The 55,398-nt window shown below is 41.6% G+C and overlaps 3 protein-coding genes across 3 annotated transcripts; 2 read left to right on the top strand and 1 right to left on the bottom strand.

Annotated features, from left to right (window-relative positions):
• Positions 1-6,883: 6,883 nt before the first annotated feature.
• On the top strand, positions 6,884-19,106 carry hsd17b3 (hydroxysteroid (17-beta) dehydrogenase 3). The gene is made up of 11 exons (XM_007231601.4): positions 6,884-7,416; positions 12,553-12,599; positions 13,914-13,989; positions 14,071-14,178; positions 14,452-14,519; positions 15,814-15,858; positions 16,539-16,573; positions 16,662-16,743; positions 17,284-17,349; positions 17,771-17,920; positions 18,543-19,106. The coding sequence occupies exons 1-11, from the start codon at positions 7,266-7,268 to the stop codon at positions 18,636-18,638; spliced, it is 924 nt and encodes a 307-aa protein (XP_007231663.3). The 5' UTR covers positions 6,884-7,265; the 3' UTR covers positions 18,639-19,106.
• A 3,350-nt stretch (positions 19,107-22,456) lies between these two features.
• LOC125806058 (BRD4-interacting chromatin-remodeling complex-associated protein-like) lies at positions 22,457-33,400 on the bottom strand. The gene is made up of 5 exons (XM_049485563.1): positions 32,305-33,400; positions 31,072-32,190; positions 30,597-30,747; positions 30,133-30,287; positions 22,457-22,504 (listed from the first exon to the last, which is right to left on the bottom strand). Exons 1-5 carry the CDS (start codon positions 32,920-32,922, stop codon positions 22,457-22,459), a joined length of 2,091 nt encoding a protein of 696 aa, XP_049341520.1. The 5' UTR covers positions 32,923-33,400.
• Positions 33,401-39,561: 6,161 nt separating this feature from the next.
• On the top strand, positions 39,562-49,968 carry LOC125806059 (BRD4-interacting chromatin-remodeling complex-associated protein-like). The gene is made up of 6 exons (XM_049485564.1): positions 39,562-40,179; positions 40,294-41,412; positions 41,737-41,887; positions 42,197-42,351; positions 47,717-47,812; positions 49,963-49,968. The coding sequence occupies exons 1-6, from the start codon at positions 39,562-39,564 to the stop codon at positions 49,966-49,968; spliced, it is 2,145 nt and encodes a 714-aa protein (XP_049341521.1).
• The last annotated feature ends 5,430 nt before the right edge of the window (positions 49,969-55,398 follow it).

The raw sequence follows: 55,398 nt of genomic DNA on the forward strand, positions 1-55,398 counted from the left end.
CTACACATCTGTCATAATTATAGCATTTTCAGTCCAGGTCCTGGAACAGCCCTGCCCATCACATTGTTTTCTTACACTCTCAAAGGGACTTGTTAACTTGAAAATTAGTCATGTCCTTTTCCTGTCAAAAGAGGAAAAACACATAAATACGCTTATGAACAAATGGTTCTTTGGGTGATTCCATACTGGAACCAGTTTTAGTTTCAAGTGTTTAAGGTTATATATCAGTTTGTATAGGATTATTAGTAAATTGTTTTGAGGTTATATAATCCTTAAAAAGTTTCTCACACAGCCACAATTCATTAAAGCTACAGTCCTCATGATTTTTTCATTTAATTAAAATCTCTAGTATTCCTGAGTGAGGGAAGGGGACAAAATATTCAAATAATAATAAAATTGCAAGAATGTGCTGGTGCTTTTACTGAGAACTGTCGTGCTTCTTAGCAGAGGAAACTCACCTGCTTGTTCACGTTGTGAAGGTGCACAAGCAGGTCATTTACAGGAACAGGAATGTTATTTTGTATTCTGTTTCTGTAAAAGTTGTTTTTTTTTGCACTGTATATTCTTGTGTGTGTGTAACGAGCGTGGGTTCGTTATGCGGTCACACATATGGAACAGTATAACAATGGTCTAACACTGTCTTTTCTGTGTTTTCAGGCTTTTACAACATTGCCCCTTGTGATGAGATCAGTAGAACTGCTAAACACCAGCATTGTATGTATTGTAATACCTACCTGTAATATTTACCTGTTATACTTACCTGTAATAATTACCTGTAATACTTTAACTCTGATCATCTTGATCACCTGTATGTATTTAGGAATGTGTCACTCCATCGGGTAGGCTGTAGGGCCCAGTGCTAGTTCTGATGCTTCATTCATAATGGTTAGCTCACCTTGGGGGATGTATCATGGTTTGGTCCATGTAATGGGGGAGGGGCTAGGCCCATAGGAAGGGCGGGAAAAGTGACTGTGGGAGAGCTTAGTGGGACTCACCTGTTGCTGCAGGAGGGCACAGGTAATGGAATCAGAGCTGGGTTCAGAGTTGAGTTCTGTGACCTTGCGATCTGGGATTTTATACTTACCTGTACTGCTTTTAGTCAGGGAGTATTCTTTTAATCCATTTTATTTTCTTTATCCAGTCTTTTTGTTTCGTATTTTGCACTGTGTGTAAATAAATCTCACTGTTTGAATAGACTTTATGCATGCATCAGCACGGTATCTCTATACACTACTCAGTTTCACTACCCGGTGATTTCGTGTATAGGAGTTTTGCGAGCATCATTACACCACCCATTTAATATAATCAGCATTACAACAAAATTACATAAAGACCGACCATATGGATTTTGCGGGTCACCCTTGGTCTGGATGCAAGCTGGCCATCCGTCACGCTCCCTTTGGGACCTCGGCGCAGGATAATCCGAGGCCTCGAGGCCGAAGAAGACCTCGGTCACGGCGCTCTAAGAGGTCCCAAGATCCGGAGGAATTTCTTGGGGGGGGCTAACGGTTGGGGCCATCGGCCTCGCTCCGAACCGCGAGGTAGGCAAGGCAGGCAGAAACGCGGGCTGTGAGGACTATTTCTGGGATTACGTGGACCTCCTCGCAGCCGCGTCCAGTTCGGAGGACGAGTTCTACCTTCCGACGAGAGCCCGCTTGCCGCCGCTTGCGGAGGCTATCCTCCTCCCGCCTCCTAGGGCGCGCTCCACCTCGGCGGCTCCGCAGCTAGCTTCAGCGGCTAACCAGCTAGCATCTCCGGCGGCTGCAGCTCCAAGCTTCTCCAAGGCTACGCGGCTAACTCAGCTAGCATCTCCGGCGGCTGCAGCTCCAAGCTTCTCGACGGCTCATGTTTCTTTGGCTGCTACGGCGCTCTCCTCTCCAGCTGCAGCGGCATCTGCTTCTCCTACGGCGGCAGATCCAACCTCCTCGGCGGCCGCCCAGCCGCGCTCCAATGCGCTGGACTCTTCCGGGGAATCAGCAGCTCCAGCCCGGGTTTTCGAGGCTCCGAGGGCGGCAGCAGATCTCCGCTCCAAGGTTTCTATGGCTACGGCGCTACACTCTACTGCTCCTGCCACCCCGGAACCTGAATCTGCGGCGGTGAATTCAAGCCAAGTCTCCGTGCTCTCTCCAGCAGCCCGAGTCTCCACGCAGACACCTACTGCCCAAGGGTCCAAGTTTGTTCACGTGAGTGTTCCTGTGCCAGCGGTGCCCACCGCCAATGTTCCTGTGCCAGCGGTGCCCACCGCCAATGTTCCTGTGCCAGCGGTGCCCAACGCCAATGTTCCTGTGCCAGCGGTGCCCACCGCTCCTGCTACGATGCCAGCGGTACCCAACACCGTCCATGTTCCTGTGCCAGCGGTGCCCACCGCCCATGCTACGATGCCAGCGGTTCCCACCGCTCCTGCTACGATGTCAGCGGTGCCAGACACCGTCCATGTTCCTGTGCCAGCGGTGCCCACCGCCCATGTGCCGATGCCAGCGGTGCCCACCGTCCATGTTCCTGTGCCAGCGGTGTCCACTGCCCATGTGCCGATGCCAGCAGTGCCCACCGTCCATGCTCCTATGCCAGCGGTGCCTACCGCTCCAGCGCCGACGCCAGCGATGCTCGTCGTCACGCCGCCAGCCCCAGCTGCCCGAGTCGCCGCACCGTTAGCTCCTGCTGCCCGAGTCGCCGCACCGCCAGCTCCTGCTGCCCGAGACGCCGCACCGCCAGCTCCTGCTGCCCGAGTCGCAGCGCCGTCAGCTACAGCTGCCCGAGACGCCACACCGCCACCAGCTCCTGCTGCCCAAGCCGTCGCGTCGCCAGCGAGGCCCGTCACCACACCCACGCCTATCCCGGCACCCAGGACTAAGTTTCGCCCCAAGCCCCGTGTGCCCAGGTCTGCCCCAAGGCCCCCGGACTCCAGCCCAAGAACTTTGCCCAGGCTGGCTCCATGGACTGCCCCACAGACTTTAGCCAGTCCTGGGCATCCTCAAGTGGTTCTGGTCCCCATGTCGCTTCCTGTTCTGGTCCCCGTGTCTGTCTGTGTTCCTGTTCCTGTCTTGTTTGGTTTTTCTGTGCCTGTTCCTGTCACCGTTTTTGTGTCTGTTCCTGTCAATGTTTTTGTTCCCGTTCCCAGGTCTAGTCCTGTCCAGTCACCTGTCATGTCTCACGTCCAGTCATCGTCCCCTGTCCAGTTTCCTGTCCAGTCTCCTGTCTCGCCCAATGTCCAGTCTCCTGTCTCGCCCAATGTCCAGTCTCCTTTCTCTGTCCAGTCTCATGTCCGGTCTTCAGTCCAGTCTCCAGTTCTGCCCCATGTTAAGTCTCAGGTCTCGTCTCTTGTGTTTCCCGGCCTCTCCCCGCCGCCGGCCCCCGGGGTTCGTTTTTACGCGCCTCGGGAGCTGCGCGTTTAGGGAGGGGCTTCTGTTACGCCCTTGCTATGTTTTCCTGTGTTTTCCCCGTTTCCTAGTGTGTTTCTCTTGTACTTTTCCATCACGTGTGTGTAATTTGTAGCTCCGCCCCTCGTTACCTGTCTCCCCAGGTGTTCATTGTTTCATGTTTAGTATAAATAGTACCTGTTAGTCTACGTTTGCGGTCGGTCTTTGCACCTTCCCCCGTTGTCTGTCTCGTCACGTCATTGTTTTCTATTTACTCGCTCTTGTTTATTTATTCGGTCACGTTATTTCTAGTTACGTTTATTTCCTGTTTGTTTCTTTGTTTACTTTGTATATTTACGTAGTTATCCCTGTATATATCCCCTAGCCCTGTTTGTTATTATCTGTTTTACGTTTCTCCCTGTTGTTTGTTTATGTACATATTTATATTCGTTATTCCCCTGTTTGTTTATTTGTTTATTTGTTATTTATTAAAAGTTTGGTCTTACCCGCATTTAAATCCGCCTCCCGTCTCACCCCCGCGTGACACAAATAGCCAAGGATGGGTTTGGTGAATTTTATTACAGCAATTTGAAAAAGCAAAAAAGGTCTATAATGCGGTTACAATGCCTGTTATTTAAAAAAAAAAAAAATCCTTTCTCACCTATGCTTCTTACGCTAATATTGGTACATTGTTTTTGTCTAGACATGTGTTTTTAAGATTTTTAAATCAATTTTAAAATTGCTGTTTTTCTTTCCCTGTCACATTGTAAATGTGCAGTGAACTGTGGTTAACCAAGGACTGCAAATGATACAGCTGCACCCTTAAAACATCTTGACTGTATTTTTGGCTGTATATAAAGGATTCTTCACTTTGGAACAGTCTTCAATGATGTATTTGAGAAATTCAGCATAGTTAAAAAGTTGTAGTTGAGCTGTCAGGTAACTAGTTAGTTAATCATACTATTATAATTATCTGGTGTTGTGCTGTCATGCTTTTCTGTAAGCGTGATATTGGCAAAAAATGGCCAGTGTGATCTAATTGGCTGTTAGCCAACCATCTAACGTTAGTACAGTTAGACATGCTGTATCTGGTAGTATTTGTACTTTGCCGCATCCAGGGTTGTTGCTGAAATACTAAAACAACTTTTTTCTACTTTTTTCATCCTTACCTGGTGTGCTGACTCTCACAGCAGCAACTCTGGGATTAAACTGGATTGTGGTAGCTTCAGCCTCATCTCAGCACAGAGCGAGCTTGAGCTCCGGTACTGTCATTTGACAGAGATAAAAACTGTTTAGTAATAAATACATAAATTGCACTTTTACTGTTGAACACTTTACACTTGCTGGACTAAATGGAAAAAAAAAACACTTTGCTTTTCTTTTATTTAGGCTGCGCTGTGAACTCAGTGAAGGCAGTCTGAGATACTTGGTCTGGGGGAATGCGGCACTCCAACCAAATGCAGAGGTGTGTCTGGCTCTGCCTCTGGTCTCTTCTGCACAGACTCTGGTTGCAAATTTTTCACCATAGTGTACATTTTTTACTTTATTTCTATAGAACAGAATGATATGGAACCATGTGTCATGTGTCAGTTGGTGGTATTGTTATTACAGTCATTGACGTGTGAAGATTGGAATTCTTGAAATTTCACTAATGAATTTTATGTTGAGCGCTGACTGTACTAACCTCTGAGTGTCCTTGTAACCTTCTCACAGTGGATCTGCAAAAGAATGCATCTTGAAATGATTTAATGAACTAAGCAAAATGATGTGAGCAGAATCTAATGGATTATACCTTTAGAATTTTTTTGTTTATGCTTTCTGTTAAAGGACACTGAGTGTGAGCCACAAATGATTGTGGTTTTATGACTGCAGTGAAGTAGCTCAAGGATCAACCACAATGGTTTGAATTTCTGGTGGGGATGAATGAAGAGAAAACAAACACAGTTCAGCGAACTTATAATTGTGACAAAATTCTTTATAAAATAATTTTAGTGATAATAAAAAGATAAAGTGATGGACAGACCTTCACTTTTAGATAATCCAGAGCAATTTAGATAAACATGTCTTCATACCCTTTTCTAAGCATGCATCACAATCATTCTAAACAAACCACTTGTACAACCAGTGTAAGGAAATACATCCTTGAAAAAGAACAGTATGTTTATCTATAAGCAAAACCTGTGACTTTATCAAAAATGTTCCACTGTAATGTAGGAGCACTATAGTTTAATTTATTATTACAGACTGCAGCCCTTCTGCTTTTCTTAAAAGTTTATTATCTACAACAGAGCAAAAATTATTTGGGTGGTTTAAGAACCTTACAGCCTCTGGAATGAAGCTGTTTCTCAGTCTTGAAGTTTTGCACTTGATGCTCCGCAGCCTCCTGCCTGAGGGGAGCGGGACAAAAAGTGAGTGTGCTGGGTTGGTGGGATCCTTCCTGATGCAGGTGGCCCTTTTCCTGCATCTGTCGGTGTAGATGTCTGTGGTGCTGGGGCAGCTGACTCCAACAATCTTCTGTGCAGCATTCACCACCCTCTGCTTAGCTTCCTGTCTGCAGCAGAGCAGCTTCCATACCACACGTTGATGCTGGAGCACACAACGCTCTCCACCACACATCTGTAGAAGGAGGTGCGGCCTCCGCTTCCTGCTGAGGAAGTAGAGCCGCTGATGTGCCTTCCTGACCAGAGTGAAAGTGTTGTTGCTCCAGGTGAGGTTGCTGGTCAGGTGCACACCCAAGTACCTGTAGCTGTCAACCACTTCCACCGCAGATCCTCCAATGTGCAGGGGGAGGTGGGCATGCTTGCCCCTTCTAAAGTCCACAATCATCTCCTTCATCTTCTTTATATTGATGTAGAGGTTGTTCTCTCTGCACCAACCCTCCAGGTGTTCCACCTCCTGCCTGTAGCTGGAGTCATTTCCCCCATTTGGTAATGGGGTTAAGTGTTGATTGTATTTCAAATAGCATCGCCCCCTTTTTTTACTCTGGGATAAATCTGGCAAGGCAAGCTCTTAAGATGGAAGCAGGACATGCATTGTGCTTCTGAAAAAGGCCCCAGAATGTGTGCTCAGAAAAGTTATAGTCAATTGTTGCAGGACCTCATTAAAATGGCGGCATTGGTGGCGGCTGTGACTGTGCCCAGATAATTGAATTGGCACTCTGTCCTGGGTAAATGCTGTAGTGCATAATGCAGTCCTCTAGGTGGATGTTGTTTCTGGTTGAGAGTATGTTGTCTGCTATTGGCTGCCGCTTCTCAGTGGTGTGTAGATGAGTGCTGAGTATAAATGGTTGTGTGTAGAATGTATACATTGTAAAGCGTCCTTGGGTTTCTAGAAAGGCGCTAAATAAGTTAACTTCATTCATTCATTTATTCACAACATAACTTTGGACTGTCAAAGTGCAAAGACCAAATGTGGTCTGGCATTGATCTGTGTTTTGCGATGTTTAACCATGTGTTATGTGGGGACCTTGCGTCCCTGCAAGGACAGAACTGCAAGGAAGCAAGCACTAATACAGAAATAGGTTTTATTACACGGAATTTGCACTAAATGCCATGTGCAAAGAACAAGGCACTTTTCACATTACCATCACATACCTTTTAATTTACCTATACTCTGCCCTTTTCACAATGCTCTGACCATCCTGGACTGCAAGAAAACAGCCGGCCAAGCAGCAAACTTCCGTAACTCAAGAGGAGTCAGAATGTAAAACTAATCAGACCTGTCGGGGTGGGATCTGATTGGGCGAGCCTGCCGTCAGTCAGTGGGAGGGTATGTGTGTGTGTGTGCTGGAGATTTTGTGGGCAGACTCCAGCGAAGGAGCCGAAGCAGGAGCAGAGTGTGAGAGAGGGAGCTAAGTCTATCAAGAGGACGATCTCTGCTCCTGTCCAGAAACAAGCTCCTGACTCTGGCATGGCTCTGGGAGAGCTCATCTTCACCCTGCTTGGGTTCTGCGTCATCCTCTTCTGCGGAGTCAGGTTGGCACACCTGCTGATGATGCTTTCCCCGAAGGTCTGGAACCCCCTTCCTGAGAACTTTTTTACCTCAAAAGGAAAATGGGCAGGTGAGAGAAGAATGCATTTTCATGATTTTCTTTTTGAATTATCATTAAAATCAATAGACAAGTCAAAACATTTGGGGCTGTCTGGCATTTGTTTGTGCTCTCTTTTTGATTATTATTTCACTGTTAAATGTATAGTTTCTTTAGGACCTTTTAGAGGATCTTATGGTACTTTGATGTACCTTTAAGAAAAGGTTTTTAGAAGAAAATGTTCCTTGAAGCACCAAAAGACTTTCTTGAATTTCTTGAAAGTACATTAAAGCACAGTTTTTATGAAAGAATCTCTAAATGTCCCTCCTTTTAATAGTGAACACATGTTGCTATATTCATTTCCTGGCATACATGTGTTGGTTAGTTCTTTAATAGCTTACTTTCTCAGTAAATTCTGAAGAAGAGGTTTTTCTTTTGTTTTTTGGCCACTGAACCCAGTGAAGAAATCACAGGGGTGATATCTCAGTTAAAAGCTAAAGTAAAAGACTAAGAGAAGTATTTCAGGAGGATTTCATAACTTCATAACTTCATTTATATTTCAATTTTGGGTGATATTTTTATCTTCACCTCATTGAAAACTCAAATGTCTTACTTTGTAGTCCACTACATTCTGCAGCATCTATAAAAAGTGAACGTTGTAAGTTATTACAAAACAAAAGCAGCACAAAGCAAGCTCAAACAAGCTCAATCAGGGTATAGAGTTACTAAACATTTCTGTTACCCAATGCAACAGTATAACATTTTGAAAGTGTATATGCCTATTAGAGGCGTGCAGACATAGACATCAGGTGGTGCTAAAGCACCTACCAAAGTGCCCTTTTGAAACTTCATTTATTTATTTATTTATTTTTAACTATTATTATTATTAAGATTTTACTGAGGCCGGTTTGAAATTATCTTTTGAAAACCTTAGCGATTAAAAACGAGTGAAAACAGAATGCCCTGAAATCAGCTCGCACACACCCGACCTCTCTCTTCCTCTGTCACATGACCCCGCGCGGTCGCGCGCAAGGCACACTAGATGCGCTGCAGCAGCAGTTCAGTTCAGCGAGTCTTCCGCACATCACGCACCGCAACAGATAGGCTTCTTCTCCCCCCTGTCCCACCAGCCAGGTAACATACAAATCAAATAAAATCGCACTGTTTGCCCTCTAAGCCCAACGTGAAATCATTTTGTTGTGCAGTAAAATGTGTCATACAGCACCAAACTACTAAGCATCTTTAGCCGACTTGTCACCAGATAAACTAGCCGCTCTAGCCCAAATCAATGATAGATAACGTGAGGATGACCACATACAGCCCCGGTTCTGGACTGATTTGCTTGGGGGGGCAGTAAAATTAAGTGGGCATGTTGATATTCATGTTGAAGTATTTTTTTTTTATAATGAAGTGTTCCACGTTCACTAAAAAGTGCCCTTTTTCCCCCCTGAGCACTTGCCCCCCAAAATTTCTGTGCACGCCAGTGATGCCTATATAGACTATGAAATATGAGGAATATAGATGCAGGTTTTGGAAAGAAAAAATAATTTTAAGGCAAGTATTTCAATAAATTTCTAGTCAGTTTCACAGAGAAATCTGGTGTGAAATGGACTTGGGTTGTAGTGAAACATGAAACCAAGTACAAACTTTTATTAAATAGCCCACCACCGTTCGCCACCAGCATTACACAAGACAGTGCTTTTAACCAATGCTCCCAACAGGCTTACATGCCCACACCCATGCCCATGCAAAGAAATGGATATTTTTACACCATTTACCAATCATACCTGTTCGTTTGTGCTCGTCAGTTGACTTATCATGACTTCATTTCAAGATGCCGGCACCCGGAGAGCTATCTGAAGGTTCTGTGTGTATAAAAATGTTTTTTAATCAACTACCTGTACACTTTCAAAGTTCTCAGTGCCCCATTTTAAATGTCAGGGTCCTAGGAATTCTAACAATGAAGTGTTGAGCTACTTTGAGGATAGTATGTGTAAAATTGAACCCCTTTCTGGGCGACTATCCCTTTAACTTGTAACTAATTTGCAAACAAATCTTAAACTTTAACTAAAAGTTATTTATAGACGTTTAGTTCTACCATTCTGGTAAAACATTAGTGACCAAGAGTAAATTAATTTGAGCTGATTAAGCAAGAGTCTTGTTTCAAAATGGTCCAAAGGGAGGACTTCTATTTGTACTTGACCAATATTTTACCATAATTTGAGTACTTTGTCCACCAATGTCTGTTTATCTCTTCAGGAACATCTAGTTTTTCTCCCCACAGCTCTGGTCAGCCACAAGCAATTGGAAGTGTATTAGGTTGCGGTTCACACAGAGGTTATAATCTCGCTGCTGAATTGCACTCGCTGTACTTCCAAAAGCATAGGCCCTCCTCCAGTGTGGCATTCCACATTTAAAATGGGATGTAGGGCTTCAGCACTGGCCGCCTCTTTCAGCTGGTCTCCTCGTTCCCAAGCTTTGCATCCACTTCATTCCAAAAGTGCACGAGGCAAAGAAAAAGAGCAATTAGTACAAAATGTTCCAGAGTGTATTATTACTGATTACCTCCTCTTTCACTTTGAAAAGGCTGGATTTTTTTTTCTTTAATCTCATTTGACAAAAAAAAATAACATAACATTGTCTCTCGTTCTGCAAACAGCGTGTCTTTCACTTTAAGAAACCCTATTTAGCATGTTTGAATGGCCATTCACACACTGTCTAGATGCTCAGTCGTGTTTTGTTGTTTCCTGTTTATTTCATGACTGTTTAAAATGCACACATATGCTTTATTTATGCTGCATTTACAATGTGATCAGAATTATGGTAAACACAAGTTCCATACTTGGAAGTTGAACACATGAACACCTTCATAAGTCATTATTTCTAGAAGGAAATTAAGAGATCATTTTGATCCTCAAGTTTTTTAGTTGAGTTGACCTTCAGCCATTTAAGATGGTGGATTTACAGTAACTTGATAAAGAACAAATCTATTTATTCTTCTATCTATAGCAATATGATTATTCTGCTTGTAGTTTATGCAGGTGATAACAAACTTGCAAACTTTTATGGTGCTCCAACAATTAAGCATTTGAATGTGAAATTAATAATTCCAGCTTTATTTGTGTGAAGTAGGATCTTCGCCTGCTCTTAAAAAACAGACAATGAACAAACTACTGTTTAAAGATTAACGAAAATCCTAGTATAGCACTCCTAATAATAGCTCTAAGGGGTTGTTTCCCAAATAGCATTTAAACCTAGTCTTGGCCTACACATGCTTTTAAATGGGGATTTCCCATTGAAAATAAAATTTAGTCTATGTCTTAAATCAAGCTGTACTCTCATTTTAATGGATTGAGTAGTACTGGCTGTATTAAGCCTGGTCCAGTTCAGACTAATTGTTCCTTAGTGGCAATGTTGTATTAGTACTGGTCTTGGTATTAGTATTGGTAGCAGAGGTGGCTCTAGCATGTATGGGGACCTAGTCAAGCTCCAAAGGTTGAAAAGCTGCAGCCAGGGGGCAGATATACGGGTGGGGCAATTAGTGACACCTCCTTCCCAACATACTTATCATTGGGGCACCTTCACAGGTAGTAGACTGTCTAGCTCAACAAAAAATATCGAGATTCAGGTGATGATATTGTTGAATCTTTTTTGTGTGGATGCTCCTCTGCCAGTTCCTATCAAGATGCTGCCCTAGTACAGGTCCATGTTGCCCATAACTAAATCCAACACTAATGAATAAGCATTATCTACAGCTTGCAGCAGAGTGGAATAAGGTTATATTTCCCCATTATTTTGTAGCAGTGAAAACGTCCATGCTGCAGCCATCTGTAAAAGTTTAATGTATCATAAAAAAATGAATCAAGCTTTATTCGACTTGATATAACACAGTGGACCAACACCAGCAGATAACATGTCTCTCCAAACCATCACTGATCATCAGTGAATGTTGCATTTTATTTGAAAATCAAGGGAGCATAGTCTGGAGGAAGAGTGGAGAGACACACAGTTCAAGCTGCTTGAGGTCTAGTGTGAAGTTTCTACAATCAGTGATGGTTTGGAGAGACATCATGTCATCTGCTGGTGTTGGTCCACTGTGTTTTATCAAGTCCAAAGTCAGTGCAGAGTGTTCCCATAAAATCTTACAGCACTTCATGCTTCCCTCTGCTGACAACTTTTATGGAGATGCAGATTTCATTTTCCAGCAGGATTTGGCACTAATATTTTTACACTCATATTCTAAAGATGCTTTACTGTCACTGCATTTTATATTTTCGTATGTTTAGCAGATTGGTATTGTGGTAGGCCCCTGGGGTTAGGGGCGTGACCACTGTGACCCGGAAGGAGGAAGCTCACAGAGATACACAGACACGGGGAGTAAATGAACTCAAATCATACCTTTTATTTTAAATGCCCTCCACCACACCCAAAAACAACTCAAAACATAACTCAGCCCAATGGGGCTCTAGAGTCTGTAGAATTACTTAACTTTAGTTTAAGTTTAAAGGTCCGTGCAGCCTCAGCCCTCAGCTCCCCAGTCAAAGTACTCCCAAATGATGGCGGAGGCTGAGTATATATGCCTGTCTCAACTGGCGGCTCAATCAGCCCTCATGCGGGCCAGCTGAGACAGGCATGGCTTTGCGCTCTGGCGTGGGGCGGACCCACAACTCCCCCGCCTCCTCACGCCACAGTATGAAGTTGCTCTGAGAGTTCATTCTAAAAAAAAAAAAAAAAAAAAAAAACATAAGCTGCATGAGGAGCAGCATGGGGAGATGGGAGATATTTTGGAGAAAAGCAGACCTTCTTGTCCCAGAGCTCGCTAATCCTTTATCAAGCATCTGGGCACATACCGTCTTTCCAAGTACACACTGTTATAACAAATTCTACACACACGCACACACACGTAGGTGGTACATCTTCTGCTGTGTCTGTGTGTCAGCAGGAATAACTGTGGGAAAATGCTATTTTGCATATTTTTGAATTTAAAAGTAGGTTTTAAATGGTGAGAGATGCTAATGTGGTCCAAAACAGTGGAACAAAGTTGTCATCGCTGTGCTACATCTGTCAGTCTTTATTACCAGCACAACCCAGTATTTTATCAGTAGTGGTACAGTCCTGTGTGGATGATAAGACATGCATTGATTGATTTTGTGCCATTTTCTGTTGCAGTGATTACTGGGGGTTCAGATGGAATAGGAAAAGCTTACGCACAAGAGGTAAAAGTCAAAAATTTGCATTATGCAAAGACCTGTATGTACACTTTGCATAAAAAAATAATAATTAATTGCAGTACCTCAATCATTCTATAGTTCCAGACTTCTATACTTCTATAGTAAACTTAGGATACCTAGGATTGCATTGTAAAGACTGGTCTGTATTATCCAACAATTCTTAGTATGAAAAAACATTAAGGCTTGTTTATGCTCAATATTAAGTGCAGATATGGAAACGGACTAAGTCTTCTTTAACTGCCTCTGACTTAATTGATTATATGTCCTAAAATGTCCTCTTAAGTGACTAAGAAAAATAGTGGCTACCCTGTTTGTAGATTTTAATAAGTGCACACCTATTAGTGCCCCTCTGCTCTTTAAATAGACAATGGTGCCATTAGGTGCCATCTATGCTGCTCTTTACTAGACAGTGTCCCAAAGGATACCCCTTCCAGTAGATTAAATTACATGTGGTGCTGTATATGGTTCTCCTACAGGTTAGAAAATATTATAATGGGCCTAATGAGGTACCTGCTACTCCTCACAATGGAATAAAAACTGTATTCGATGGTACAAGACCAAGTAATATAATTGTCAGTGATGGCACTTCGTTTAAAAACCCAATTTCCCTTCAAAGCAAACTGCAACTGAAGCAAAACATGATTAATTAACTCCAATAAAATGAAAAAATCCATCTTAACAGTGTTATATTAGCTTTTTACAGCTAATATAACAAAGAGCTTTACAGAAATCTGGTAATAAAATAAGGGATTAACAAGCAAGCAAACAAGAAAAAAAACCTTAGAGCTGCAAAAAGAAACCTTTGGGAGGAACACATGCACACATGCATCCTCCTTTGGTATAACTGCTTATAAATTATTGACAAATGGTCAATGGTCAAAACATCTGCATAGGTCTATTAAGGTTAGGTACACTGATATAAACATAATAACGGCGATAATAATAATTAAAATAATAATGATGGTAAATGGTAATGGTGATCTTCTAGTTGACTAGAACAGCCTAAAAGAGGAGAGCCAGAAGGTAACACAGACATGAGAACACCCATAAACACTGGTATACATCTGCTCCTCTTTCCAACGAGTGAGTATGTGTAATGTGTAAGTTATAATTGTACATTTTATAATATAAAATGAAACAAAAGCGTGCAACAAAAATGCACAAGCTCTTTCGTTTAGTTTAAATTGTGTAAATAGGTGTGTGAAGAATAAAAATGATAAGGAAGTCTGAAGTTTGTCATTTTTAATATACAATTTATTTTCTTACCGAGGGAAATTGTAAGTACTCTGGTGTTTGCAGTTAGCGAGGCGTGGGCTGAACGTGGTCATCATCAGCAGGACTAAAGAGAAGCTGGACGGAGTAGCGAGAGAGATAGGTGGAGTGCTACATCCTGTTTATATCAATCTCTCTACTAATGTCTGATCTCTGGTCTCACTCTGCCTTTTTATCCCAACAGAGCTAAAAACAGAGGCAAAGGTCAGAGCAATAGCTGCTGATTTCACCAAAGACGATATTTACAGAGACATAGAAGAGAACATTGAGGGTCTGGACATTGGCCTTTTAGGTTTGTTTGTTTCATGTGTTAAAGAATTATTTGTGCATCATTATATGTTATACTTACCAAAAAGGAGCTGTTGGAATGAATTTTGTATGTGTGAATGTAATGATTGTGGGCCTGTAGATCCTGTACACTCCTGTATCTGGTGTCCAGCGTTAAATGTTGGATTATTGATAAACCTGGCAACCGGAAAAATCATGTAATCTGGAGGAGACATTTCTGGGAAACCAGATGCCAGTTGTGAATGCTGTACTAATCATTAATCTTACCCCTCTACAGTTAACAACGTGGGCATTCTGCCAACCCAGTTACCCTGCAAACTACTTGAAACAGCTAATCTAGAAGAGGTGAGGTCTGTCTTTTATAAATATAATAAAATATTATAATACATTTGGAAATGATCATTACTATTAAGATAATGGCATGTTAGTCTGTTAGGGTGTTTTTACAATTGGACCATTTTCAGAAATTCTTAAGAAAGGGAGGCTCCTACAGAGAGTCCATACAATGAAAACACACACCATTTCTGCGACACCTGGGTAACAGTGGTCCTTAAGGGTGTTCCTCAAGGACCCAACAGTGGCACCCAGGTATCGAACCCACAACCTTGTAGCTGAAGACCCGGTGTTGTAACTGCTGATCCACCACTGCCACAAATCATTGCTGTCACACACTGCATATTAGTTGTTTTTTACTTTTTGACATAAAGTGAACTTGTGGGTGGGTGGGGGGGATTAGATTAGATAGATAGATAGATAGATAGATAGATAGATAGATAGATAGATAGATAGATAGATAGATAGATAGATAGATAGATAGATAGATAGATAGATAGATAGATAGACAGACAGACAGACAGACAGACAGACAGACAGACAGACAGACAGACAGACAGACAGACAGATAGATAGATAGATAGATAGATAATTTATCCCGAAGGAAATTTAGGCATCCAGCAGCAACAACACAATACAATAAGAAACATATTTAAACATAAATTAAAACACAGAACAATAGAAATAAATGAGGCAATCAATGACATTGATTGAAAAAAGTGACTGATGTGCCATTACAAAATAGTTCTGAAATGTGAATATGTGAATACCCAAATATGAGTAACTGTACTTGAATGTAAGTGAGGTTGAGGAAGTGATAGTGTAAAGAATTGAGAATTAAGTGGTTGAATAATGTCCATGTGGTGTGACTGGGTTAAACTCAGCAGCAGCATCCCGTCAACATGAGACAATATAATCCAAACGATACCATATTGTGATATACTGATATATTGTCCCACCCTCAATGTTTTCTGTCCATAAAACACACTTTTTGTAGACTTTTTTTGAGTCCACTTTGTTTCCATCGCTCATGATCCTGATCATGGCTCACTCATGATCATGCTTTTCTGCAAGTATATTGTACCAGATTCTTGGTATTAACTGTTTGTTTACAAGCTCAATATCAATATTTAGGTCTCAACAAATGCATTGTTATTGCTTTCTACCACAGCATATTTTTCATTTAAAATAAAGTCATTGCAGAACATGTGTGTGTTGCTCTCTAAAGCTGTACATACGTATAAATCAAACATTTTTGAATAGAACAATTATTCGATTATAAAACACCTGTGTCATTCTCTTCTAGAAAATCAATCAAGTGATCAACTGTAACGTCAAAACCATGGTGAAGGTGAGTAAATACTCTCATATGAACAAATTCAACAAATTCACAATGACTATGTCAATGGTTTTATTTCTATACATACAAATACCACTCTGTAAAAAAGAGACCACTTAAAAATTATGAGTTTCTTTGATTTTACCAAATTGAAAACCTCTGGAATATATTAATCAAGAGGAAGATGGATGATCACAAGCCATCAAACCAAGCTGAACTGCTTGCATTTTTGCAGTGACATTTTAGAGTGGCATAAAGTTATCCAAAAGCAGTGTGTAAGACTGGTGGAGGAGAACATGTCAAGATGCATGAAAACTGTGATTAATAACCAGGGTTATTCCACCAAATATTGATTTCTGAACTTAAACTTAAACTTTATGAATACGAACTTGTTTGCATTATTTTAGGTCTGAAAGCTCTGCATCTTTTTTTTGTTATTTCAGCCATTTCATTTTTGCAAATAAATGCTCAAAATGACAATATTTTTATTTGGAATTTGGGAGAAATGTTGTCTGTAGTTTATAATATAAAACAACAATGTTCATTTTGCTCAAACATAAACCTATGAATAGCAAAATCAAAGAATCTGATTCAGTTGATTCAAGTGATTCAAGTGGCCAGAGCTGTATGTGTCCTTGTTTATGTTAAATGTACTGTATGCATGATACAGTTTTGTCATTCTTTTAATGCAGATGTGTCACATTGTCCTTCCTGGAATGGTGGAAAGGTTAGAGAACTTTAACAGGTTCTTCATATCTCTGCATAAATGCATTTTCTCCGGCAGTGACAGCTTCATTATATCTGTGTTTCTCCAGGGGACGGGGGATAGTTCTGAACGTGTCGTCTGGCATAGCAAAAATCCCCTGTCCCACCTACGCTTTATACGCAGCATCAAAGGTACAGTAAAAATAAAGGAGTTCCAGTCGGTGGTTCAGTAAACTGTTTATGAAGCGTTACCTCAAGAAATGGCTTGGGAAGACCCACAACTGTATAGGTTGCGAGGTGTTATCTTGTGAGTGGGGCTGAACAGTAGCCATGTGACATGCAATATTCCTTAATCCACAGTCTCACAATATGTACCGGGAATACATCATAAAAGTTGGTGACCTTTTCATTTAAGGTTAGAAATGTGACAACATTACATCCACATTTAATGCAGGAGGCCACACACACACATATCCCACTGGTTAGTGCAGCTTATAATGAATTATTTCTCATGACATTTATCATTTTAATGCTCTACAGCCTGTTTAAATATATATATTTACCTGTATATGACAGAACTAGCATTAGCAAGTTTGGTTCCTACATAAGGTTTTATTGAAATATTGAATTTAAATAAAATATCAGAAGCTGTGAAGTTGATTAACCTCTTACAGTATGTTTGTATGTTTGTCATCTCCTGGATAACCTGAATGTATCCTTCATTCCCCTCAGGCTTTTGTTGAGAGATTCTCACAGGGACTTCTAGCTGAATACAGATCCAGTGGAATTCTTATTCAGGTGATTCTATAAATAAATAAATATTTAATAGCAAGCGTTGACACAATGCAATATATTGAGATATTGATGTATTGTCCCACCCCTTATATTTTCTGTTCATAAAACTGACTTTTTGCAGACCACACTGTTTCCATCTTACATTATTACATATTTTCTGCCCTAATCATTTATATTTCATCTCATATTGTGTTGTACCAGATTCTAGGTATTAACCTGGTACAATATCAATATCAATGTTTAGGCTTCAAAAAAGGTATAGATACAGAACACTATTTTCTTTTTACCTTAAAAAAAGTGTGTTGCCCTCTAAAGCAGTGCATAAGTATTTATTTTTTTATATTCCAACAAAAAATGATCTGACTTTTCATAAACTTATAAATAAAAAATATTTTGTCTGATGAAGAACCTGTCCTTCTCACAGTCAGTGTCTCCTTTTGGAGTCTCCACAACGATGACGGGCCACCCGAAGCCAGACCTGATCACCTTCACAGCTGAGGAGTTTGTGAGGAATTCGTTGATGTATCTGAAAACTGGAGAACAAACATACGGCAGTGTCAGACATTCAATTCTGGTAATTATAAAAAAATTCAACCCTTATTATAATGTTATAAAACATAAGCTTAGTGTTGCATGTTATACAAGTACTGGTATTGAAATTATGTAATGTTTCTGCTGTCCAATGAAAAACATGTATACCATATTCTTTTAACCTTGTAGCTGCTTTGTAAATGATGACCAATAGAATTGCTCTAAAATATTTGGCAGAAACACTTGTTAAAAACTCTTATTTTACATTAACTTCCCTCGAATTCCGGTCATGCAGCCTTGTAATCAGCTGCTGGAGCCCTGAGAGAGCACAATTGGCCTTGCTCTCTGTGGGTGGGTAGATGGTGCTCTTTCCCCTCATCACGCCAAGGGTGATGTTGGTCAGCACAAAGCATCTGTGAGCTGATGTATTGGTACTGAGTCGCTGCGCTTTCCTCCGAGCATGCTGTGATGTTACTCTACAATGCTGCATTAGCAGCAGATCGCAAAGAGTTGGTGGCTGACTTCACAAGTATCGGAGGAGGCACGTGCTAATCTACACCATTCTTGTGCTGTGGCATCACCTGTGGCATCACCTGACCCGTTTTTTTATTGGACAGCGTCAATATGTACACATGAACACATGCTGCTTCTTCCTTCATCTTCAGGGCTGGGTCATCCAGGCCATTCCTACCTGGGTCCTGAGGAGTGAAGCGTTTCATCAGCACTTTCAGGAATACGTGAAGAGGAGAGTGTGCAGCTGAGCACTGTGTTTGTACTGCATGGTTTCTATGGAGCACTTTATTATGCTCTTTGCACTACTGTAATTCTTGTTTGCACTTGATGATGGCGCCCCTATCTGAGACGGTCCATTGGGAAAGATAAAGGTCACGCTGACCTCGAACAGCACCTTAGGATAGTAAAACAGACACTTTTCACCCAAGTCATTATCTCAGACTTCCTGAGAAGAAGCTCAGTGGAGCAGAGCTGAGTGACAAGACTGTCTGACTCTTTATTTATCCCAAAACAAAAGATACAGCCAGCAGCAAGGAAACACAGAGTGATCCTGTCAGACATATCTCATTTCTGCTCCAAAACATTTATCCATATTATTCTCAACATCAGTACTCACATCATTCCACACTTCTAATTACCTTTCATGATCATAAATATTTGATGTAGAATGTTGTTTAAAAGTTGTAAAGGTTAATAAAAAAAAAAAAAAAAAAAAAAAAAAAATATATATATATATATATATATATATATATATATATATATATATATATATATATATATTAAAAACATATATCCATATACAGTATTTTAGTAATAAATGTGGTCTTTTTTTATTTTTTTTTCTGTTTTATCATTTTTCTCTTCCCAATTTGGAAACTCACTCCTCTCCTCATCTCTAGCAATGCTCCCAACACTAGGAGGATGAAGGCTGTGTAGCCAGTGCACTCAGAGGAAAGGGCAGCATCTCAGTTCCAATACGTCCAATATGGAAATGCCATCTACCATCCCAGAGAAAGAGCACGACCAATTGTGGTTTCAGACTCCATCTGCAGCATGATCTGAGATTTAGTATGATCTAGTGTGTGGCAGTGCCTTAGTCCACTTCACCACCCAGAAACCCCCAATATGATAGTTTTTAAAAGATCGTGCATTCAGGATATTTAAGTTATTATATGATATTATTAGAATTTAATATTGATGCTCTACATCAGGGGAATTTCATTAAATTTTAGTAAGGTCCGGTTATAAGAGTAAAGTTCCTCAAGGCAAGGTCTAGAACATCATTATATCATAATATCTACCCTAGTTACGACTTTTTAGAACAGGGATTAACATGAATTTCAAGGTGGGTAGAAATCTGGATTTACTTTGACCAGATTTTGTTTACACCATGGGTGTCCAAACATTTTTGTTGGGGGCCTGAAGGAGAAATATATGTGAAGTCACGGGCCACAGACTCTGTAATAAAACATATAATGAAATATACCACTTTAAATAATACATTTTCCTGATTACTTTCAGCGCACCCTCTCCGCTTCTCTTTAGCCCGTTTTTCTGCGCCTCAACTGGGCAGTCTCTACGCTTTTAGACTCTTTGGCCCGTTTTCTGCGCTATAACTGAGCACTCTCTCCACTTTTAGACTCTTTGCCCCGTTTCTCTGCGCTACAACTGCGCACCCTCTCCGCTTTTAGACTCTTTGCCCCGTTTTCCTGTGCTATAACTGTGCACTCTCTCTGCTTTTAGACTTTTGGCCCGTTTTTCTGCGCTACAACTGAGCACTCTCGCCCCTTCAGACTCTTTGGCCCGTTTCTGACACCTAGCGTTCAAACTTGGAATCGCACATTATAAAAACCTGCTTAACAGAGGTCAACTTTCATTCTATTTCTAAAATAGCCGTAGTTTGGACACCCCTGGTTTACAATTTTTTTTTTTTTTTACAATGCTGTGGAACAACAGAGAAACATCAACATCCACAGTTTTATATATACCCTTATTACCATTTTATCAACAGATATTGTACTTCTGCTTGTCTGACAAAATCCAATCACAGGACATACATTCAGTTTACATTTGTGTTAAATGTAGATGAGATTCGTCTGGCTTTTATTGCAGACATGTGATATCAGAATGTGATCCAATCACCAGAAACACATGTTAATGCGAAGTGTATTAAGTATTAAACGCTTAGTAGTGCTTTAAAAATGCATTATAAAAAGTGCTTAATACCTCCGCGTGGAAAAGAAATTAAACATTGAAAAAATAAAACATGCATACATTAATTTAATAAAATGACATCTGTTTCACAAATAAACAAATACATCCCCATATAACTTACTATATACAGCTCTGGAGAAAAATAAGAGACAACTTAAAAATGATGAGTTTCTTTGATTTTACCAATTTTTTGCACCAGGAATGGAATAGAGTTAAACAAAAGAAGTGTGTAAGACTGGTGGATGAGATCATGATTAAAAACCAGTGTTATTCCACCTAATATTGATTTCTGAACTCAATACTGTATAAATATGAACTTGTTTTCTTTGCATTATTTGAGGTCTGAAAGCTCTGCATCTTTTTTTATTGTTTGTTGTTTTCATTTTCTGCAAATAACTACTCTAAATGACAATATTTTCATTTTATTTAAACATATACCTATAAATAGCAAAATCAAAGACACTTTAAATATAATAAAGCAGTCAAATAAAAATAGATCTGAATAGTCACTTACAGGTCCAGGTCCAGACCAGAACTGTGCTCTACTCATGTGTCCTCTATTTTATAGTTATTATATTGGAATCACAACAACAAAAGATGTTCAGGACTCAAGACTAACACATTAGCATCGATTTATATCTTACTTACATCTTATCTAAAACAAATTGGTTTTATATGATAGAAAACATTGATTTCAAAACTATGAACAGAGGTGCCATATGAAACTGCGGTCCACATGAAATACAAAGATAAATAGCTCCACCTAGTGGAGCCATCTGCTCACTATCACAGCTCCTATTTTTTTTTAAGTTCACTGCTTTTAGGAGCACCATTGTAAATCTGACTCTGGATCTGACATTTGTGTTTGATTTGTTATCCTGCATAGACCATCACTATAATGCCATATTGGTATGTGATCAAAAACAAAACATAAAAACAAATGGTATTGTAAACTATGTAAAGTAAGCAATGAATAACTTGAATTTAGCATGGTTCCTTGATATCTTACCACACATCCTGACCATTTTATATATGAATTATTACACAAAATATAATACATATTTGTACAGATCCCCTAAGGTGACATCAAAAAGAATGCATGGCCATGATTTAATCAGGTATGGGAACAAGATTATTATCTATGCCACGACTTATTAACACATGGGAACGAGATCCTAATACGTAGCCACAATTTGTTAAGGCGTTGGAATGACATACTTATGTGTGGGTGCCAGTCGTAGCCAGAAAATAATAAAGTTTGCTTATCTGTAAATTAATGCCCATAAAAAGGTTTCTCTTTTTTTATGTTGGAATGAATAATAGTGATAATTTGGAGTGTCTTACAGTGAGACATATTCGTAACTAAAAGACACAAGCTGACAGGCTTAGAGGCAGACAGTATTCAGACCTGTTTGCCTTTCTTGTGCAGCCATATTGTGCACAACCCCTGAGAGCCTTATTTTTTTAGAAAATGAAAAAAGATGCAGAGCTTTCCGACCTCAAACAATGCAATAAAGTCCAGAAATCAGTATTTGTTTTTTTAATCACAGTTTTCATGCATCTTGGGTTCTTCTCCTCCACCAGTCTTACACACTGCTTCTGGATAGATTTGTGCCTCTTCTGGTGCAAAAATTCCAGCAGTTCAGTTTGGTTTGATGGCTTGTGATCATCCATCTTCCTCTTGATTATATTCCAGAGGTTTTTAATTTGGTAAAATCAAAGAAACTTATCATTTTTAAGTGTTGTCTTCATTTTTTCCAGAGCTGTATTTCTCTACTGAGCATTAAAAGAAACACTAAAGCACATTTTCACTAGTGTGCAGCAGAGGGCGTGGTTTGTCAGTTTCCCCAGATCAGCAGCTCTGCTGAAGACCCCCCAGCAGCAGCTGGGCTGAATCTGTCTGAAGTGTGAAAGACAAACCTCAAACAATCAGAGAAAAGACGCAGGCCATAAACAAATGATTGCAGAACAGGGGATTTCCACAACTCCCACTTCACCTAATAAAGCTGTTTATCCTGCAGTAGTCTGTGAGTCCGGCTGTAAATTTACCTGACAGGATAACTCTCACTTTCAACTTATATATCCTGCATGTTTTGCTTTTACTACAGGGAATTTCCAACACTGATATAATCCACCACAGCTTTCTCTGTCTCTCACTTTCTTTCTCTCTGAGTCTCTGAACATCAAACCTGTATCAGAAATGTGCCACCTACTGCACCAGCAGAGAGGTAATGTAATAAAAATCTGTATCACCCTGTGCCGAGCTCTTATTACCAAACAAGGTTACTGTGAAAAACAAGCTGTTTAGGGTTTTAATCTATTATTCGAATTAAATATGAGTTTAAACTGTCAAAGGCTGTCAGCGTTAATGCATGCAATTAATGTGGAAACTTAATATACATAATATACTATATAGTATAATACTGTAGGTCGGTGGGTTATTTCCACAAAATCACTCTCACATAAAGAAGAGATCTCACCAGCTCTATTCTTACAAGTTTCAGTCCTTTTCAGAATGAGCTGTGCTCTGACACTTGAAATGCAAAAAAGCTGTTGCTGGCCACGCCCTCTTATTATGCTGAATGCTTACTACACAAACACGAACAAGCTAGTTTATGCTTAACTGCAATAGCAAAAGCACAAAACTCATTATTTTATTTGAAAGCATTTACGTTTCCGTCTGTCCCTCTGCTGACTTGCTGCAGATCCCTCTGTCAGAAGAAGTCTGCAGGCTAATCTTGCTATGTACTGTCAAAAGTTCTCAACCAAAATGATGAATGGCAGATGTTTTACTAATCTAGTCTGTGGTGTGGGTTGACGAGTTGTCCCAGCTGGCCACCAACGTCAGTAGACGTTAATTTCAGGTTTAATGTTGGTCATTTAACGTCAGAATGACGTCTAATACTGTTACGTGCCTGCAGGGGTGACGTCCCCACCGTATTACAGGTCCTGTTCACACCTGGCATTGTATTGGATACACTTTGACTGGATTCTGTTTACACTTGTCTCAAGCATAACCAGAAAAGATCTGGTTTTACTGTCCTGCCTAAAAAGCACACAAACATAAAAAAAAAGCTAATTGTATTCACCTCCACTTGGTGACATGCCTTAGGCCTGATTTACTACTGATTGAAAAAGATGTAACTTGTCAACGAATAGCACAAATGTGTCACTTTTTTTTTAAACCAGCCAAATACCAGTAAAAAATGTAGACTTCTCATTCAGTGCGTTTTCTTTCTTTTTATGATTTTTTTTACATTGTAAGTTTAATATTAAAAATGCAATTAAAAATATTAAAAAGTATATTAAAGCTAGACAGGAACACGTGCTGACTTTTTATACTTTAGATTCTTCTAAGTAGCACATTTAACTTTGCGGACAGATCTGCACACTCTTGGTATTTTCATCTGGAATAGTTTTCTCAGCATCTTAAAAGAAGGAGTTCCTGGAGGTGCTGAACAATAGTTGCTGTTTTTCCTTCACTCTGTGAAGCTCCAGCTCATTCAAAATCACCTCAAATCACCATCTCAGTTCATCAGGTTTAGATGAGGGGATTAATGTGGAGAAGACTTTTTTTTTATTACTGTTTACTACGTAATTCTATATGTGTCCCTTAATTGTTTTCATGTCTTTAATATTAATCTACAATGTAGGAAATAGATAAAATAAAGAAATTAAGAAAAACATTGAGTGAGAAGGTATGTCCAAACTGTGGACTATTACTGTGTAATTACACCACAGCAGTACTTTATTTTTTCTATATGCTATTGCTAATTTGCCTTCACTAATTTCCTGTATTCTCTAAGTATATTTACTCCATATTTATGACAGGAAAAGGACAAAGCTGGTAAGAAGTGCCTTGTCATCAGCTCTGCGACAGACTGCTTACAATCTCAATAAGCTTTGCTTGTGTGGCCCAACTTCAAGCAGTTCAAGTCCTTACACACATAAACAGCAGGCAGATGTAGAGCGAATGATTGTTTACCGAGCCTGCGATTCCCTAAACAATGGCTCAGATGACACTGAACCCTGGCAGCCTAACAGAGCGGCTGTGCTGCTCTCTCGCCGGTAAATATTTACCCTAATAAAAAAAGAAAAGTCCAGTTTCTTCACTGCACGAAGATGGCATGTGCTCAATCAGGAATCAAACGGGGGTGTCCTTAGTTATCGGTTTGTTTTTGTTTGCATTTTGCTTGTTTGGCTTTTGAGAAGGCTTGCGGGCCCACCATCGCACTGACCGATGCTAAAAGGAGAAATATAAATAGAGCTTGGGCCCAAAGGAGGGTAAACAAGCTGCCACAGGCCGAGAGTCTGCTGAAATAAACGCTGAATTTATCTCGAATCTGGGATTCGCCAACCTTAAACAGAAGTACAACCTTAAACAGAAAAAGTTGGTACAGTATAGTCAGAACCAACCTCTGACACTTTGTCCAAGAACTGTCAAAGAACTCCAGTTCCCATCATGCCCAGGACTCTGATCACATGAGACCTCCAAGACCACAATCATCTGAATATTGACTTCACCTGTTTCTAGCACTGTATCATCAGTGTTGTGCCAGTTCACAGCTTTTCTGAACTAGTTCAAGTTCAGTTCATACATGCTCAAAGTGAACAGTTCACGTTCAAAGTTCACAATTTTAATTCTGAACTAGTTCAAAGTTCAATTCATTTTACTTTTTTCGTGAGATATTCAAATAAATACTTTTTTTCACACTACAAGCTAGAAATCACTACGTTCTTTGACATTTTGTAGACATTTGCTCATGACACTGCAATTGTGGGTTTCTTACCAGGTGATGAAAATGTTCATAAGGAGAATCGATTTCTGTCTCTCTCTCTCGCCCTCGCTCTCCGCGTCATTGCCAGTATGTTATTAACTATCCAACGTTCATTTACAGTGATGTCTGCTGTTCATGACACATAGAGTGAACTAATTCACGTTCAAGTTCTTTATTAAAAAATGTGTTGCGTTCAGTTCAACGTTCACGAAAAAATTTAGCGTGTTCAATAAGCGCGTTCTTTTGAACTCGTTCACGCACAACACTGCACTGTATATACCCCGGCACTTCACTTACAGCGGGCTGAGTATTAGATTTGGTTCAGTCTGTCTATACAAAGCGTTTCTCTTGCTTGTGTTATTGTTCATTTTCATGTTTTTCTGTGTTTTATTTTATTTAGTTTTTCTTGTGTATCAACCTTTTGTTCTGTTTTTGCCTTTTTTGAGTTTAGTGTAACCTATGATTCTTCCTTTGCCTGTTTCTGACTCTTGATTTTATTTTTGTTTGTGTAATAAATAAAACATACTTTTTTGCATCTCTGTGCCTGTCTCATCCTGCCTGTTCTGGCCTGATCATGAGAACAACAGATATCCTGAGATATTTCATATTTTGTCTGCTCAACTTCATTAAATTAATAAGCCCTGTATCACATTCCAAAAATGTTGGGACATGGCAACAAAAAGCTGTAAAAGTAAACAATACTAATAAAAACAGCTACAATAGAATTTACAATTTGCAACTAATTCACATTTTGCTAGTATTGACCCACGCCCTTGACTGGACAGAGAAGAAGAGAGGGGGGGGTGAACTCAGAGTATTTGGGGTGGAGTTTGAGGCAGCTTCGCTGAAAAAGCGTGAAGCTGAAGCCCCCCCACGCAAAGAGAAACATGTAGAGAAAGGTAGACAATAAAAAAGAAAGAGGAAGATGGGGAGGAGGTGGGTACGAGATTGCTCAATAAGCAGGTAGGAAGTGATAGGAAGTGACGGTTTATATAGGGAGGAGAGTGGGAGGAGTGAGGGCGTGGATCTTCCTCCCAAAACTAAGTTATATACATATCTCCATGACTGAGTATAAAAAGAACATTTTAGAGAGAAAGCGTCTCTCAGACACAAAGATGGGAAGAGGTTCATCAATCTACATTTGAACTGCATCCAAAAATGATGTAACATTTTATGAAATGTTCTTTAAATATAAAATTATGATGACTGGACAATCAATTGTATATCCCACCATCTACAGTACATCATTTAACCAAAATCCCTGTGCTTAGAGTTCAAGGCCAACAGTTAGATTTGGATGCTGGTGATCTTTGGGCACTCAGGTGACACTGCATTTATAACAGATATGAATACTCTGCCCTGGAAATTCCTGCATAGGGAAACACACAGGAATACTTTCAGAAGTTCCAGAAGACTGTGAACAGTTCAATCCACAGTGTTATCCAGAAATGCTTAGTTAAATAGTTAAAAATGTGTCATGTAAAGAAAGAGCCGTATGTAAACGTAAAAATGTCTTCTCTTCTCTTTGCAATGAAACAAAAAAGTAGAAGTAAACATTAAAAAACCCTGAATTTAGTATTTTAATAGCATTTTCCATATCGTCCCAACCCATTCCGGGATTGGGGTTTTAATTGTAACTTCCAGTGAAAAACGAGGTGTCCGCTGAGGGGGAGGAGGGTTTATTATCGGGCTTGTGGTGATCGTTTAAGACTAAAATGTGCAGTTGCACCAGAGATCTCAGCCTGGAGGCCACTTTCTTTGGCAGGCGAGGGGAGAGGTAACTGTGATGCCCTGGTTCTAATGGTTTTGTGAGGTGTGACGCTAAATGGGGAACTTACAGATGCAGCACTGGGGAGCGAAATCGCTGTGTCTGGGGCCTCGGGGCGCTTCTTAATGATGGTGGACCGGTTTTCTTAAGAACCACAGCTGTAATTTCCTGGCGAAATAAAATAAAGGGGGGAGGGGGTTTCCAGCCCATCCGAAAGTGTTATATTGCAACCTGCAATCAGTAATCCCCCTTCCCACTTTAGATACACACACTTTGCACACACACACACACACACCAGATGAGTCAACACGCAGTTTTTTCTGTTTTTCCGAACAGTTGGAGCATAATCAGCTCACGATTTTCATTTCCACAGGTTGGACAAGATGACTCAAAAAATACAACTTGAGTCAACAACGAGTTTTTCTAGCAATTACAGCCTAGCGAACCTTCCAGAACCGTCCCACAATGCTTCTCTCAAGAACGAAAATACATTTCACATTTTCAACTTTACCCCCAAAAGCAGAAATAAAGGCTACTCCATTCTCCATTCCTCCAGATGTGCTCAACAATCCATGGTACCAGAACCCCGCCAAGGTCTACAAAAGTCCAAGAAACGAATGGGTGACATCTGTAAATAAACAGAGAGTCAGCAGGGCTCTCTTCGGGTGTGACTGACATCGCAGGACACAGAGAAAAACCAAACCCGTCTGTTTTCCTTTCCCCACAAAAACAGTACAAATTTAGGAAGAACTACAAAAGCAAACCTTGTGGTCGAGTATGTTTCTGCATAATCATAACTAAACCTATCTTCTGGATCTTCATAAAGAGTTCTGTATCATTGCTCTCCAATGAAAAACAAGTATCTCCAAAATAGCAACGTTACAGAACAGAGAGAAAAAAAACTTCGTAACTTTCAATGGAAGTCAAAAGAGTTTATTTCAGGTAATTTTGAAGAATTTCTATTGGTCCATTCATCATGAAATATTGACACAAAGTGTAAGGGACAGTTTGTTTGTTCAAATTATGTAGTAAACTAAATTTTGACATTTCAAAATTGTAGATGTGATGTGATGTGATGATATACACTCAGAGATAACTTGTCCTAACCCATGATGATAAATAATGAGTAGTAACTAATACAGTAACTGTAAAGTTTAGTTGGATTGCATTTGGTGGAAGGGTGGCTGTCGTGATGGTGTGTCCATTAAAACACAGGAGGATGAACAGAACTTCAACTGATGCAGTTTATTCTCAGAGTCACAGCATATTTCACGATGAGGCAGAGCAGGTGTATGAATGGACAGTTAATGCATGGCTGAGGAAAGGATGGATGGAGGAAGGAAGATGATGTAGGGAGACATAGGGTGAATGGAGAGATTATACAGGATGGTTGTATCTACAGGATGGATACACAGGATGGATGTTTTATACAAACACACATCCATTGGAAGCTCAGTCCACAATCCAAAAGAGGTTCAAATCCTCAGACCATGCCAAACAAAGAAATAATAAAATGGCCGACAGTGCCATTTTAACCTCTAAGCCCCGCCTTATCCTGCTGCAAAGAATTATGGTCTATGTAGTTTACCTGCTCCCAGGGAATTTCCAACAATATGCTTGTTCTGAAGCATCACAGAAGACATGCAGTTCACTTGCTTGATCACTTGTTCCATACCATCTAGGAAAACGAATGTTATGCAGACTTGGTAGTTCTTCTTCCCATTCCTGCCAGGATTGTTGCAAGGAATCTGGTAGGAGAGGGTCATCCCATTCTCTCTTTTTTGACCACAATTTTTGGAGAATGATTTTGGCTCGAGTGATGAAAGGACTTAGGTAACCTAATGGGTCGTATTGGGTGGCCAGTACTTTGTACACATTCCTCATTGTTAAAGTGTGGTATTTCACTGGACGGTACTTATAACCGAGAGTGTCAGAAGTGCAGTCCCAGGTTAATCCAAGCGTTCCTTCAAGTGGATTGTTAGCATCTTGATTCAAAAGTTGAATTGTGCTGGTTGCCAGAGCTTCCAGTGGGAGTTCATCAATCACTGCTGGATCATTGCTAGCCCACTGACAGATGTCAAAGCCACCTTCAGCCAAGATTGTTCTGATCCTTGTGATGAGTTCTTTAGCTTGTTTTGAATCTTTCAAGGACTGCAAACAATTGTCTACATAGAAAGACTGCAAGACTGTGTCTACAATGTCTTTGTCTGCTTGAGGGTGGTTTCTGACATGAGTTTGGAGTGCATAAACAGCACAACAAGGACTGCAGGTTGTCCCAAAGGGTAGTACTTGCCATTCGTAGGTTGAAGGAGCTTCAGTCATCTGCTCACGCCAGAGAAATCTAGTGAATGGTCTGTCTTCAGGAAGGAGTCTGATCTGGTGGAACATTGCCTTGATATCGCCACTGATTGCAACAGGATGTTCACGAAATCTGAGGAGTACACCAATTAATGTAGGACCAAGGATAGGTCCTGGAAGGAGTTGCTCATTTAGAACGTAATCTTTGTGAGAGAAGGAAAAGTTGAAAACAATGCGATATTTTTGGTTATGTTCTACTAAATGATGAGGAATGTACCAGGATGCATTGGACTTAGCTTCTTGTTCTGGGGACACTAAAGAAATATAACCCAAGTCTTTTAATCTTGTGATCTCTTTGGCATAGACCGCAGTCAAACATGGATCATTTTGCAGTCTTCGTTCTGTGCTACGAAGCAATGGGAATACAGCTTCCTTTCCAGATTTAATGGTAGGCATTTCATCTTTCCACAAAAGGGGAGTTGAGTGACGTTGAACACCATCCATTTTGACTGTCTGAGATTTCTCTTCCAGCATGGCCAGGGCTCGTGTGTCCTGTTTAGATCGTGTGACCTCTCGTTCATTTTGATAGGGCAGGACATCAACTTGCCACAATTTCTCAACATTGTGCATGAGTTCAGCAGAGGAAGATGTGGAAACATGCATACATTGGACTTTGCTTTTTACCTTGTGTAGGTAAGTTGGTCCTTGCAGGGTCCATCCCAATCGTGTGTGAATGGCCACAGGGGTTCCAGGGGGTCCAGCCCTCACCTCTTCTATGGCAGTTATCAGGTAAGTGTTGTCTGCTCCGATGAGTAGCATTGGCATGGCATTGTCAAAATCTGGCAGGGGAAGATCTTCCAGATGTTGGTAGTACCTTTTGAAATAGCTCATTGGATAGCTATGCTCAGTCAAAGCAAGATTTGAGGATGTGAACGCTCCCTTGATTACATATTGCTCAGATGGATTATCTGCTGCTGCAATATTGAATGTTACAGATGAGCCTTGTATTTGTTCAATACCTTGCCGAATGGTGTGAAGCTCCAAAACTTCAGGTGTTCCTTCAAGTTGTAATGTGTCTGCAGCTTGTGACAAGATCATTGTTCGTTCTGAACCATCATCAAGAAGAGCATATGCATGGCAAGACTGACCTTTGTAACTCAGAATGACCTTTACCATCTTCAGAAGCACTTTGGGGGAATAGCTTGATGGGTTCAGGTAGAGTACCTTGGAGGACGAATGCTGAGGGACTAAATCATCTGTTTTCCTGTTTGCTTCATGAAGAACACCAAGGTGTGGACCCTGACATTTTGGGCAGGGTTTCTTAAGGTTACATTCCTTAGCTTGATGGTGTTTTGCACATCGCCAACATAATCCGTTGCTTCTGATCCATTCCTTCAAATTACTTGGGCTTAGTAGTCTAACTTGGGAACAGTATGTCAAGCTATGCTCCTGACTTTTACAGTATGGGCAGGATTGAGATTTCGCATGCACAGATAGAGTTGGATTCTTGGCTTGGGCTTTAGCTTGTTGGAAATATGAGGAAGTAGGAACTGTAAATTGGTTCTCACGTTTGAATGACTTGATGGGGGCAGATCTAGCTGGTCTTGTGTATTCACTACTGACCAAAACACCAGATGCTAGAGCTTGGCATTGGGCTTCTCCTTGAAGCCAAGCACTGAAGTGCATTAAGTTGTACTGGACATGGGGATGGTGTAACTGGGCGTACCGTGCATAGTTTGCAATTTGGTCAGTAGGTAATTTGCTTAATAATTGTTGGACATGGGATGAACAAGACAACTCTGCTGTCCCAGCTCCTGGACCTAGTGATTGAAGCATTCCCACTAGGGATTGTACTCTAAGGGCAAAGGCATGAAAACCCTTTGAATCTCCTGGACGTATTCGAGGGAGTTGCAAAATAGAGGATATCTCTCTCAGGGCAAGATGGTGTGGCTGACCATATTGCTGTTCAAGAGCTGCTACTGACTTGGTGTACGGTTGTGGGTCATGGGCATATGATAATGCTATGTAGCGAGCAGAGGGTAGCAAAAGGTGGTCCAATAAAACATGATACTTAAACATCTCAGACTCATAGGGGGGTACCAAGTTGTCTAATGCCATTTTCAACATAATGAATTCATATGGGTCATCACTGCGAAAATCAGGAAAGGAAGGAGTAACTATACGGGATGAATAATGGCTAGTAACAGGAGTTTGGGAAGGAGAGTTGGTATAGTGAGCCTGAGGCGCATAAAAGCTATGTACAGGAGCAGTTGGAAGCTGTAGGCCAGGTAGAGGAGGGACATAAAGGTTGGATACAGGAGCAGGCTGTACTGAAGGAATGGGTTGGGGAGCAGGTTGGACTAAAAGACCAGGCTGTAAAGCCAAAGGAGGCAATGGGTTAGACTGGGAATCAGCAGGAGTTGGAAGATCAAATTGGGGGGCAGGATAAGACTGAGCAGGCTGGAAGTTAGATTGGAGATTACAAGGAAGCAAAAAACCAGACTGGAAAGCTGTGTGGGGCTGAGGCTGAGACTGTAAAGAGCTAGATGGGGAGGCAGGATAATGCTGAGGAGGCTGGGAGCTAGGCTGGGAGCTAGACTGAGGGATATGAGGAGGAAAAACAGCAGACTGAGAGGAAACCTGAGGCTGTACAGAACTAGATGGAAAGGCAGGCTGAGGTTGAGGGGGCTGGGAGCTAGACTGAGGGATATGAGGAGGCAAAACACCAGACTGAGAGGAAACCTGAGGCTGTACAGAACTAGATAGAAAGGCAGGCTGAGGTTGAGGAGGCTGGGAGCTAGACTGGGAGCTAGACTGAGGGATATGAGGAGGCAAAACACCAGACTGAGAGGAGACCTGAGGCTGTAAAGAACTAGATGGAAAGGCAGGATAAGGTTGAAGGGGCTGAGGCCTAGGCTGGGGATTATGAGTAGGCACAACACTAGACTGGGGTGCAATCAAAGGCTGAGGCTGTACAGAACTAGATTGGGAGGCAGGATGGGGAAAAGCTAATCTAGATGGGGCTGAACATGAACTTCTAACTCTGTTCTCTTCAGGTATAGAACATTGAAATTCTACACAACTATGAGGTCTTTGTGCAGGTTGGGAGTAATCAACATCAAAGTCATCATCAGAGCTAATGCAATCTTCAGAAACATTTACTGACTCAGAGTCTCTGTTACAAATATGCAGGGATCCCATACGATCAACAAGTAGTTTTATTGTCTCTTTCAGGCTGCATACCTCGTCCTGTAGTTCCTTGAGGTCAGATTGTTGTTGTGCTGGGGCAGGATTCGTGATCCCTCTACCTCCAGGTTTAAGATGGGTAGCTGAAGGCCTTGGATTAGTGGTGCAGGGTTCCTGTGGCTTTCCAAAGCCCACTGACTCGACGTTATATTGCTGAAGATGGGTTGGAGGCCTTCTCTGCCGTGTGGATCGTCTGTTCTCTTGATCTGTATCCATCATAACTGCCATTCCCGGGTTTCGGCACCATGTAAAGTTTAGTTGGATTGCATTTGGTGGAAGGGTGGCTGTCGTGATGGTGTGTCCATTAAAACACAGGAGGATGAACAGAACTTCAACTGATGCAGTTTATTCTCAGAGTCACAGCATATTTCACGATGAGGCAGAGCAGGTGTATGAATGGACAGTTAATGCATGGCTGAGGAAAGGATGGATGGAGGAAGGAAGATGATGTAGGGAGACATAGGGTGAATGGAGAGATTATACAGGATGGTTGTATCTACAGGATGGATACACAGGATGGATGTTTTATACAAACACACATCCATTGGAAGCTCAGTCCACAATCCAAAAGAGGTTCAAATCCTCAGACCATGCCAAACAAAGAAATAATAAAATGGCCGACAGTGCCATTTTAACCTCTAAGCCCCGCCTTATCCTGCTGCAAAGAATTATGGTCTATGTAGTTTACCTGCTCTCAGGGAATTTCCAACAGGTGCAATTGGCTAAACTCTTTCGAACCGAATTAACTTTGAAGATAGACCAAACCTTCTTTTGGTCTGACTCCACTGTAGTTTTAACATGGGTGAAATCAGAATCCTGTCGCTACAAACCTTTCGTAGCTAATCGTTTGACAGAGATCCTAGAACACACCTCCCCAGATGACTGGCATTATGTGGACTCAAAGAATAATCCTGCAGACTATATAACTAGAGGTCTTAACCTAACTTCCTTGGCATCATCCTCTAAATGGAACTATGGTCCATCCTTCCTCCAAAAACCACAAAATCTTTGGCCATGCATGCCTCCTTGCCCTGAAAATACAATCAAAGTAGAAATGAGAAAACAATTTTGTGGTCATGCAGGAGCTGATGTGCCCAGTCCATTGCCTGACATCACAAAGTACTCCAGCTGGACTGACTTGGTGAATGAAACACATCAGTCTTTAACTCCAACAGTCCCAGACCTTACCCAGAAACAGGTGGAAGCAATGCTGTTGTCCCAAGCCCAGAACGAAAGTTTCCCTGAAGAGATGAATGCCCTCAAAGCAAACCACCCTGTTCCAAACTCCAGCAGACTTTCAGCTTTAGCACCTGAGTATGATCCCCATACAAAACTGATTCGAGTGGGAGGTAGATTAAGACGGTTAGACATTGTTGAACCAGACACCATCCATCCAATAGTTCTAGATCCCAGGCACCCTTTAACATCACTCCTTATCAAACATTATGATGAGATCCTGTTTCACTCTGGTCCAGAGAGAGTGTTCTCAGAAATTCGAAGGTACTACTGGATTCTGCGTGGACGGCAAGCTGTGCGCAAACACCAGTGGTCTTGTATGCAATGCAGACGATGGAGAGCAAAACCAATCAATCCACAAATGGCAGATCTACCATCGTCTCGCTTACAGGTATGGCAACCCCCCTTTTGGGCTACAGGAATGGATTGTTTTGGACCTTTCATGGTTAGTCATGGCCGCAAAACAGAGAAAAAATGGGGCATACTATTTAAGTGTCAAACTACACGGTGCATTCATATTGACCTGCTCAATAACCTTGACACAGACAGTTTTCTAATGGCACTTCGAAGATTCATTTCCAGGAGAGGATGTCCTTATGAGCTGTGGTCTGATCAAGGAACAAATTTCAAAGGTGGAAGTAAAGAACTGAAAGAAGCTTTCGAGAACCTCAATTCTAACTTGAAAACAGTACTGGCCAAACACCAGATAAACTTTCATTTCAATCCTCCTAACGCTCCTCATTTCGGTGGGACATGGGAAAGGGAGATCAGATCCATCAAAACAGCACTTCAAACCATTCTTTGTAATCAGTCTGTAACTGAGGAAGTTTTGAGAACAGTACTGGTGGAAATAGAAGGTATGTTAAACTCAAAACCTCTGGGTTATGTATCTTCAGATATCTCTGACTTGGATCCAATAACTCCTAATATTCTGCTCATGGGGCGGCGGGATGCATCACTACCACAAGCAGTGTATGCACAGACTGATGCATTGAAACGGAGACGGTGGCGGCACAGCCAAATCCTGGCAGACCAATTTTGGACTCGATTCATTAGAGAGTACCTCCCCACTTTGCAACTAAGACATAAATGGAAACAGTTGACTGATGGCCCAAACTCACAAACAGCAGTACTTGTAATGGACCCTCAACAGCCTAGAGGTATGTGGCCAGTAGGCAAAATTTCTCGCCTTATTCCAAGTTCTGATGGACAAGTTCGTACAGCTGAAGTATGTTTAAATGGTAAAAGTTATATTAGACCTGTAGCTCGTCTTATTCCACTTCAGGTTGTTTCTGAATCTAATATTCTTTCTTCCTAAATTCATCAATATGCACACATATTGAGGGGCGGCTGTTGGAAATTCCCTGGGAGCAGGTAAACTACATAGACCATAATTCTTTGCAGCAGGATAAGGCGGGGCTTAGAGGTTAAAATGGCACTGTCGGCCATTTTATTATTTTTTTGTTTGGCATGGTCTGAGGATTTGAACCTCTTTTGGATTGTGGACTGAGCTTCCAATGGATGTGTGTTTGTATAAAACATCCATCCTGTGTATCCATCCTGTAGATACAACCATCCTGTATAATCTCTCCATTCACCCTATGTCTCCCTACATCATCTTCCTTCCTCCATCCATCCTTTCCTCAGCCATGCATTAACTGTCCATTCATACACCTGCTCTGCCTCATCGTGAAATATGCTGTGACTCTGAGAATAAACTGCATCAGTTGAAGTTCTGTTCATCCTCCTGTGTTTTAATGGACACACCATCACGACAGCCACCCTTCCACCAAATGCAATCCAACTAAACTTTACACTCAGGTTTCCTCTCAGTCTGCTGTTTTTCCTCCTCATATCCCTCAGTCTAGCTCCCAGCCTAGCTCCCAGCCTCCTCAGCATTATCCTGCCTCCCCATCTAGCTCTTTACAGTCTCAGCCTCAGCCCCACACAGCTTTCCAGTCTGGTTTTTTGCTTCCTTGTAATCTCCAATCTAACTTCCAGCCTGCTCAGTCTTATCCTGCCCCCCAATTTGATCTTCCAACTCCTGCTGATTCCCAGTCTAACCCATTGCCTCCTTTGGCTTTACAGCCTGGTCTTTTAGTCCAACCTGCTCCCCAACCCATTCCTTCAGTACAGCCTGCTCCTGTATCCAACCTTTATGTCCCTCCTCTACCTGGCCTACAGCTTCCAACTGCTCCTGTACATAGCTTTTATGCGCCTCAGGCTCACTATACCAACTCTCCTTCCCAAACTCCTGTTACTAGCCATTATTCATCCCGTATAGTTACTCCTTCCTTTCCTGATTTTCGCAGTGATGACCCATATGAATTCATTATGTTGAAAATGGCATTAGACAACTTGGTACCCCCCTATGAGTCTGAGATGTTTAAGTATCATGTTTTATTGGACCACCTTTTGCTACCCTCTGCTCGCTACATAGCATTATCATATGCCCATGACCCACAACCGTACACCAAGTCAGTAGCAGCTCTTGAACAGCAATATGGTCAGCCACACCATCTTGCCCTGAGAGAGATATCCTCTATTTTGCAACTCCCTCGAATACGTCCAGGAGATTCAAAGGGTTTTCATGCCTTTGCCCTTAGAGTACAATCCCTAGTGGGAATGCTTCAATCACTAGGTCCAGGAGCTGGGACAGCAGAGTTGTCTTGTTCATCCCATGTCCAACAATTATTAAGCAAATTACCTACTGACCAAATTGCAAACTATGCACGGTACGCCCAGTTACACCATCCCCATGTCCAGTACAACTTAATGCACTTCAGTGCTTGGCTTCAAGGAGAAGCCCAATGCCAAGCTCTAGCATCTGGTGTTTTGGTCAGTAGTGAATACACAAGACCAGCTAGATCTGCCCCCATCAAGTCATTCAAACGTGAGAACCAATTTACAGTTCCTACTTCCTCATATTTCCAACAAGCTAAAGCCCAAGCCAAGAATCCAACTCTATCTGTGCATGCGAAATCTCAATCCTGCCCATACTGTAAAAGTCAGGAGCATAGCTTGACATACTGTTCCCAAGTTAGACTACTAAGCCCAAGTAATTTGAAGGAATGGATCAGAAGCAACGGATTATGTTGGCGATGTGCAAAACACCATCAAGCTAAGGAATGTAACCTTAAGAAACCCTGCCCAAAATGTCAGGGTCCACACCTTGGTGTTCTTCATGAAGCAAACAGGAAAACAGATGATTTAGTCCCTCAGCATTCGTCCTCCAAGGTACTCTACCTGAACCCATCAAGCTATTCCCCCAAAGTGCTTCTGAAGATGGTAAAGGTCATTCTGAGTTACAAAGGTCAGTCTTGCCATGCATATGCTCTTCTTGATGATGGTTCAGAACGAACAATGATCTTGTCACAAGCTGCAGACACATTACAACTTGAAGGAACACCTGAAGTTTTGGAGCTTCACACCATTCGGCAAGGTATTGAACAAATACAAGGCTCATCTGTAACATTCAATATTGCAGCAGCAGATAATCCATCTGAGCAATATGTAATCAAGGGAGCGTTCACATCCTCAAATCTTGCTTTGACTGAGCATAGCTATCCAATGAGCTATTTCAAAAGGTACTACCAACATCTGGAAGATCTTCCCCTGCCAGATTTTGACAATGCCATGCCAATGCTACTCATCGGAGCAGACAACACTTACCTGATAACTGCCATAGAAGAGGTGAGGGCTGGACCCCCTGGAACCCCTGTGGCCATTCACACACGATTGGGATGGACCCTGCAAGGACCAACTTACCTACACAAGGTAAAAAGCAAAGTCCAATGTATGCATGTTTCCACATCTTCCTCTGCTGAACTCATGCACAATGTTGAGAAATTGTGGCAAGTTGATGTCCTGCCCTATCAAAATGAACGAGAGGTCACACGATCTAAACAGGACACACGAGCCCTGGCCATGCTGGAAGAGAAATCTCAGACAGTCAAAATGGATGGTGTTCAACGTCACTCAACTCCCCTTTTGTGGAAAGATGAAATGCCTACCATTAAATCTGGAAAGGAAGCTGTATTCCCATTGCTTCGTAGCACAGAACGAAGACTGCAAAATGATCCATGTTTGACTGCGGTCTATGCCAAAGAGATCACAAGATTAAAAGACTTGGGTTATATTTCTTTAGTGTCCCCAGAACAAGAAGCTAAGTCCAATGCATCCTGGTACATTCCTCATCATTTAGTAGAACATAACCAAAAATATCGCATTGTTTTCAACTTTTCCTTCTCTCACAAAGATTACGTTCTAAATGAGCAACTCCTTCCAGGACCTATCCTTGGTCCTACATTAATTGGTGTACTCCTCAGATTTCGTGAACATCCTGTTGCAATCAGTGGCGATATCAAGGCAATGTTCCACCAGATCAGACTCCTTCCTGAAGACAGACCATTCACTAGATTTCTCTGGCGTGAGCAGATGACTGAAGCTCCTTCAACCTACGAATGGCAAGTACTACCCTTTGGGACAACCTGCAGTCCTTGTTGTGCTGTTTATGCACTCCAAACTCATGTCAGAAACCACCCTCAAGCAGACAAAGACATTGTAGACACAGTCTTGCAGTCTTTCTATGTAGACAATTGTTTGCAGTCCTTGAAAGATTCAAAACAAGCTAAAGAACTCATCACAAGGATCAGAACAATCTTGGCTGAAGGTGGCTTTGACATCTGTCAGTGGGCTAGCAATGATCCAGCAGTGATTGATGAACTCCCACTGGAAGCTCTGGCAACCAGCACAATTCAACTTTTGAATCAAGATGCTAACAATCCACTTGAAGGAACGCTTGGATTAACCTGGGACTGCACTTCTGACACTCTCGGTTATAAGTACCGTCCAGTGAAATACCACACTTTAACAATGAGGAATGTGTACAAAGTACTGGCCACCCAATACGACCCATTAGGTTACCTAAGTCCTTTCATCACTCGAGCCAAAATCATTCTCCAAAAATTGTGGTCAAAAAAGAGAGAATGGGATGACCCTCTCCTACCAGATTCCTTGCAACAATCCTGGCAGGAATGGGAAGAAGAACTACCAAGTCTGCATAACATTCGTTTTCCTAGATGGTATGGAACAAGTGATCAAGCAAGTGAACTGCATGTCTTCTGTGATGCTTCAGAACAAGCATATTGTTGGAAATTCCCTGGGAGCAGGTAAACTACATAGACCATAATTCTTTGCAGCAGGATAAGGCGGGGCTTAGAGGTTAAAATGGCACTGTCGGCCATTTTATTATTTCTTTGTTTGGCATGGTCTGAGGATTTGAACCTCTTTTGGATTGTGGACTGAGCTTCCAATGGATGTGTGTTTGTATAAAACATCCATCCTGTGTATCCATCCTGTAGATACAACCATCCTGTATAATCTCTCCATTCACCCTATGTCTCCCTACATCATCTTCCTTCCTCCATCCATCCTTTCCTCAGCCATGCATTAACTGTCCATTCATACACCTGCTCTGCCTCATCGTGAAATATGCTGTGACTCTGAGAATAAACTGCATCAGTTGAAGTTCTGTTCATCCTCCTGTGTTTTAATGGACACACCATCACGACAGCCACCCTTCCACCAAATGCAATCCAACTAAACTTTACATGGTGCCGAAACCCAGGAATGGCAGTTATGATGGATACAGATCAAGAGAACAGACGATCCACACGGCAGAGAAGGCCTCCAACCCATCTTCAGCAATATAACGTCGAGTCAGTGGGCTTTGGAAAGCCACAGGAACCCTGCACCACTAATCCAAGGCCTTCAGCTACCCATCTTAAACCTGGAGGTAGAGGGATCACGAATCCTGCCCCAGCACAACAACAATCTGACCTCAAGGAACTACAGGACGAGGTATGCAGCCTGAAAGAGACAATAAAACTACTTGTTGATCGTATGGGATCCCTGCATATTTGTAACAGAGACTCTGAGTCAGTAAATGTTTCTGAAGATTGCATTAGCTCTGATGATGACTTTGATGTTGATTACTCCCAACCTGCACAAAGACCTCATAGTTGTGTAGAATTTCAATGTTCTATACCTGAAGAGAACAGAGTTAGAAGTTCATGTTCAGCCCCATCTAGATTAGCTTTTCCCCATCCTGCCTCCCAATCTAGTTCTGTACAGCCTCAGCCTTTGATTGCACCCCAGTCTAGTGTTGTGCCTACTCATAATCCCCAGCCTAGGCCTCAGCCCCTTCAACCTTATCCTGCCTTTCCATCTAGTTCTTTACAGCCTCAGGTCTCCTCTCAGTCTGGTGTTTTGCCTCCTCATATCCCTCAGTCTAGCTCCCAGTCTAGCTCCCAGCCTCCTCAACCTCAGCCTGCCTTTCTATCTAGTTCTGTACAGCCTCAGGTTTCCTCTCAGTCTGGTGTTTTGCCTCCTCATATCCCTCAGTCTAGCTCCCAGCCCCCTCAACCTCAGCCTGCCTTTCCATCTAGTTCTGTACAGCCTCAGGTTTCCTCTCAGTCTGCTGTTTTTCCTCCTCATATCCCTCAGTCTAGCTCCCAGCCTAGCTCCCAGCCTCCTCAGCATTATCCTGCCTCCCCATCTAGCTCTTTACAGTCTCAGCCTCAGCCCCACACAGCTTTCCAGTCTGGTTTTTTGCTTCCTTGTAATCTCCAATCTAACTTCCAGCCTGCTCAGTCTTATCCTGCCCCCCAATTTGATCTTCCAACTCCTGCTGATTCCCAGTCTAACCCATTGCCTCCTTTGGCTTTACAGCCTGGTCTTTTAGTCCAACCTGCTCCCCAACCCATTCCTTCAGTACAGCCTGCTCCTGTATCCAACCTTTATGTCCCTCCTCTACCTGGCCTACAGCTTCCAACTGCTCCTGTACATAGCTTTTATGCGCCTCAGGCTCACTATACCAACTCTCCTTCCCAAACTCCTGTTACTAGCCATTATTCATCCCGTATAGTTACTCCTTCCTTTCCTGATTTTCGCAGTGATGACCCATATGAATTCATTATGTTGAAAATGGCATTAGACAACTTGGTACCCCCCTATGAGTCTGAGATGTTTAAGTATCATGTTTTATTGGACCACCTTTTGCTACCCTCTGCTCGCTACATAGCATTATCATATGCCCATGACCCACAACCGTACACCAAGTCAGTAGCAGCTCTTGAACAGCAATATGGTCAGCCACACCATCTTGCCCTGAGAGAGATATCCTCTATTTTGCAACTCCCTCGAATACGTCCAGGAGATTCAAAGGGTTTTCATGCCTTTGCCCTTAGAGTACAATCCCTAGTGGGAATGCTTCAATCACTAGGTCCAGGAGCTGGGACAGCAGAGTTGTCTTGTTCATCCCATGTCCAACAATTATTAAGCAAATTACCTACTGACCAAATTGCAAACTATGCACGGTACGCCCAGTTACACCATCCCCATGTCCAGTACAACTTAATGCACTTCAGTGCTTGGCTTCAAGGAGAAGCCCAATGCCAAGCTCTAGCATCTGGTGTTTTGGTCAGTAGTGAATACACAAGACCAGCTAGATCTGCCCCCATCAAGTCATTCAAACGTGAGAACCAATTTACAGTTCCTACTTCCTCATATTTCCAACAAGCTAAAGCCCAAGCCAAGAATCCAACTCTATCTGTGCATGCGAAATCTCAATCCTGCCCATACTGTAAAAGTCAGGAGCATAGCTTGACATACTGTTCCCAAGTTAGACTACTAAGCCCAAGTAATTTGAAGGAATGGATCAGAAGCAACGGATTATGTTGGCGATGTGCAAAACACCATCAAGCTAAGGAATGTAACCTTAAGAAACCCTGCCCAAAATGTCAGGGTCCACACCTTGGTGTTCTTCATGAAGCAAACAGGAAAACAGATGATTTAGTCCCTCAGCATTCGTCCTCCAAGGTACTCTACCTGAACCCATCAAGCTATTCCCCCAAAGTGCTTCTGAAGATGGTAAAGGTCATTCTGAGTTACAAAGGTCAGTCTTGCCATGCATATGCTCTTCTTGATGATGGTTCAGAACGAACAATGATCTTGTCACAAGCTGCAGACACATTACAACTTGAAGGAACACCTGAAGTTTTGGAGCTTCACACCATTCGGCAAGGTATTGAACAAATACAAGGCTCATCTGTAACATTCAATATTGCAGCAGCAGATAATCCATCTGAGCAATATGTAATCAAGGGAGCGTTCACATCCTCAAATCTTGCTTTGACTGAGCATAGCTATCCAATGAGCTATTTCAAAAGGTACTACCAACATCTGGAAGATCTTCCCCTGCCAGATTTTGACAATGCCATGCCAATGCTACTCATCGGAGCAGACAACACTTACCTGATAACTGCCATAGAAGAGGTGAGGGCTGGACCCCCTGGAACCCCTGTGGCCATTCACACACGATTGGGATGGACCCTGCAAGGACCAACTTACCTACACAAGGTAAAAAGCAAAGTCCAATGTATGCATGTTTCCACATCTTCCTCTGCTGAACTCATGCACAATGTTGAGAAATTGTGGCAAGTTGATGTCCTGCCCTATCAAAATGAACGAGAGGTCACACGATCTAAACAGGACACACGAGCCCTGGCCATGCTGGAAGAGAAATCTCAGACAGTCAAAATGGATGGTGTTCAACGTCACTCAACTCCCCTTTTGTGGAAAGATGAAATGCCTACCATTAAATCTGGAAAGGAAGCTGTATTCCCATTGCTTCGTAGCACAGAACGAAGACTGCAAAATGATCCATGTTTGACTGCGGTCTATGCCAAAGAGATCACAAGATTAAAAGACTTGGGTTATATTTCTTTAGTGTCCCCAGAACAAGAAGCTAAGTCCAATGCATCCTGGTACATTCCTCATCATTTAGTAGAACATAACCAAAAATATCGCATTGTTTTCAACTTTTCCTTCTCTCACAAAGATTACGTTCTAAATGAGCAACTCCTTCCAGGACCTATCCTTGGTCCTACATTAATTGGTGTACTCCTCAGATTTCGTGAACATCCTGTTGCAATCAGTGGCGATATCAAGGCAATGTTCCACCAGATCAGACTCCTTCCTGAAGACAGACCATTCACTAGATTTCTCTGGCGTGAGCAGATGACTGAAGCTCCTTCAACCTACGAATGGCAAGTACTACCCTTTGGGACAACCTGCAGTCCTTGTTGTGCTGTTTATGCACTCCAAACTCATGTCAGAAACCACCCTCAAGCAGACAAAGACATTGTAGACACAGTCTTGCAGTCTTTCTATGTAGACAATTGTTTGCAGTCCTTGAAAGATTCAAAACAAGCTAAAGAACTCATCACAAGGATCAGAACAATCTTGGCTGAAGGTGGCTTTGACATCTGTCAGTGGGCTAGCAATGATCCAGCAGTGATTGATGAACTCCCACTGGAAGCTCTGGCAACCAGCACAATTCAACTTTTGAATCAAGATGCTAACAATCCACTTGAAGGAACGCTTGGATTAACCTGGGACTGCACTTCTGACACTCTCGGTTATAAGTACCGTCCAGTGAAATACCACACTTTAACAATGAGGAATGTGTACAAAGTACTGGCCACCCAATACGACCCATTAGGTTACCTAAGTCCTTTCATCACTCGAGCCAAAATCATTCTCCAAAAATTGTGGTCAAAAAAGAGAGAATGGGATGACCCTCTCCTACCAGATTCCTTGCAACAATCCTGGCAGGAATGGGAAGAAGAACTACCAAGTCTGCATAACATTCGTTTTCCTAGATGGTATGGAACAAGTGATCAAGCAAGTGAACTGCATGTCTTCTGTGATGCTTCAGAACAAGCATATGGTTCTGTAGCTTACATCAAAACAGAGAATGCTCAAGGTGACATCCACATATCCTTTCTCATGGCAAGATCCAGAGTTGCACCCAAGAAAATCATATCCATCCCACGACTAGAACTGTTAGCTGCTGTAACAGGGGTGCTGTAAAGTTTAGTTGGATTGCATTTGGTGGAAGGGTGGCTGTCGTGATGGTGTGTCCATTAAAACACAGGAGGATGAACAGAACTTCAACTGATGCAGTTTATTCTCAGAGTCACAGCATATTTCACGATGAGGCAGAGCAGGTGTATGAATGGACAGTTAATGCATGGCTGAGGAAAGGATGGATGGAGGAAGGAAGATGATGTAGGGAGACATAGGGTGAATGGAGAGATTATACAGGATGGTTGTATCTACAGGATGGATACACAGGATGGATGTTTTATACAAACACACATCCATTGGAAGCTCAGTCCACAATCCAAAAGAGGTTCAAATCCTCAGACCATGCCAAACAAAGAAATAATAAAATGGCCGACAGTGCCATTTTAACCTCTAAGCCCCGCCTTATCCTGCTGCAAAGAATTATGGTCTATGTAGTTTACCTGCTCTCAGGGAATTTCCAACAGCCGCCCCTCAATATGTGTGCATATTGATGAATTTAGGAAGAAAGAATATTAGATTCAGAAACAACCTGAAGTGGAATAAGACGAGCTACAGGTCTAATATAACTTTTACCATTTAAACATACTTCAGCTGTACGAACTTGTCCATCAGAACTTGGAATAAGGCGAGAAATTTTGCCTACTGGCCACATACCTCTAGGCTGTTGAGGGTCCATTACAAGTACTGCTGTTTGTGAGTTTGGGCCATCAGTCAACTGTTTCCATTTATGTCTTAGTTGCAAAGTGGGGAGGTACTCTCTAATGAATCGAGTCCAAAATTGGTCTGCCAGGATTTGGCTGTGCCGCCACCGTCTCCGTTTCAATGCATCAGTCTGTGCATACACTGCTTGTGGTAGTGATGCATCCCGCCGCCCCATGAGCAGAATATTAGGAGTTATTGGATCCAAGTCAGAGATATCTGAAGATACATAACCCAGAGGTTTTGAGTTTAACATACCTTCTATTTCCACCAGTACTGTTCTCAAAACTTCCTCAGTTACAGACTGATTACAAAGAATGGTTTGAAGTGCTGTTTTGATGGATCTGATCTCCCTTTCCCATGTCCCACCGAAATGAGGAGCGTTAGGAGGATTGAAATGAAAGTTTATCTGGTGTTTGGCCAGTACTGTTTTCAAGTTAGAATTGAGGTTCTCGAAAGCTTCTTTCAGTTCTTTACTTCCACCTTTGAAATTTGTTCCTTGATCAGACCACAGCTCATAAGGACATCCTCTCCTGGAAATGAATCTTCGAAGTGCCATTAGAAAACTGTCTGTGTCAAGGTTATTGAGCAGGTCAATATGAATGCACCGTGTAGTTTGACACTTAAATAGTATGCCCCATTTTTTCTCTGTTTTGCGGCCATGACTAACCATGAAAGGTCCAAAACAATCCATTCCTGTAGCCCAAAAGGGGGGTTGCCATACCTGTAAGCGAGACGATGGTAGATCTGCCATTTGTGGATTGATTGGTTTTGCTCTCCATCGTCTGCATTGCATACAAGACCACTGGTGTTTGCGCACAGCTTGCCGTCCACGCAGAATCCAGTAGTACCTTCGAATTTCTGAGAACACTCTCTCTGGACCAGAGTGAAACAGGATCTCATCATAATGTTTGATAAGGAGTGATGTTAAAGGGTGCCTGGGATCTAGAACTATTGGATGGATGGTGTCTGGTTCAACAATGTCTAACCGTCTTAATCTACCTCCCACTCGAATCAGTTTTGTATGGGGATCATACTCAGGTGCTAAAGCTGAAAGTCTGCTGGAGTTTGGAACAGGGTGGTTTGCTTTGAGGGCATTCATCTCTTCAGGGAAACTTTCGTTCTGGGCTTGGGACAACAGCATTGCTTCCACCTGTTTCTGGGTAAGGTCTGGGACTGTTGGAGTTAAAGACTGATGTGTTTCATTCACCAAGTCAGTCCAGCTGGAGTACTTTGTGATGTCAGGCAATGGACTGGGCACATCAGCTCCTGCATGACCACAAAATTGTTTTCTCATTTCTACTTTGATTGTATTTTCAGGGCAAGGAGGCATGCATGGCCAAAGATTTTGTGGTTTTTGGAGGAAGGATGGACCATAGTTCCATTTAGAGGATGATGCCAAGGAAGTTAGGTTAAGACCTCTAGTTATATAGTCTGCAGGATTATTCTTTGAGTCCACATAATGCCAGTCATCTGGGGAGGTGTGTTCTAGGATCTCTGTCAAACGATTAGCTACGAAAGGTTTGTAGCGACAGGATTCTGATTTCACCCATGTTAAAACTACAGTGGAGTCAGACCAAAAGAAGGTTTGGTCTATCTTCAAAGTTAATTCGGTTCGAAAGAGTTTAGCCAATTGCACCCCTGTTACAGCAGCTAACAGTTCTAGTCGTGGGATGGATATGATTTTCTTGGGTGCAACTCTGGATCTTGCCATGAGAAAGGATATGTGGATGTCACCTTGAGCATTCTCTGGTTTGATGTAAGCTACAGAACCATATGCTTGTTCTGAAGCATCACAGAAGACATGCAGTTCACTTGCTTGATCACTTGTTCCATACCATCTAGGAAAACGAATGTTATGCAGACTTGGTAGTTCTTCTTCCCATTCCTGCCAGGATTGTTGCAAGGAATCTGGTAGGAGAGGGTCATCCCATTCTCTCTTTTTTGACCACAATTTCTGGAGAATGATTTTGGCTCGAGTGATGAAAGGACTTAGGTAACCTAATGGGTCGTATTGGGTGGCCAGTACTTTGTACACATTCCTCATTGTTAAAGTGTGGTATTTCACTGGACGGTACTTATAACCGAGAGTGTCAGAAGTGCAGTCCCAGGTTAATCCAAGCGTTCCTTCAAGTGGATTGTTAGCATCTTGATTCAAAAGTTGAATTGTGCTGGTTGCCAGAGCTTCCAGTGGGAGTTCATCAATCACTGCTGGATCATTGCTAGCCCACTGACAGATGTCAAAGCCACCTTCAGCCAAGATTGTTCTGATCCTTGTGATGAGTTCTTTAGCTTGTTTTGAATCTTTCAAGGACTGCAAACAATTGTCTACATAGAAAGACTGCAAGACTGTGTCTACAATGTCTTTGTCTGCTTGAGGGTGGTTTCTGACATGAGTTTGGAGTGCATAAACAGCACAACAAGGACTGCAGGTTGTCCCAAAGGGTAGTACTTGCCATTCGTAGGTTGAAGGAGCTTCAGTCATCTGCTCACGCCAGAGAAATCTAGTGAATGGTCTGTCTTCAGGAAGGAGTCTGATCTGGTGGAACATTGCCTTGATATCGCCACTGATTGCAACAGGATGTTCACGAAATCTGAGGAGTACACCAATTAATGTAGGACCAAGGATAGGTCCTGGAAGGAGTTGCTCATTTAGAACGTAATCTTTGTGAGAGAAGGAAAAGTTGAAAACAATGCGATATTTTTGGTTATGTTCTACTAAATGATGAGGAATGTACCAGGATGCATTGGACTTAGCTTCTTGTTCTGGGGACACTAAAGAAATATAACCCAAGTCTTTTAATCTTGTGATCTCTTTGGCATAGACCGCAGTCAAACATGGATCATTTTGCAGTCTTCGTTCTGTGCTACGAAGCAATGGGAATACAGCTTCCTTTCCAGATTTAATGGTAGGCATTTCATCTTTCCACAAAAGGGGAGTTGAGTGACGTTGAACACCATCCATTTTGACTGTCTGAGATTTCTCTTCCAGCATGGCCAGGGCTCGTGCGTCCTGTTTAGATCGTGTGACCTCTCGTTCATTTTGATAGGGCAGGACATCAACTTGCCACAATTTCTCAACATTGTGCATGAGTTCAGCAGAGGAAGATGTGGAAACATGCATACATTGGACTTTGCTTTTTACCTTGTGTAGGTAAGTTGGTCCTTGCAGGGTCCATCCCAATCGTGTGTGAATGGCCACAGGGGTTCCAGGGGGTCCAGCCCTCACCTGGTCTATGGCAGTTATCAGGTAAGTGTTGTCTGCTCCGATGAGTAGCATTGGCATGGCATTGTCAAAATCTGGCAGGGGAAGATCTTCCAGATGTTGGTAGTACCTTTTGAAATAGCTCATTGGATAGCTATGCTCAGTCAAAGCAAGATTTGAGGATGTGAACGCTCCCTTGATTACATATTGCTCAGATGGATTATCTGCTGCTGCAATATTGAATGTTACAGATGAGCCTTGTATTTGTTCAATACCTTGCCGAATGGTGTGAAGCTCCAAAACTTCAGGTGTTCCTTCAAGTTGTAATGTGTCTGCAGCTTGTGACAAGATCATTGTTCGTTCTGAACCATCATCAAGAAGAGCATATGCATGGCAAGACTGACCTTTGTAACTCAGAATGACCTTTACCATCTTCAGAAGCACTTTGGGGGAATAGCTTGATGGGTTCAGGTAGAGTACCTTGGAGGACGAATGCTGAGGGACTAAATCATCTGTTTTCCTGTTTGCTTCATGAAGAACACCAAGGTGTGGACCCTGACATTTTGGGCAGGGTTTCTTAAGGTTACATTCCTTAGCTTGATGGTGTTTTGCACATCGCCAACATAATCCGTTGCTTCTGATCCATTCCTTCAAATTACTTGGGCTTAGTAGTCTAACTTGGGAACAGTATGTCAAGCTATGCTCCTGACTTTTACAGTAATATATATAATATAATAGAGTTGGATTCTTGGCTTGGGCTTTAGCTTGTTGGAAATATGAGGAAGTAGGAACTGTAAATTGGTTCTCACGTTTGAATGACTTGATGGGGGCAGATCTAGCTGGTCTTGTGTATTCACTACTGACCAAAACACCAGATGCTAGAGCTTGGCATTGGGCTTCTCCTTGAAGCCAAGCACTGAAGTGCATTAAGTTATACTGGACATGGGGATGGTGTAACTGGGCGTACCGTGCATAGTTTGCAATTTGGTCAGTGGGTAATTTGCTTAATAACTGTTGGACATGGGATGAACAAGACAACTCTGCTGTCCCAGCTCCTGGACCTAGTGATTGAAGCATTCCCACTAGGGATTGTACTCTAAGGGCAAAGGCATGAAAACCCTTTGAATCTCCTGGACGTATTCGAGGGAGTTGCAAAATAGAGGATATCTCTCTCAGGGCAAGATGGTGTGGCTGACCATATTGCTGTTCAAGAGCTGCTACTGACTTGGTGTACGGTTGTGGGTCATGGGCATATGATAATGCTATGTAGCGAGCAGAGGGTAGCAAAAGGTGGTCCAATAAAACATGATACTTAAACATCTCAGACTCATAGGGGGGTACCAAGTTGTCTAATGCCATTTTCAACATAATGAATTCATATGGGTCATCACTGCGAAAATCAGGAAAGGAAGGAGTAACTATACGGGATGAATAATGGCTAGTAACAGGAGTTTGGGAAGGGGAGTTGGTATAGTGAGCCTGAGGCGCGTAAAAGCTATGGACAGGAGCAGCTAAAAGCTGTAGGCCAGGTAGAGGAGGGACATAAAGGTTGGATACAGGAGCAGGCTGTACTGAAGGAATGGGTTGGGGAGCAGGTTGGACTAAAAGACCAGGCTGTAAAGCCAAAGGAGGCAATGGGTTAGACTGGGAATCAGCAGGAGTTGGAAGATCAAATTGGGGGGCAGGATAAGACTGAGCAGGCTGGAAGTTAGGTTGGAGATTACAAGGAAGCAAAAAACTAGACTTTAAAGCTGTGTGGGGCTGGGGCTGAGACTGTAAAGAACTAGATGGGGAGGCAGGATAAGGCTGAGGAGGCTGGGAGCTGGACTGGGAGCTAGACTGAGTGTTATGAGGAGGAAAAACACCAGACTGAGAGGAAACCTGAGGCTGTACAGAACTAGATGGAAAGGCAAGCTGAGGTTGAGAAGGCTGGGAACTGGACTGGGAGCTAGATTGAGGGATATGAGGAGGCAAAACACCAGACTGAGAGGAAACCTGAGGCTGTAAAGAACTAGATGGAAAGGCAGGATAAGGTTGAAGGGGCTGAGGCCTAGGCTGGGGATTATGAGTAGGCACAACACTAGACTGGGGTGCAATCAAAGGCTGAGGCTGTACAGAACTAGATTGGGAGGCAGGATGGGGAAAAGCTAATCTAGATGGGGCTGAACATGAACTTCTAACTCTGTTCTCTTCAGGTATAGAACATTGAAATTCTACACAACTATGAGGTCTTTGTGCAGGTTGGGAGTAATCAACATCAAAGTCATCATCAGAGCTAATGCAATCTTCAGAAACATTTACTGACTCAGAGTCTCTGTTACAAATATGCAGGGATCCCATACGATCAACAAGTAGTTTTATTGTCTCTTTCAGGCTGCATACCTCGTCCTGTAGTTCCTTGAGGTCAGATTGTTGTTGTGCTGGGGCAGGATTCGTGATCCCTCTACCTCCAGGTTTAAGATGGGTAGCTGAAGGCCTTGGATTAGTGGTGCAGGGTTCCTGTGGCTTTCCAAAGCCCACTGACTCGACGTTATATTGCTGAAGATGGGTTGGAGGCCTTCTCTGCCGTGTGGATCGTCTGTTCTCTTGATCTGTATCCATCATAACTGCCATTCCCGGGTTTCGGCACCATGTAAAGTTTAGTTGGATTGCATTTGGTGGAAGGGTGGCTGTCGTGATGGTGTGTCCATTAAAACACAGGAGGATGAACAGAACTTCAACTGATGCAGTTTATTCTCAGAGTCACAGCATATTTCACGATGAGGCAGAGCAGGTGTATGAATGGACAGTTAATGCATGGCTGAGGAAAGGATGGATGGAGGAAGGAAGATGATGTAGGGAGACATAGGGTGAATGGAGAGATTATACAGGATGGTTGTATCTACAGGATGGATACACAGGATGGATGTTTTATACAAACACACATCCATTGGAAGCTCAGTCCACAATCCAAAAGAGGTTCAAATCCTCAGACCATGCCAAACAAAGAAATAATAAAATGGCCGACAGTGCCATTTTAACCTCTAAGCCCCGCCTTATCCTGCTGCAAAGAATTATGGTCTATGTAGTTTACCTGCTCCCAGGGAATTTCCAACAGTAACTATAGACAATTGTGGACATTAATCAAGTACAGGTACCTCACAAATATACTTTTAAATTACTTATACATTTTTAAGTTGTTTAAGTTTTTCATAGGTTCTTTTTTAGAAGAAATTAATGCTGTAAACTCCAGACCAAAGTTTGTCCAAACGAAGTTTGTCATGGTAGTTTAGTTGTGTTAGTACCAGAGATATCAGTTAACAAAGTATACATACTCTTTTTTTTTTACTCTCAATTACTTCACTTATATAGACATTTTGGTTATCTTTATTTTACTAGAGTAACTATTTTACAGACAATTTTTTACTTCTACTCCTTAACTTTTCACACAATTATCTGAACTTTCTACTCATTACATATTAATAATAGCCTTATTAGTGCTATTTCATTTCAGCTTGTTTTCATTCCAGCTTTTCATTGTTCAAAAAAAAAACAGATAAATTCAGATAAATCTCTCCAAAAAAAATTAAGAGACCACTTAATAATGATGTTTTTCCTTGATTTTACCAAATTAAAAACCTCTGGAATATATGGATGGATGATCACAAGCCATCAAACCAAACTGAACTGCTTAAATTTTTGCACCAGGAGTGCAGGCATAAAGTTATCCAAAATCAGTGTGTAAAACTAGTGGAGGAGAACATGATGAGATGCATGAAAACTGTGAATAAAAACCAGGGTTATTCCACCAAATATTGATTTGTTTTCTTTGCATTATTTGAGGTCTGAAAGCTCTGTATCTTTTTTTTTCAGGAATTTCTCATTTTCTGCAACTAAAAGCTCTAAATTACAGTATTTTTATTTGGAATTCGGGAGAAATGTTGTCCGTGATTTATAGAATAAAACAACAATGTTCATTTAACTCAAACATTTACATATAAATAGCAAAATCAGAGAAACTGATTCAGAAACAGAAGTGGCCTCTTCATTTTTTTCAAGAGCTGTATATTATTAACATCCCTCACCCTCTAACAAATCCAATCTGAACAGGGTGACACTGCTTCTTCTATATTAGCCAACTGCAAAGGTAATAAAGCAGCCTTCAGACACCAAAGAGATGCAGATAGTGGTCCACAGAACTCCACCAAACCCCCCGAGCTCCAGCGAGAACCCACACGTTGTGATGAATTCTCCTGTCGCAGCTTGCACCCTTCTCCCTGTTTACTGATACCTATCAGCACTTTCTCATTTAGCCTTGGGAGGAGGATAAAAGTTAAACTGGCTCTCCTGTCCTCCTCCTTCTCCCAGTCAGACTCCTCGCTTACCTCAGCGAAACAGCTGAACCATGTCAAACACAGCTGCGTGTCACTCACACACATTCATACACACTTCTCTTCACATGGCCTGGGCAAATATACAGAGCTGGACAATGTAGAAAGACTTCTTTATCTCGCCTTATTCAGAGAAGTTACTGTGGGAGGATTTACACTCTCTTAGCACAGAAACAGTGGGGTTTAAACACTTGTAAACCCTTTAGAATTTAATATATTTGTGCTTAAATTTGACATAAAACTTAATCAGATATAAGAGGAATCAAACCAAACAAATAAGACAACTTGGCTACTTCTGCAAAAAGAGCCAATCAGCTTGTTGGTCGCACAGTGAGCAGACTTGCAAGTGGGAAATGTTTTTACTGTACAGCTCTGGAAAAAAAATAAAAGACTACTTTTGGTTCTGAATCAGTTTTTCTGATTTGGCTATTTATAGGTATATATTTGAGTAAAATGAACATTGTTGTGTTATTCTATAAACTGCAGACAACATTTCTCCCAAATTCCAAATAAAAATATTGTCATGTAGAAAATTTATTAGCAGAAAATAGGAAATGGCTGAAATAACAAAAAAGATGCAGAGCTTTCAGACCTCAAATAATGCAAAGAAAAAAGTTCATATTCATAAAGTTTTAAGAGTTCAGAAATCAATATTTGTTGGAATTAGCCTGTTTTTTTAAATCACAGTTTTCATGCATCTTGGCATGTTCTCCTCCACCAGTCTTACACACTGCTTTTGGATAACTTTATGCCTTTACTCCTGGTGCAAAAATTCAAGCAGTTCAGCTTGGTTTGATGGCTTGTGATCATCCATCTTCCTCTTGAAGTGTTTTTTCTTAGAGCTGTATATAGATTGTATCTGGATTAATTTTTGATAGTCTGAACAACAAAGAACACACATTAAGCCTGATTTGTGCAAAAGGAATTAAAGTAAATCTGTGTATTATTCTGAATGCTCTGACCTTCTAAAATCAGTTGCAAAAAACACTGGATATTTAATTTTAAATGAAAGTTTCCTTTATGCTTCGGTTACTTACATGGGATTGGGCAGTGTTGAAAAATGTACTGCAGTCAGCCACCAGAGCACTTACACACGTGGAGGAAATTGTTGGTACCACTCGGTTAATGAAAGAAAAACCCAGAATTGTAACAGAAATAACTTGAATCTGACAAAAGTAATAAAAAATAAATTTCTATAAAATTATCAAATACATTGACATTAATTTTAAACTCTGGTTTAACAGAATTATTTAAAAAAAAGTACTCATTATTCTAGTAAACCCATAATTCTGTTAAAACATGGTTGAACAGCAATGTCTGACTTATATTTGTTCATTTTCATAGCATTTTTATTTATTATCATTTCTGTCAGATTCAAGTTATTATGTGTGTTTTTCTTTCATTATGAAAACTGTTTATATGGGTGAGTAAAGCACTTCTGCTTGTTTACAGTAAGCTTAGATTTCCAGATTTCGACTAAGGCTGGGATGCAGCAGCATTAGCATTAGCGGCTAATGCTGCCCGATAGTGCGACACTGAAAAACCCTGAGTGTTTCGGTAAGCCAGGTCGATATTACCTAGCAGTTTGTCTCACGTAGCTTGTTTTAACACGATAAACGGTAAACACAGACTACAGCTACAGCTAAGGAGCTAGCAGTTAGCGCAGTTAGTGGCTAATGCTAATGCTGCTTTAGCAGTGCTAGCCAGGATTAGGAGCAGGCTACAGTCTGATAATACTAACTACTTCTAAATGGCAAAACAGCTAGTAGCGCTTAGCGCGGTTAACCGAGGGGTACCAACAATGTTGTTCATGTGTGTACGAGACATTTTGGCTTCAATTTACAACCACAATCATCCTGTCTACAATGAAATATGATTAGATTAATACATTTTATATCAGAGGAGACGCAATTTCATGAAAAAAAAAAATAAATCAACAAAATTAAAGATCATATCTATAAAAAAAAAAATCGTCCTAATGGAAGAGCCGTGAAATTATTCTAGAGTGCCAGAAAGACCCCACACTTGCCACGTTGACGAGTTCTGTCCTGTTGGAGTGGATCTACAATAAAGGAGGAAAAAAAATGGCAATGCAAATGTTTTTTTAATAGACTCATTCAACTCCACTGTGGTGTGTATGTACGTGTGTGTGTGTGTGTGTGTGTGTGTGCAGGATGGAGTGGAGGCTTTCAGGTTGCTCTTGGCTTTCACTGATTATTGTTATGTCTCTAATAGTGCCATGGTTTCATTTGTGAAGGCAGAAAATGAGCGGCTCAAAACCACAAGCTCTCAGATTACAAGCTCCACAGCAGATCCTCTGACGAGAAGAGCAGCAGTTCACTACGAGCTAAGCTAAGCTTCAGTTCTGACAAAAAAAGAGAGAGAATAAAAAAATAATGTGAGAGCGAGGAGAGTTATTACACCAAGAGTTTTCTTTGAGGTCTGTGGACCACCAACTCTACTGAACACTCTACTAAAGCCCAGTTTAAGGATAAATAACGATCTATAGAAACTGGGCGGAATCCACTTTCTTCATACCATCACGTCTCAAAATATTACCATACTATATGGTTTTGTACAGGGGCAGAGAGAAGCATAAGCTGTGCTAGTAATGTTAGCGCAGATGGTCCTCATTTACGATGGTTTGATACCATTTCCTTGTGCATTATTTTAAAATCGAAAAACAATCAGATACAAAGTTCTGTTTGAACACTGTGCACTTAAATCAATAATTTGACAATATATTAGTTTGACAGTTAAAAACCTTCAAACTGCTGTAAATCAGAAGACAGAAGCTGGTTAACATTAGTTTATATACAGTTCACCACAGAAAACACTTAAGTTTGACTGATTATAACTCCACTTTCTAATGTGTAGAGACTAGTGATTCATATCAAGTCACCCCTTTTGGATGCACAGAAATTAGTATATACAGTACCACTCAAAAGTTTGGACTCACATTCTCATTAATATTTGTTCTTTATTTGTATTATTTACTACATTGTAGATTTTTTTTTCCAAATTTTTATCCAATTTTCTCCCCAATTTACACAGCCAATTACCTAACCCACTCATTAGGACTCCCCCCATCACTAGTGATGCCCCAACACCAAGAGGGTGAAGACTAACACATGCTTCCTCTGATATATGTGAAGTTAGCCACCGGCTTTTTTTGAACTGCTGCTGATGCAACATTCCCGAGTAGCATCACAGCGCACCCAGAGAAAACGCAGTGACTCCGCTTACATCAGCTCACAGATG

Source organism: Astyanax mexicanus, chromosome 12 (genome assembly GCF_023375975.1).
Source record: "Astyanax mexicanus isolate ESR-SI-001 chromosome 12, AstMex3_surface, whole genome shotgun sequence".
Lineage (NCBI taxonomy): Eukaryota > Metazoa > Chordata > Actinopteri > Characiformes > Acestrorhamphidae > Astyanax > Astyanax mexicanus.

Bases quoted from the DNA above. Each gene is read 5' to 3' on its own strand.
- LOC125806058 (XM_049485563.1), bottom strand. From the start codon at position 32,922: ATGGCAGTTATGATGGATACAGATCAAGAGAACAGACGATCCACACGG. The intron at 32,191-32,304 runs GTCTCCTCTCAG...GTACAGCCTCAG, and splicing joins CTAGTTCTTTACAGCCTCAG to GTTTCCTCTCAGTCTGGTGT. The intron at 30,748-31,071 runs GTCAGTAGTGAA...CCAAAATGTCAG, and splicing joins CTCTAGCATCTGGTGTTTTG to GGTCCACACCTTGGTGTTCT.
- hsd17b3 (XM_007231601.4), top strand. From the start codon at position 7,266: ATGGCTCTGGGAGAGCTCATCTTCACCCTGCTTGGGTTCTGCGTCATC. The intron at 15,859-16,538 runs GTGAGTAAATAC...CTTTTAATGCAG, and splicing joins ACGTCAAAACCATGGTGAAG to ATGTGTCACATTGTCCTTCC. The intron at 16,744-17,283 runs GTACAGTAAAAA...CATTCCCCTCAG, and splicing joins CTTTATACGCAGCATCAAAG to GCTTTTGTTGAGAGATTCTC.
- LOC125806059 (XM_049485564.1), top strand. From the start codon at position 39,562: ATGGCAGTTATGATGGATACAGATCAAGAGAACAGACGATCCACACGG. The intron at 40,180-40,293 runs GTCTCCTCTCAG...GTACAGCCTCAG, and splicing joins CTAGTTCTTTACAGCCTCAG to GTTTCCTCTCAGTCTGGTGT. The intron at 41,888-42,196 runs GTCAGTCTTGCC...TTCCCCTGCCAG, and splicing joins GGTCATTCTGAGTTACAAAG to ATTTTGACAATGCCATGCCA.